Genomic DNA, 72,089 nt, shown 5'->3' on the forward strand with positions numbered 1-72,089 from the left:
TTCGGAAGCAAGCGACGCATAGCGTGCGCTTACCGAACGGACTCGATGAGACTGGGCGGGGGTTGCTTGCTAACTCTTTCCGCATGCCTTCCATGAGGACTTAACGGAGCGCCATATAGGTCTTATTACACCGTGACTCCCTGCCACAAAGCAAAAATATAAACACACCAACGAAAACAGAGCCTCTTGCAAGGGCTTGGCCAGATGCATGTCTATGTCCTACTTCTCATGTTAAAGGATGATGCGAGAAAGCGATAAAGTACGAGAAAAATAAAATAAAATGGGATCAATACCAAACGGATGATGATCCGTAAACTATAGCGACGAGAGAAAGCAAACTAAATATCTCGCGAGCGAGCTAGCAAAGCAGAAGCAAATAGTCAGCACACCTATTAGCCATGTAAGCAAACAACGGTCGACATGTGCGTCGAGCATAATCACAATACACCTGCAAGAGGAACAAGCAATCCAAACAAGCAGACATAAAGTAATAGAAACGTGTCTCCAAGATGAGAATACGGCACAAGTGAATGGAATTGTGTCCCGCAAGTAAAGCGGAACACACAAGTAATAAGCGTCGATCGGTGACTATCCAAATTCCTTGCACACTAGCACACAAGTTAGAGATAACAAACATCGCAATCGGAATTGCGTTGGTGCTTTACACTGAAAAAGGATAACGAAATGAGAAATTTGATATTAACACACTTTTTAAACATAAATCAAGCGAAAGTAAGATAACAACCAGAAATAGCACTCAAATGTTGGTCAAATATGTACACAAGTATTATGGAAATCAAAGCAAGTATTTACAAGTCAAAAGGTACACCGAAACGGTAAAATCGGGTAAAAACGATAAAAACTAAACTATATAACAAAACATTTAAATTCAAAAAAGAAAAATATTACATGTTTTTTATTATCTTAAACAAATATAGAAAACAACATCTAATTCTAACTAGAAAATATTACATGTTTTTATTCGTTTTATCATGTAAAAGTCTAACAAATGTAATTGTTTTTATGTCATTTTCTATCTAAACAAAATAGGGAATAAACTATGTGAAAAGAAATTAATTCTAACATGAAATAATGGATTCAGAGGGTGTCAACAGTCAGAAATTTGGTGTATACAGCAATAAGGGCGCTAGGCCCAAGAGATTAAGCCCAACAACATGTTTTTTGTTTCAAATATCTTCCAGCACAAAAACAAGGAGAGTGCGATGGGCCTTTGATAGGGTGTGGTAACAACAATTTTCGTTTGGCCCAGTGGTTTATTGATCAATTCATAATTTGTTTGATCCAATTCACTAATCTTAACCCAATCATTAATCAGATTAAATTTCTCACGAATATCAAAATGAATTCAAATTAATCCAAGTCTTATCACTTATTCATCATCATATTAACAGAAAAATAAAAGAGGAATTAGGTTATACGTGGACCTTGGAGTTCTGAAGAACTCAACCTTCATCCTTTTTCCTTGCGCGATGGCGGCGCCACCCTCTCAGACACGGTGGCCTTTCATTCTCTTCCGATCGAAATATCACCGGTCACCATAAAAGGAACGCATCACAGTGGTCCCCTCGTCTCACGCTAACGGCATTTGTCTCCTCTATTCTCAACGAACGTACGACGGCGAGTGCTCCCCATGCTCCGATAAATTTCGCCACTCACCACCGTGAATAAACAAAGCGGATCAACATCACCTCTCCGTCTCCTCCGTCTCGAGATCTCTCCTTCAGTTCAACTTCGCACATCTCCCTGCTTCATGAACCAACGAGTCAGTCTCTCTTCGCGTAGATATGAGTTCTCGATTCGGGATTCTCTTCTTCCTCTTCTCTTCCGTTTCCGACCTTGTCCTCTTCTTTTCCATATTCGTTCTTCTGAGTTGTTGTTGATGGCGTTGCATCGCCGTTGTTGTTGTTTGCAGCGGATGAAGATCGTGAACTGGAATCGAGAGAAGAATGAAGGAATCTTGCGATGATGAATGTTGTCGTGGTGATATCCAAATTGCAGATGCGATATGTGAAGATTACGATGAATGGTTGATCGTGGAGAAGATGATTATGAATTCAGAGAGGACGATTGATGATGCATTGAAGAGTGATTGAAGGTTTTCGTGATGATTTTTGTTCTGTTGAATGGTGATGGATGAAGGAGAGTCTGCAGAGAAGGTTGAGATCGTGAATGAAGAATTTGGAGAAGGTTAAAGGATGATTAGTGACGAATCGAGAGCACCAGAGGGAGAGAGAGTTCGTGAGTTGGTTACAGATGAAGATTGAAGCGTGAAGGAGGTGAAAGAAGATTGGAGAAAGGTTTGTTACGATTCGGTTATGAGTTTTTTTGTGAAGCTTTTCTGAGTTTTTCTTTGTGTATGAGTTGCAGGGAGAGTGAGAGATTGAATCGAGAGAGGGAAGAGTGAATTCTGAAGGTTGGGACCAGATGAAAGTTTGTTACAGGTTCAGTTATCAATATTTTTTTCTGATTTTTTCTGTTAAGAATCTTCTCCCTTGCAAGTCTGTTATCTGATATTTTCTTCTTGAATTTTCTTTTCGTTGGTGCACTCTGGTTGCAAGCTAAACCGGTTTGTGTGGAAACGGTTTGGCTCTTTTTTTCTGCAGGATTTGGCTTACGGTTTGAATTTGGCATGGAAATTGGCGCACAATGTCTATCTGAAGATTGAAGAAGACCCAAGATGAATGAAGAGTCAAAGTTGACTAGTATAGAAAATCTATTTTAGGGTCATGTCTCATAAAAGATTTGTAATGGATCGGTTTTGTATGGATTGTAATGGATATTTGATTATTTTTGTTTGTAATATTTGGATTTGGTTTATGAAAATGGTTTTTTGAATGAATAATATTTGAATGAAACGATGACGTTACTTGAATGAATGTAAAATTGATAATATTGAAATAGGCCTTGTGTTACTTTGAATACCGAGACAACCACTTAAAACTTCCACATAAATCCCGACAACCTTGATCAAATTGAAAACCTCAACACGGCATGATTGGTAACAAGCATAGCCTTTGGTTTAACTCAAAATAAACTCACTCGCATCACCTCACATCCTTGCGTAAAACTCTTGCAATTCAACTTCATCTTGCTTTGACAAACACTTAACATAATGCCTTGAGTAATCTTTTGAAGATGACTGTAGCTTGAAATGATAGAAACTCTTTATCATTTTTTCTTTTTCCAAACGACGAAATAAACGTCTTGGATAACTTATAGCTCAGAGAAAGAGAAAGAGGGCAAACTTTGGGGTGCAACACTTGGTGAATCCTATGAACCTGAAAACACCACCATCTCTCGATCGGACTTATGACATTAAAGGCCTTGAATACACCACATCACCTATTTTTATCTGTTGGGATGTTGAAAGTAGGGGTGGCAAAATGGATGGATTGGATTGGATGGTTAATGGATGGACCAAACCAATCCATTAATCCATTACAATCCACTAAACTCTCTTAATAAAAATTCAATCCCATCCATTAAAGAATAAAATCCATCCAATCCATCCATTAACATATTTCTAATGGATGGATATCCATCCATCCAAAAAATAATTAAAAAATTCTTAATTTTTTTTTAATTTCATAAAAAAAAAATTTATCCGTGAACTGATTAAAAAATAATTAAAAATGAATGACATAAAATCGTATTAGCATAAAAAATAACCAATAAATAAAACATTCAAAATTAATTAAAATTATGATTCACTAAAAAAAATCAAGAGAATAAAATTATCAAAACTAAGTTAATAATAATAAAATTTATCCGTGAACTGATTTTTTAATTTTTAAACTGATTTTTTTAAATTTTTTAATGAACTTGAGAAAGATTTGCGGGTTTGCCCAACCCATAACCCATATACATTAACTCTACAACAAAACCTACTGTAACCCTAAACAGTGCCTACCATATCTAAACTCATCCTTTCACATCGGAAATTACATGGATGATGAGAACATGGAAGAGGCAATTAACATGGATGAATTTAGTAACGCCATCACATCCCTTTGGTGGGATGCCGAAAACTGCAAACTTCCCCCTGGCGCTAAAGCAAGCAATATAGTGCCTAATATTGCTTCAAATCTGGCTGATATCGACTTAACTGGGCCACTATCTATGTATATTTATGGCAATATTCTTCCACACGTTGATTGTAATGGCAATCGAAAAAGGCTTTACGAGTAAACAACATGTGGATCTCTTCGCCTCCTCGTGTGTTTCTTTCCAACATGTTCCTGGTAATATACTTTTTTCGATCTATTTTATTTTATGTCTTATGATTTATTTGACCGATTTTTTTATAATGGATTACAAAATAAGAAAGATTCTAATTGTTTTTTCCATATCTATTTTATTTTACCGATTTGTTTTATAATAGGTTACAAAATAAGAAAGATTCTAATTGTTTTTTCCATCTATTTTATTTTACCTCTTTGTTTTATACTAATAGGTTACAAAATAAGAAAGATTTTAATTTTGTTTTTTCCATCTATTTAATTTATCGATTTGTTTTATAATAGGGAATAATAATATAGCAGATTCTACTGATAAGAGAATGATACTTGGCATGATGAATTGGGCAAACCGCCACTCTCCACCTGCCAATTATGTTATAATATCCGGAGACGGTGATTTTTCTTATGCGGTTCATAATCTTAGAATGATGAGATACAAGGTACTTCTTATTCAACCTAAGGTAGCTGCAGATACTTTAGTAGCGTCTACGCGGACGGTTTGGAAAAGGAACGAATTTGTAGATAGAGTACCTCAGTTGGTGAATCCTATGAACCTGAAAACACCACCATCTCTCGATCGGACTTATGACGTTAAAGGCCTTGAATACACCACATCACCTATTTTTATTTGTTGGGATGTTGGAAGTAGGGGTGGCAAAATGGATGGATTGGATGGATATGGATTGGATGGTTAATGGATGGACCAAACCAATCCATTAATCCATTACAATCCACTAAATTCTCTTAATAAAAATTCAATTCAATCCATCCATTAAAGAATAAAATCCATCCAATCCATCCATTAACATATTTCTAATGGATGGATATCCATCCATCCAAAAAATAATTAAAAAATTCTTAATTTTTTTTAATTTCATAAAAGAAAAAATTTTCCGTGAACTGATTAAAAAATAATTAAAATTGAATGACATAAAATCGTATTAGCATAAAAAATAACCAATGAATAAAACATTCAAAATAAATTAAAATTATGATTCACTAAAAAAAAATTCAAGAGAATAAAATTATCAAAACTATGTTAATAATAATAAAATTCATCCGTGAACTGATTTTTTTAATTTTTAAACTGATTTTTTTAAAGTTTTTAATGAACTTGAGAAAGATTTGCGGGTTTTGCCCAACCCATAACCCATATACATTAACTCTACAACAAAACCTACTGTAACCCTAAACAGTGCCTACCATATCTAAACTCATCCTTTCACATCGCAAAAAACATGGATGATGAGAACATGGAAGAGGAAATTAACATGGATGAATTTAGTAACGCCATCACATCCCTTTGGTGGGATGCCGAAAACTGCAGACTTCCCCGTGACGCTAAAGCAAGCAATATAGTGCCTAATATTGCTTCAAATCTGGCTGATATCGGCTTAACTGGGCCACTATCTATGTATATTTATGGCAACATTCTTCCACACGTTGATCGTAATGGCAATCATAAAGGCTTTACGAGTAAACAACATGTGGATCTCTTCGCCTCCTCGTGTGTTTCTTTCCAACATGTTCCTGGTAATATACTTTTTTCGATCTATTTTATTTTATGTCTTATGATTTATTTGACCGATTTGTTTTATAATGGGTTACAAAAAAAGAAAGATTCTAATTGTTTTTTCCATATCTATTTTATTTTACCGATTTGTTTTATAATAGGTTACAAAATAAGAAAGATTCTAATTGTTTTTTCCATCTATTTTATTTTACCTATTTGTTTTATACTAATAGGTTACAGAATAAGAAAGATTCTAATTTTGTTTTTTCCATCTATTTATTTTATCGATTTGTTTTATAGTAGGGGATAATAATAAAGCAGATTCTACTGATAAGAGAATGATACTTGGCATGATGAATTGGGGATACCACCACTCTCCACCTGCCAATTATGTTATAATATCCGGAGACGGTGATATTTCTTATGCGGTTCATAATCTTAGAATGATGAGATACAAGGTACTTCTTATTCAACCTAAGGTAGCTGCAGATACTTTAGTAGCGTCTACGCGGACGGTTTGGAAAAGGAACGAATTTGTAGATAGAGTACCTCAGTTGGTGAATCCTATGAACCTGAAAACACCACCATCTCTCGATCGGACTTATGACATTAAAGGCCTTGAATACAGCACATCACCTATTTTTATCTGTTGGGATGTTGGAAGTAGGGGTGGCAAAATGGATGGATTGGATGGATATGGATTGGATGGTTAATGGATGGACCAAACCAATCCATTAATCCATTACAATCCACTAAACTCTCTTAATAAAAATCCAATCCAATTCATCCATTAAAGAATAAAATCCATCCAATTCATCCATTAACATATTTTTAATGGATGGATATCCATCCATCCAAAAAATAATTAAAAAATTCTTAATTTTTTTTAATTTCATAAAAAAAAAAATTATCTGTGAACTGCTTAAAAAATAATTAAAATTGAATGACATAAAATCGTATTAGCATAAAAAATAACCAATAAATAAAACATTCAAAATTAATTAAAACTATGATTCACTAAAAAAAATTCAAGAGAATAAAATTATCAAATCTAAGTTAAAAATAATAAAATTTATGCGTGAACTGATTTTTTAATTTTCAAAATGATTTTTTTAAATTTTTTAATGAACTTGAGAAAGATTTGCGGGTTTGCCCAACCCATAACCCATATACATTAACTCTACAACAAAACCTACTGTAACCCTAAACAGTGCCTACCATATCTAATCTCATCCTTTCACATCTCAAATAACATGGATGATGAGAACATGGAAGAGGCAATTAACATGGACGAATTTAGTAACGCCATCACATTCCTTTGCTGGGATGCCGAAAACTGCAGACTTCCCCGTGACGCTAAAGCAAGCAATATAGTGCCTAATATTGCTTCAAATCTGGCTGATATCGGCTTAACTGGGCCACTATTTATGTATATTTATGGCAACATTCTTCCACACATTGATCGTAATGGCAATCGTAAAGGCTTTACGAGTAAACAACATGTGGATCTCTTCGCCTCCTCGTGTGTTTCTTTCCAACATGTTCCTGGTAATATACTTTTTTCGATCTATTTTATTTTATGTCTTATGATTTATTTGACCGATTTGTTTTATAATGGGTTACAAAATAAGAAAGATTTTAATTGATTTTTCCATATCTATTTTATTTTACCGATTTGTTTTATAATAGGTTACAAAATAAGAAAGATTCTAATTGTTTTTTCCATCTATTTTATTTTACCTATTTGTTTTATACTAATAGGTTACAAAATAAGAAAGATTTTAATTTTGTTTTTTCCATCTATTTAATTTATCGATTTGTTTTATAATAGGGAATAATAATATAGCAGATTCTACTGATAAGAGAATGATACTTGGCATGATGAATTGGGCAAACCGCCACTCTCCACCTGCCAATTATGTTATAATATCCGGAGACGGTGATATTTCTTATGCGGTTCATAATCTTAGAATGATGAGATACAAGGTACTTCTTATTCAACCTAAGGTAGCTGCAGATACTTTAGTAGCGTCTACGCGGACGGTTTGGAAAAGGAACGAATTTGTAGATAGAGTACCTCAGTTGGTGAATCCTATGAACCTGAAAACACCACCATCTCTCGATCGGACTTATGACGTTAAAGGCCTTGAATACACCACATCACCTATTTTTATTTGTTGGGATGTTGGAAGTAGGGGTGGCAAAATGGATGGATTGGATGGATATGGATTGGATGGTTAATGGATGGACCAAACCAATCCATTAATCCATTACAATCCACTAAATTCTCTTAATAAAAATTCAATTCAATCCATCCATTAAAGAATAAAATCCATCCAATCCATCCATTAACATATTTCTAATGGATGGATATCCATCCATCCAAAAAATAATTAAAAAATTCTTAATTTTTTTTAATTTCATAAAAGAAAAATTTTTCCGTGAACTGATTAAAAAATAATTAAAATTGAATGACATAAAATCGTATTAGCATAAAAAATAACCAATGAATAAAACATTCAAAATAAATTAAAATTATGATTCAATAAAAAAAAATTCAAGAGAATAAAATTATCAAAACTATGTTAATAATAATAAAATTCATCCGTGAACTGATTTTTTTAATTTTTAAACTGATTTTTTTAAAGTTTTTAATGAACTTGAGAAAGATTTGCGGGTTTTGCCCAACCCATAACCCATATACATTAACTCTACAACAAAACCTACTGTAACCCTAAACAGTGCCTACCATATCTAAACTCATCCTTTCACATCGCAAAAAACATGGATGATGAGAACATGGAAGAGGCAATTAACATGGATGAATTTAGTAACGCCATCACATCCCTTTGGTGGGATGCCGAAAACTGCAGACTTCCCCGTGACGCTAAAGCAAGCAATATAGTGCCTAATATTGCTTCAAATCTGGCTGATATCGGCTTAACTGGGCCACTATCTATGTATATTTATGGCAACATTCTTCCACACGTTGATCGTAATGGCAATCATAAAGGCTTTACGAGTAAACAACATGTGGATCTCTTCGCCTCCTCGTGTGTTTCTTTCCAACATGTTCCTGGTAATATACTTTTTTCGATCTATTTTATTTTATGTCTTATGATTTATTTGACCGATTTGTTTTATAATGGGTTACAAAAAAAGAAAGATTCTAATTGTTTTTTCCATATCTATTTTATTTTACCGATTTGTTTTATAATAGGTTACAAAATAAGAAAGATTCTAATTGTTTTTTCCATCTATTTTATTTTACCTATTTGTTTTATACTAATAGGTTACAAAATAAGAAAGATTCTAATTTTGTTTTTTCCATCTATTTATTTTATCGATTTGTTTTATAGTAGGGGATAATAATAAAGCAGATTCTACTGATAAGAGAATGATACTTGGCATGATGAATTGGGGATACCACCACTCTCCACCTGCCAATTATGTTATAATATCCGGAGACGGTGATTTTTCTTATACGGTTCATAATCTTAGAATGATGAAATACAAGGTACTTCTTATTCAACCAAAGGTAGCTGTGGATACTTTAGTAGCGTCTACGCAGACGGTTTAGAAATAGAACGAATTTGTAGATAGAGTACCTAAGTTGGTGAATCCTATGAACCTGAAAACACCACCATCTCTCGATCGGACTTATGACATTAAAGGCCTTGAATACAGCACATCACCTATTTTTATCTGTTGGGATGTTGGAAGTAGGGGTGGCAAAATGGATGGATTGGATGGATATGGATTGGATGGTTAATGGATGGACCAAACCAATCCATTAATCCATTACAATCCACTAAACTCTCTTAATAAAAATCCAATCCAATTCATCCATTAAAGAATAAAATCCATCCAATCCATCCATTAACATATTTTTAATGGATGGATATCCATCCATCCAAAAAATAATTAAAAAATTCTTAATTTTTTTTAATTTCATAAAAAAAAAAAAATTATCTGTGAACTGCTTAAAAAATAATTAAAATTGAATGACATAAAATCGTATTAGCATAAAAAATAACCAATAAATAAAACATTCAAAATTAATTAAAACTATGATTCACTAAAAAAAATTCAAGAGAATAAAATTATCAAATCTAAGTTAAAAATAATAAAATTTATGCGTGAACTGATTTTTTTATTTTCAAAATGATTTTTTTAAATTTTTTAATGAACTTTAGAAAGATTTGCGGGTTTGCCCAACCCATAACCCATATACATTAACTCTACAACAAAACCTACTGTAACCCTAAACAGTGCCTACCATATCTAATCTCATCCTTTCACATCTCAAATAACATGGATGATGAGAACATGGAAGAGGCAATTAACATGGACGAATTTAGTAACACCATCACATTCCTTTGCTGGGATGCCGAAAACTGCAGACTTCCCCGTGACGCTAAAGCAAGCAATATAGTGCCTAATATTGCTTCAAATCTGGCTGATATCGGCTTAACTGGGCCACTATTTATGTATATTTATGGCAACATTCTTCCACACGTTGATCGTAATGGCAATCGTAAAGGCTTTACGAGTAAACAACATGTGGATCTCTTCGCCTCCTCGTGTGTTTCTTTCCAACATGTTCCTGGTAATATACTTTTTTCGATCTATTTTATTTTATGTCTTATGATTTATTTGACCGATTTGTTTTATAATGGGTTACAAAATAAGAAAGATTTTAATTGATTTTTCCATATCTATTTTATTTTACCGATTTGTTTTATAATAGGTTACAAAATAAGAAAGATTCTAATTGTTTTTTCCATCTATTTTATTTTACCTATTTGTTTTATACTAATAGGTTACAAAATAAGAAAGATTCTAATTTTGTTTTTTCCATCTATTTATTTTATCGATTTGTTTTATAATAGGGGATAATAATAAAGCAGATTCTGCTGATAAGAGAATGATACTAGGCATGATGAATTGGGCATACCACCACTCTCCACCTGCCAATTATGTTATAATATCTGGAGACGGTGATTTTTCTTATGCGGTGCATAATCTTAGAATGATGAGATACAAGGTACTTCTTATTCAACCAAAGGTAGCTGCAGATACTTTAGTAGCGTCTACGCAGACGGTTTGGAAATGGAACGAATTTGTAGATAGAGTACCTAAGTTGGTGATTCCTATGAACTTGAAAACACCACCATCTCTCGATCTGACTTATGACATTAAAGGCCTTGAATACACCACATCACCTATTTTTATCTATTGGGATATTACATTTTAGTTTTTAAGATTTTGAAATGAAATTTTGAATTTTTCATAAATTTGTTTGTGTTTGAATTGTTCTTGTTTGTCCTTATTTTAACATTTTGAATCTTTTCTTTCCTTAGACTTTTTTTTAATGTGGTTCATATGGGAATGAGATTCTAGTAATTCAGAGTTTGTGTCGAGAATTTATGACACTGGTCAAGTATTTTTTCTACCAGAAATCAAACTCATATTTTCCGAACCTTCATTCTTTAATAGTAGTTTGTTTACCACTCGAGCTTAAGTCCTTGATTTCCTTGCTTCTTTCTCTTTCACATAAAATAAGTGTGAGATTAAAGAGAAAATGAATAAAAAATTATAAATTATAGAAGATATATAAAATATAAGAGAGATAAAAAGAAAATAATGTAGGAGAGTGTTGGAGAGAAAAGATATGAGATGATCCAAATCCTTATTTTAAAGTTTGGTAAAATATGTTTTTAGTCTTATATTTCTAAATAATCCAAAATCTAGTTTTAGTCCCTTTAACAGTCGTTTAGAGAAACTAGTGCGATACCCGTGCATGCGCACGGGTACCTGTTGGTGCCGGGTCATTTTGGTCAATTAATAATTTTTTGTCTAATTAAAAGTTTTGTTAATAGGTGTGAGTGTATGATAAATAATTTTTTTTATATATTTTAATTATGCAAACCAATTAACCTTCAAGTCTTTTCTAATTGTGTATGTTTTTGGGACTGTATGTAAAGTATGTAATAATATGTGTAATATTAGAAAAAAAAGAAATTGTGTAAAATATTTATTGTTTAATCCTGGTAATATTAATTTATTGTGTAAAATATTTAATTGTGTAACAAAAATGTAAATTTGTTGTATTTAATAAAATGTTATGCATAAGGTACTACATGATGAAGGGTCCATACATCACAAATATATCACGTGTGTTATAATAATTAAATAATATATTTAATGAATCCCAACAGTTATAGAAAGTTTTTGGAAACATAATAGGATACCAAGAGTCAGTAGTGGTACACTGCATTTTGTCTCTTTCGTTTCCAGACTTTAGAAGTACTTCTGAAATAGAAGTTTCCTAGGTTGTTGGTCATTTTGGAACCGTTTTGCTTACTACTTCACAGAGCACAACAATGGCGAGGTCCGACCGGAAAGTGGAAGATGAAAGGTACGTCTATGGTGTTTTTTTCATCTTTAACAGTGACATTGTATATTTCTTCTTGCATGGGTGTTTTTCGTCCACGATTTTGTGGTTTCTGTTTGTTTTAGAAAGAAGTCTATAGTATTGTAGATATGGAGTTCATAGGGGTGTTGTGATATATAATCGGTAGTATAATATTGTAGTTGTTCATGCATTGTTTTTGTTTGGTACCCATTTGTGTGGTTCTCTTGATCGTGTAGATTTAACCATTATCTAATTTATTGAACCACGTTGCTAATAATGTTTGGTATGCATGCAGTTGCTCATCTAAGAAGGTTGTCAGTATCTATGATTCAAAGCTAAAAGAACTATATGCTGACTACCTTTATGCTGAGGAAGAGCATGAGGAGAAGATTGGGAAGAACCTTTGAAGACTTTTGCTATATGGTGGAACCAGTTTGTGTTGATAATAATAAGGAAGGATGGGGGTGATGACATAGGAATGAATAAGGAAGGAGAAGTTGTTGTTGTTCTTGACAAATCAGACATACAAACATCTGTACCCGGTGATTTCAAATGGTAAAACATTTTAAATTAGTCAGTATGTTCTAAGTTTATAAAGTTTGTAATATTTTGATATATTATATAGTTGTGTGCAAGAATTATTTTCAATTTAAGGTCTTTCTATTTTCTGGATTATTGTATGTTTTGATATTGTTTTTATGTTATTGTGATTATTTTTCATATGCAGTTGTTCAGAATTTGATGGTGGGAAGGGAAGTGGTGTGACTGTTGCTGGAGAGGGTTTGAAGGGAAAATATAGGAAGGCTAAATTTGTGTAAGTATTCTGTTTTTAGGGCATGTATTTTGTTTATTTGAAAGACAATTGTTAATGTTTTTGATGATACACCAGATATGCTAGCTCAGATGATGAATATGAAGGTCTGTTTGAAAAATATAGTGTAAATCAGATGCGAGTTGTCAAATTATTGAAGGATCCTTCTGTCGATGACCGCAGCTCTGATTCAGATGGGGATGACTCAGGGGATGAAGGATACGGTGTGTACTACACTTGGAAGCTCGAGGTTAAAGATGGACAGAGCATGCAGACTAATGTGCAGGTATTTCTTTAGTACTGTGATTTTATATGTGTTAGGATATAAAACATATGGACAGTGATTTTACATTTTATATGTTTTGGTTGCAGTATTTTCCTGCCTGTGTTACGAAACACTATTTGTTGTGGAATCAAAGAGGCATTGAGCTTATAGACGAAGATACTCGGAAGAGCTATTATGTGGAGATTGGCTGCCCAAGGCGAAACGAAAAGGTGTTTAAGAGGGAAAAATTTATGGCCGGAGGATGGCACAAGTATGTGAAGAACAGGGATGTCCGAAATGGAGATGTTTTGTGGTTCACAATAGAGACTCCTCTGAGACGTCTATATGTTACGTTGATCAAGGCTTAGGGTGGTTTGGATTTGGATGTGTAATATTGAATCCGTTTTATTTTTTTGTAATATGTATGGTATGAATAGTCTGGTTGGTTTTAGACAAGAAATATTTGTTGTTAAGTTTTGGTGTGATGCAGGGGAAGTTAATGTTTTTTTTTTACAGTCTTGTGAACAATTTTATAACAATTGTGAATGCAGTTTTATTTGTATTAAATTATAAGATACATGTGTGATCCTTATGGAAGTCTTTTTGTTTTGAATGAATTATATTATTGACTCAAGTTGCCATAGATTATTGTTCTTGAATAATTTATAAAGAAGTTCCAATAATAATGTTACATTTATATGGTGATTTTTACATTGACCTAAAACTGGGAAAGATAATTTGTTAGGTTGGGCTGTCATTTTTATTAAGTCTCAAATAGTAGAATTATTTTTATGTTCCAAAGATTATGTGGTTTTTTGTGAACTTTAGTATTTGTTTCTTGGTATATGATTTAATGTGTTTATTTTAAATTGAAGTTTAGTGTTTATATTGTTGGAGTTATTTATTGGGTGTGTTTATTAGTTTTAAGATAACGTTAAACGTTTTGAATTAAGTTGCTATTGAAAAGAATGACCAAATTAAGAATTTAGGTGGTTGTAATAGATGAATGGTCAGGTGTGAGTAGTAATGGGCTTTTAGTGTCATTACTGTTGAACAGAGGAATATATTACTTCATATGACGTAGGAAACGTTTTGTTGGTTTGTATACGTTACATTTGTTCATTTTTTAATATAAGGTTTATGCCCTCAAAGGTTTTACGACTACTTTTTTAGAAGTTTGGTGGAGGTATGACTGAAATGGGTGACAACACTTCAATGATTTCTGGTGGAAGGTGATTTTCTCTGTGTAAATTTGTTTTGTCATGTTCACGGGATGGTCAGCAAATGCTGATACACAATGGTTTATTTCTATTTGCATGTTTATTCGATGATTCACGTTTTTATTAGAAATTATATACTGATTATTAAAAGTGTTTGTTTAGCAGGAATGCAGTGGAGATGGAATTTGAAGAAACATGGGATAGGCTGAAAAATGAGGTTTTCATAAAGATGTTATTAGATGAGAGGCGGATTCAGAAAGAATGGAAGAGAACTTGGGAAATGTTGAACATTGGGAGTGAGGTTAACGGGATGCCTGGCAGTGGCCGTAAAAGAAGTGCTCGTTTATGGAGGAAAATAACTGGGAAAGATGTTGTTGTTGAAAGTTCCACTGAGGGGCAACGTGATAACAGTTTGGCGAGTGGAGATGTGGCTGACAGGAGGTCTTCTTCAGTTATAAATGAACAAGAAAAGAGGAGCAGGAGGGTGGAATCCATCGATACCAAGGAAGAGGATGAACACAAATACTATTCCTGGTGTAAGGTTATCAATTCTGTCAAAGTAGCTTCTGAAAATGTGCTTGTAAGTATATTAAGTTAGTTATGTTTGGGTTAAGTTTTGTCGAACATTCTGTTGTTTGAATTTCCACTACTTCTATTTAAGTTGTATGGTTATAGATGATACATTATATGGCATTCTTGCAGCAATTTCCTCAAGAAGTCATTCGCAACTGCTTGGACAAGCGTTATACGCGCGTCTTGATTCGTGATTCTGACTTCAAAAGGGTATTCAAGTGTAAGCTTCATTATTCCAAGAGAGAGTATTATGTTGAGAGATATCTTTGGAAGGGGTGGTGCGAATTTGTGAAGGAAGGATGCATCTAAGATGGCGACCGACTGAGATTTGTAATCCGCGACAAACCTTGTACATCAGTGGAGCCTGGAACACAAATGGTAGCTGTGGCAGTGGTCAACAGATCCAGGTGTGGATGATTATAGTTAAATTAAAGGCAAAGTTGGTAGTGGAAATATGAGTGTGTTATGTAATGAGAGTTTTAGTAATAAGTGTGTTGCAATAGTTATGTATTAGTCGTGGTGTTGTGTTTGTTTTTTGGTGGCAGGAGGTTGATGTAATTTTAACATGGTTTTTTATGTTTGATGTTAGTTGTTGGATACGTTTTTTAATATGTTTAATGAAATATTATTTTTATTCTGTTGTTATAACTTATAATATTAATAGAGGTGTTTTATAAGATATTTTATATTGAATGTTTATAACTGAAATTAAATGTGAATGTTACAATATTGATACTATATATGTTTGTCAGTGTGTTTGGTTCTATAAATAGGCATAAAACCTGATTGAACAGAAATAGTTTTGAGTGTTTTGATTTTCATACAAAGGCAAGTTGTGTTGTTGGTTTATAATAAATGGATAAAATAGGAATTCTCATTCATTCCAGACAGATTGATTGTTTTTTAATTGCCAAAGTATGTTCACAGGTATGTACAACAGTTTCTTGCGTAAAGAGTTAATCATTGGTGTTATGTTGTTGTATATGATAAAATTATCTCCACTCATAAACTAACTATTTTAAATTTGAAGATGTATCCTGAAATAGATCCAGAATTCACACTGAATTATGATGACGAATTAAACAAATGTTGGACAGTGCTCAACAACCAAGGTGTCCACCATGAGTTGATCTTTAATAAAGTTGGTGATCATCCGATGATAATAAGTGAGTGGTGCTTGTTGGAAACATATTATGCTTTTCCTGCGGATGTTATCGTGGAATTTCGTTATTATGGGGACAATAATTTTGGAATTAACTGGTTTAAAGAGGTGGCATATTGGGTGGATTTACCATACTTTCACAGCCGATACACATTTGATGACAACATTCATTCGTTTGTTGTTACAGTTTCTCAGTCTTCATTAATTGAAGGAAATTTAGTTTAGTAACTGCTGTTTATACTATTAAGTTTTTTTGGTTAAGGTTTAATTAAGTAATAGTGTGAATTAACAGTTTGTATTTGTATTGCAGAAGTTGGGGTTAAATACTGCAAGAATCTTAGGAAGTTGTGGGTATGAAGCTCTTGTTTTGTGTGGGGACAGCGGTATGTCCACAACAATGAAACTGTCAAACATTCATGATCCTTACAATACAGAGTTAGGTCCTGGGTGGGATATTTTTTGTAGATGTCATATAATTGATGCAGGTGAATGTATTGTATTTCGAGTTGATGTCAGATGTCCTTGTGCAATATGTTATGTTTATAGGTTTCCAGGTTAATATATTGCAGTAACTAGCAGATGTCACTATAATTGTTTTTGATGTTTTTTAGTGTTTACTTATAAGTAAACCTTAAAAGTTAATGAAATTTAAGAAACAATATAATAAAATCAACCTGATGTGAAACCAATATGAATGTATTCAGATACGGTACAAAGAGAGGAATTATATATTGCTGAAGATCTCCTTGTAAACTACATTTGTAGTTGTTGTTTTAACTTTTGCATGTTGATCATGAATTAATATTTTGATTCCCTGTTTTGTTGCCACTCTTGATAGTGCAACATATATTTGTCCATGGGTAAAAACATCTCTTGGTAGGTATAGACCAACAGTATCCAAAGACTGTCCTTGGGATTTGTTAATTGTCATAGCATATGACACTATAATGGGGAATTGTCTTCTATTGAGCTTGAACGGCCATAGTGAATATGAAGGTGACATATCCATTCGTGGGATGTAAACCTGATTGCCACAGTTCTTTCCAGCTATTATTGAAGCTTCAATAACATGTGTTCCCAATTTTGTTACTATCAACCTTGTTCCATTACATAGTCCTTCATACTGATCAATATTCCTCATGAGCATAATTGGTGTTCCAACCTTTAACTTTAAATGATGGGTAGGCAAACCAGATGTACGGAGCGAACTGAGAAATTATGGAGTTAGGATATTTACCACCGTGTCGTCATTGATTTCAGACTTATCGACAGAATTGGAGCTATAGTAATCCCGCATGTCTCCTGTATGAAGAATATAATGAGTTAAGTGAAATAAATATGAACATTTGATGTTTTTCAAGGTTGGTGAGAAAGATGTAGACCTGGCATTAAGTCAAGGATATGATTGTTTATTTCGTCCATAATTTCTAATGTAGAAGCAAGAATTGCTCGACCCTTAAGGTATTGGATCTATTGCACCCCAAAATTTGCCCACATATTTATTCCTAATTTGTTTAAGCTTCTCATTTCATCTGCATACCTCCACTAGGTCATCTAACACATCATGCATCATTATTCAATAATCTGACATGGGATCAAGGATCTTGGAAATTAGGGCTTCTAATTCACTCAAGCTTAATTCATCTGGCTATTCTTTGAGTATCGGATGGAAGATTATGGTTTTAGCTGATAGTCAGTATGGATTTCCTTCTCATCAATCTACGAGGGCTATTCTTCATCCAATTTCATCAAGGTGGGATCAGGGCCTTTCATCCAAGGGTTTCTTTGAGATCTTTAAATTAGGTTGTGCTCATTCCTTTGATTATGAATCCCCAAATACTTCAAGCACAAGTCATCATGTAGATTATGGTTGAATGGGTGGATGTGACATAAAGCCTTCGTTTGTTGGTTTGTGTTACGAATTGGAAGAATAATGGCAAAGTGACCCGAGGTTCGAACGTGACTGTGGTTTAAAAGTTGGAAGAAAGTGATTCAAACACGGTTTAACAATTCATGAATTGGGAGCATCTACTAAGGTCTAAACATCATTCATGTTCAACCATTATCATCCAAGTCTATCATTACATCAATAAAATCCATTACAAAAAAGGTCTACTTCGCTTACAAGTTGAAGCCCAAAGAACCCATTACATTCAAGCTATTACAAATTCAAGACCAATTTCAAAGGGCCGAGTTGCAAATATCATGAACATTCATCATTTAAAAGTTCAAAACCCATCTACAAATTATCCAAAACACCATTTACATCAAAACTAATCCAATTGCACGTTACACCATCTAAATACAAAAATTGTTTTAAACATTTCCTTGTAGCCAAGTCTTGGTTCCATTTCTTGTTCCATCTTCAAGCCTCTTCATCTTCATACCATCAAGTCATCTTTCAAGCTAAGTCCATTTCAACTTCACCAAAAATCTATACCATGCACATTCAATTCAAATAAAATACCACATTCATAAAGGCCTGCCCTGCAAAGAAATAGATAAGACCAGTTCAGCTATCACATCCCAAACAAATACACAAACAGAACCGAAACTGAGGCTGCAAAATCCTTCACCAAAATTCTAAAACAAAAAGCATCCTTTGTCATTCATACTTATACATTTAAACATACCAAAACAGTTTTCTAATTAACCACATAACCAGTTGTCAACCAATCACCCAAAGCAAGCATGAACCATACCATATTCAATCACAATTTGCAAATAAATATTCAGCCACCAGTCGTATGCATCGATTCAGTTCAGAAAAACAAGATATAAAGTCAGAGAAAATCATATAAACATTTCAGTACAAGGATATAGCAGTCCAAAACTCAGAATCAGCCCCATAACCTCCTAGTTTCACACTAACTAGTTCAGACCCCTAACCATTTCTAAGTAATTCCTAAACCAATAACAGAGCTCAAACTAACTCCATTCATACACACCTAAGAGTTATGCTATAACTGTCAAAACAGAAAAGAAACTAATAGCCTAACTGTTTGTAACTAATTTCCTAACAGTTCTACATAACTGTAACTAACAGATTTGTAACTAACATAGCTACCCTAATTCAGTGAGTTAAAGAAAAAACCATTTAGTAACAGCTTGCAACTAACCTGTAACTAAATTCTCAGCTTCAGCCACCTATACATCAGAGTTAATCTTCCATTTTCAGAGTCTTCTCCACCATTTCTTCACCCTTCTCCATCATTCAGTTTTCTCCACTCAATCACCATAACCTTCCTCTCCATTCTTCAATCTGAAAACAATAACAGAATCACTCCATTCATCTCCTCATATCTTCAATCACCATTCATCAACCAAAATCTTCATAACCGAATCTCTCTTGATCTTTCTCTTCAAGACACCATCAATCTTCATCTCTCTTGACTCTTCAATTCTCTGTAACAATGGAGAAGAGAACAGAAAATCACCATAAACAACTCTTCATCGATTCTCCATCAAAAACACAAGAGAAATTCTTCATCTGGAATCAACCGAATCACCTTTAATCTTCATTCTTCTTCCTCAACATCAACGCAACATCATCATCATGTTCATCAGCTTCACTCATCTACCACAAAATCACAACAACGACATCAATCCATAGTAGAAGAAGAAGAAGTGTGAATCAGAAAACAAGATTAAAAGATTAAGGCGTGTGCTTACTTGAATTTCTTGTTATTGACAACAATCCTTATCGCATCATGTTCATCCTCACACACGTTCATCATTATCCTCACATATCAACAATCTTCTCCGCGTAGCCGTCTGGTTACCGAATCAATATCATCACGTTCGAATCATCAATATCATCATCGCAACTGCAAGCAACAACAACTATCACCACCTCATCGCGATTTCGAAATGAAGAAAGAAGAAGAGAAACGGATTCGTCGTTGAAGGCACGTCGGAGGAACTCCGACCGATGAGATCGAGAAAGAGATCGGAAGAGAGAAGATAGCAGGAGAGAGAGAGAGAGAGAGAGTGAGATGAGGGAAGAGGCCGTTCCGATTTTGGTTCACGGTGAAGATAGACGGAAGTTCGCCGGAGAGGTGAGTGTGGAGGTCGCCGTTCCATTCTTGAAAGAGGAAGAAAGAAGCTGAGAATTCGCGATGGAAGCTCAAAGGTCACACTAAGGTAACCCTAATCCCATTCCCAATTTCATCTTCTTTTTTTTATTATTCATTTTTAATTAATTGTTTTTTAAAACTTTTAATAAAATCTGAAAGTAAATGCTGTTGGATCAATTTTTCGTGGGCCACCGAATTTTGTTCATACTTCCCCAAAGCCCGATACCATCTCCATAGCACAAAAAACTCTAACAAAAAAACTCACTTTGGGCCTCAATACCTTTAGGCTCAGCACCTCAATTTCCGCCTGCACCATAATCTCACCAATTAACCCCCCTGAGCCTATTAATTCATGCTAGAACTTAGTATTTTTCCACATAGATTTTCCCTATTTTTTTTAGGTAATTGTTGACACATAAAAACATAAAATTTGTTAGTTCTAATTAGGTTTTAGAAAAATTTTTGTTTTAGAATTTTCTCATAAAAAATGACATAAAATACTAGTTTAGGCTTATTAGAATTTAGGTTTTAGGCTAGTACTAATTTTGACATTTAATTGAATTCTCCCTCATAAAAAACTCATAAAAATAGTAGTATTTTTTGGTTAATTTTGCACTAATACTTGAATTGCTTATTTCCTTTTTAGTATCATTTCCATGTTATTTTTTGTATAATTTTTGTTTGACTTTGTTGCTTAGCTTTGGCCATATTTTGGGCCTATTTTGTCGATACAATTTGTACGCTCCCTTAGCTTGGAATATATCTCATTAGTATGTTAACATTAGACTTAGACTAGAATAACAACTTAGGTTAGAGAAATTAGGCTAGTCCCCCCCCCCCCCCCCTTTTTTCATTCTTTTTCTTTTCAACACTAAAACACCTAATAAATAGTCGAATAAATTCCCTTAAAAAATACAAAGAAAACACTTAAAAAACATTAATAAAAAAGTGAAAATCATTAAAAAGGGAATGGAAGCTTGAATCTCCCTTGCTTTAGGGAATCATTCGAGTGCTTGGATCTCCCTTGCTTTAGGGAACCATTCGGGCGTAAGTTCCCAAATTCTAAAAGACACAAACCAAAGAGTAACTCGAGTTTCCCTTGCCTTAGGGATTTCCTCGAAACACTTAAACTCTCTCTCTTCTCTCCTTTCGTAAGGGCATTGTTATCTCCGCTCTATTGCATCCTAGGCTGTCCCCTTATGCAAGAGCGCGAGCGTTAACTCCGCCCAACTAAAAAACACAAAACAAACAGAAAATCTTTAGCCGAACTACAGTCGCTCTGATTCCTTTTAAGGGATACGTAGGCATTGGGTCGCGGGGCCTAAGCGAGCACACTTGTAAATAATTCCTTCTTTTCCCCGTATTTCTTTTGCATGCATTCACATTTAGGTTTTAGACATAGATACACCCTCTAGATAGAAACAAACATAGGTGGATACCATCGAGTACGATGGGCGTGAGGGGTGCTAGCACCTTCCCCTTGCGTAACCGACTCCCGTGCCTAGATTCTCTGGTCGAAAGACCTTGTTCTTGTTTTGAGTTAGGTTTCTTGGTATTCCTTTCCCTCGATGGGATAAATATATTAGTGGCGAATCTGATTCCATTTTTCGCGGTAGCGACAGCTGGCGACTCTGCTGGGGACGTTGATAGACCTGTGCTGGTCCATTCCTAGCGAGTCGATCCTAGCCTTTGTTTGTTTCTTTTATTGGGTGTTTCTTTGTTTGTTTTTATGTTTACATATTGTATATATGTTTGCATATCGTGTTTATTTTCTGCTTGCATGTCATGTTTACTTTTCGCATGCATCTAGACTATATTATGGGTCCCCGTGGGGGCCACATATTTTTCTGCTTTGTTTTGCATGTGGGGGTTTTTGTGAGGTAAAAGGCCCACTACCCAGGCCAGTGACACAGAGGATTAGCGTGGATGCTCATGTTGACTCCCGTAGCGCTTGCTATGATCAAGCTTGACATGGGGTACCACAATTGGGCGAGGTTCTTTCATGGAACACTGTGTCTAGCACGCTTGTTGCCTCAAACACTTTGTACCCCATGGGAACTGTAGACCCCGGTGACCATTAGGGACCACCTGTCCGTGTCTAGAATACATACCCGTGAGATTGGGGTGGGACAGGATACTACCCTTCATCATACCCGGATCTCTATATTGTAATCTGAAGCCGGAATTTTGAACCTGCATCATTCAGAAAGATCAGTATAATTCAGATATCCAGATTTGCGAGACGTTCAGTCTCACCACTTTGCATTGCATAACATCATTACTTTATCCACTTCATTTGTGGGGGATTCTAAAGTCTATTTCCAAAAAAAAAAGAGGAAACGAAAAAGTAGAAAAACAGAAAAGATGGAAAAGAAAAAAAAAAGATACTATATGCAAAAAAAAGGAATAAAAAAGGAAACAAAAGTTGATGAAAAGACTTTAGGATCCCTTAGAAATGAAACATGCATGCATATTATCATGCGTTTCATAGTTCTCTCAGAAGTTTATGAGGGCCCTTTCCATTCAAATTCTGACTTCAACAACAGATTGACTTCTCACCGCTACTTGCTCGAAAGTTAATGATGGAACAACTCCGTGAGGACTTGAATGAGATGAGGACAGAAATGGGGATTAACCTGAATCACTGTATGGAGATCATTCAAACGTTTTCTCTTAGAAAAGAAGAATTGAGATAAGCTCCTCAGAGGCCAAATGCAAATGTTAATCTCGCCCCGAGAGAAGGTCTTATGAATCAGAATGTCTGAAATAATGTTGAGATTCCTATCCATGTCAAGGAGAATTTACATCATGAGAACAAATTGGAAATTGAAGTCTCCTAAGTTTCCGATCATTGAAATAACAAAAGGTTCCACCTATTGGAGAAAAGGTTGAAAGCCATAAAAGATTGTGACTCCCTTGATTTAGACATTGTTGTATTGTGCCTAGTGCTTGATGTCAAGAGCTGCAAAGGTCATTTATTCTATCTCTGATTAGTTTGGACATGCAAGCCAAAGTGATAATCATCACTTGTACACATGTGGAAATTGTGTGGGGCTCCCGATCGAGGGATAAGCAAGACATTGTCTATCTTGAGCATTGCACCATTCGCATGCTCGAATCCCTTAAAGCACTAAAAATTCTTGTGCAACTTTGTCAGAATCTTTTGCCATGTGATAATAAAGAGTATTTTGCAGAGGCATTTCTCATTCTCAGTCTGTTGCTTCATATCGTGTGTCATCTCTTCTCGGAATTTTCTTCTCAATGGCTTTTGCTCGTCAATAGAGAAAGAGAGATTATGAGAAATAAATTGATGTAATTCTAATGCCTTGTGCCCAATTACTTCCCTGCTGGTTAGAATCTCAGTTGGTTAAGATTTGTGTTGTGAGTCTTCCTCACCACATATAGCTCTCTTGAGTTCGATGATAATGCAATATTCTTTCAGTCATGATGGTGATTACTGTTCTAGCATCTATATTTGGGGCTCCCGACCGAGGGATAAGCAAGACATTGTCTATCTTGAGTATTGCATCATTTGCATTGCTCGAATCCCTAAAGTAAAAATAAAAATAAAAATGCACCACTCTTGTTGGAATATTCTTCTGGGAAGTAATATAAAGTGTGTGGAAGGAACATATGATAATGCTAAGTGGCTACCATGCTGGGGCACCTGGCCATTTAATTGAAGATCATAATACATTCAAGGGCAAAGTTCAGGTCCTCGCTGATTTCAGAACAACAACATTCATTCCAAAGAGGTTTATGCTTATATTGAAGTCTCAATGGGGTATCAAAGCTGCAGAAAGCATTCAAGAGCAATAAGCCCATACGGAGTCAAGTCTCCTCAACAAGAGCATTCATTTCGTTCTCTATTGCATTCTCATTTGTAACATTTCATTGTTTGTTTAAGCATTGCTAGCATGTAAAAATTTGTTAATTTTCAAATGAAAATCATAATACATGGTTTATGTTTGTCTTGAAGTAATCCATTCGTTTTCACTCAAAAAAAATGTTTTTGGCATTACGATACCAACTTTACTTATCGCTTGCTTAGGCAACGAGCGGAGGGAGAATGATGATGATTATAAAAATGCAAAAATCCCTAACTGTGTGTTTTTGAATAAAACCCTACTGATGATGTACAGGCATTGTTTCAAATCCCTAAACACCGGAGATATAAGGGAGATAGACCCTCGGTAACCCCTTTGAGCCTTGAAGGAGGAGTTTCTTGTTTTATCAGAAAAAACCCTTATTTTTAATCCTGGGGCAGGGTAGTGTTCATTTAACTTGATCAAGTGTTCAAAACTCACAAATGGTATGCATCTAAGGATACAACAATGGTTATCCTTCAAAAGGTTGAGGAAATTTAAAACCGTGATGGTTATCCTTCACCTACCAAGAGGACAAAAGATGATGATTCCACAATGGTAATTCTTCATTAATCATGGAATGAGGCAGTCGCAATCACTTCCAACGAATCAAAGACAATGCAAGGTCACACGACTTGTTCAAGAAAGAAAAAGAAAAAAAATATTGCAAAAAAAAAAGAAAAGAAAAAAGGATAAAGAAAAGAATATGGCAATAGAAAGAAAAAAAGGATGGTGAAAAAAGCAAAAACAAAGTCGTGTGATAATGAATCAGAAGAATAAAAGGTGAAGCGACTGCCATGTCCGAAAAAACCTCATTGATTCCTCAACCATCTTAAAATTCCTTGTGAGGGATGAACACTCATGTTGAGTTAACTGAATATAGGACTGGAGAACATCATGAAGGGGGTGGGTACCAAATAATTTTGAGCCTAAAAATCCTTTGTTTTCGAAAACCATGAACCAGGCGAAATTACAACCCTTAAAAGTCCTAATTGAAGTAGGGTTTATTTCGAAGACGCACTCCCATGAGATAGTGTTTACTGACTCCCAATGAAGCGTAACACATATATGTTGGTATCGTATGCTCGCTTTATATTTCATTCATAAGAGGTGGCCACCTCATTGCATAAAAAGTTTTTAAACTTCAAGACTAGCATAGGCTTTGCATTAGAATCGTCATTCTCAGAATTAACATTCCCTTGCATACAAAACATTTGCTTAAACATCAACGAAATCTCCATGATGAGAATCCGTAAAGAGCTTGATCATGTCAAAGTAAAAGGACTGGAGAACTCCTTAGAGTAAAAAGAAATCATTCCAGAGACTAATATATCAAGGGGCATGCTGCCTGAAGACTCCATTGAGCATAATCAGTTTATACCTTCTTTGACTGGTTACCCTGAGGGGAGAAGTATGAATACTCTATTGAGCATGAGCAGTGGATAATCTCTTTGATTGATTACCCTGAAGATTTTGAATACTCTATTGAGTGTGGTAAAGTTACTTCCACGATTTGTGGGATCTTAAGGGAAGTAAAACTCGAGGATTCTGGTAAGATGTACATAATCAGGGGCAGTCACGATGAAGAATCTCTCTCGTGAGTTCATCCCATATGGGGCAAGCAAATCAAGGTTTGACATCTCAAATTAGACCAATCAGGGTCAATCAAGTCGAGGAATCTCTCTATTGATTTCAATCAATCTGAATTAGTGACGTTGTTGAAAGTATTTGTGGGTAAATATTTTCGGTAATATATCGTATCCACAGGGATTGGTTAATATCACTGCCGTTCTATAGTTAATTATTTTGAGTTAGAAAAAGTAATTGAGTTTGTTTTATGATTATGATACTATCAAATTTAAACAATAATTTAAATGCAAATAATGAACTTTTGTTAACGATTAAGGAAGTATGTTGAGCTTTAGGGTTCATCAACCTATTCCTATACAACTTATCAATTAATTCACAATTGAACAATCATTTGAATTACTATCTTCACTTATCCTCAAATATGATTCCATGTCTGCAAATCAAATTAGATAAACTTTTACCGGTATGAGATTCGATCTCTCCAAATATCAATATCGATAATAGTAATAAAGAACGATAATTATGAAAACTCAATCACAATTCCATCTCTGCAAATTGAGATTGAATCAATATAGTAACCTAGGGCAAAAGTTAAAATCCTTTCTTTCGATCAAAGATTCAATAATGGTGTAAATTAAAAACAAGGTTTCTTATTGATAATAAATTCAAACAATTGTTCATAGGAAATAATTAATGGTATTGTATATTCATAGGTTAACTACTACCTTAAACTCAACAAGAGGAATTTAGCTCTCCATAGACATGAAGAACACACAAGAATTAATGGAGGTATTCATCTTCATCAATGGAATGTCTTCGATTGGTAAAGAATTGGCCTTCAATTGTTGTTCTTGACTGCAAACTCAGAATGCTCTCCTAATTTCGCTCACAAAAGATCTCCCTTTCACTTGGAAGCTAGGGCTTTTATTTATAAGTTTTGGGCTTTTAACTCCGCGGCCGCGGCGCGGCAACGGATGCGCGCGGCGCGATCAAAAACAGAGACTTTGGCGCGGCGCTGGCTAGAACTCCCGCGGCGCGCCCTTGTCAAACTTCATCTTTTTGCTTTGCCTTTGAGACTTCCAGCTTCCTTTCCTCTTCTTGTTTTCCTAAAGCTCCAATTCAGCTCTAAACCTGCATCAATAACACCCACAAGTGATTCGATTTGCTTTACACATGAACTGAACCTTTTCAGTTCAATTCTTACTAAAAACCTATGGATCTATCACAATTTGCATTAGTTTAAACCAAAATTTACTTATATTAACACATGAATTTACCATTAATTCACTCCTAACAAACTCTCCCCAACTTAGAGCTTTGTTTGTCCCTAAACAAAATTACTTACCTCCAACAAAACATACCAACAGTCATGCAACAAGTTTTTCAAAAAAGTTTCTCAAGTGGTTCAATTTAGTAACCAAGTCAAAATACTCCTCCTCTTCCTGCAAAGTCAGAACATACACACGAAACAAATTTTGAAAGCAAATTACCTCCAGAAGTTCAAAACACTACACAATTGTAATTGAATCAGCACTAATCACTCTCATCAAAAAGTATGATGAATAAAAGAGGGGTTAAACACTCATCCAAACAATTAAATCAACAAAGATCCATATCATACGTTCACCAAATTGTTAGCATCAAGTCGTGTGGAATCTGAGAATCAGAAGGTCTTTCTAGGGTTGTAATGCGGTTTAGATTCAAAGAAAAGAAGATAGTCAAGGGTTGTTCCTAATCTAGGGAAGCATCCAAATCATAACTCATTCCTTCTTCTCTATACTTTAATTCTCTCACCCGTTCATCTTTTTCCATTCATAGCTTGGTTTTTCTTTTTCACCTTTTTTTGTCAACAACCGTTTTATTCAAACGTTGTTCTTTTTCCATAAATTTTTTTCAAGCTACGACTTCTTTAATCTTTCACCAATTACCACATGCACTTACTCTTCTTTTGAATGTGACTCTCCCCAACTTGGAGGTCAACCTGTATTTAGATTGTATGAATGCTCCCCTACTTTCTAAAAAGGTCAAAGAGAAAACACATCACCAAATTTTATGGTTGATGGTCCAAAACAAAACTTTTTATTGAGATCAAAACTCACCAGGTATTTTCCTTGGTGCATATTATGATGCTTATCTTGACCTCAGGCTCAAAGAATGGTTAGCAAAGGATCACACTCTCACAGAAGAAAATAAGTTTTACGTTGGAATAGGCTAAAAGAACTCTCAGATTCAAACAAGTGCCTAAATCACTTTCACAGATTTCCACAAATGATGCAACAAACGGTTTAGCATGATACAAACAAGTCAAAACAATTGATGGTCTCCTGCATATAGTAAACAATGGAAAGCTTTCCTCACAATGGTTAAGGCTAAACCGATCCAATAAAATAGTGTACCATAAAGAACTTCTGTTAGGTATTTACTAACAACCTAAGTTTCATGCACACATTAGGAGTTTGAGTTCAAAAATTCATACCTGCTTTGTCACTTTTATTGAAAAAGAAAGTGAAAACTTAATTTTTGAAAAAAAATTTCACTCACTACCACTTTCATGCATGTTGCTCCTTTGTCGGTACTTTGCTTGAGATTTTCATTATGCTGTAGAAACTACTCATTCTAAACTGGGGATAAAAGAAACAATAAACAAAAAATTGAAAAATGCAAAAGAGTAAATCCACCCCCAAACTTGAACTAAACATTGACCTCAATGTTTCAAAACAAGCCCAAGAGGGTTGACTCACAAGGGGTATTGCCATATCAATTTATTCTTCCTAGCTTTCACCGGAAAGGTCCCCTTATTATTTCCTGAAATAAAAATAAACAAAACAAAATAAAACATTAGAAGTGTGGGTTACCTCCCACGAAGTGCCTCGTTTAACGTCGCATGGCTTGACGGTTCATGGTTGAATCATCAACCATTGTCTCGTTTCCTTGGTACTTTTCTTACCAATGTGAAACCCCAAAAGTATTTAAAGTTTGCTTGTTTGATTTCTTCATCCTTAATTCTTACCACTTCAACTCGCGATCTCTCTTCCTTCATTTGTTTTTTCCTCTCCTCAAGAGAGATAACCTCCTTATCCGTTAATTTCTTCATCGGTGAGAACCTATCCTTGATGAATTTGACAAATTTTGGCTTTAACTCTAAACCTTCTAAGAATGGGATGGTGATTTGCAAACGGCTAAACATTTTCATTGACCGAAAGTAATGACTCTCATTCCTTTCTTTATTAGGAGCTTGTATAGGGAGTAATTCCAATGAGAGTTTATGCTCCTTTGCATTACTACTCTTCTTCAACTCTAAGTCCATCATATTCTCTTTTGAAAAAGTTTCAGCTTTTGAAGTTTCTAACTCATTCATGACTTCTTTGATTATATCCTCCTTTTTTGTTCCTTCGACTAACACATCATCTACTTTTTTAGGAGGTCTTGGATAAGGTAGCTTCATTGAAGGCTCATACTCGCTTTCTATATTTTTCTTGATGTTTATATGCTCTATATTATCCTTTTCAGCAACATCTTCCTTGTCATCATCATTGTTTTCAACTTCCTCATCAATCACTTTTACACTTCTTATAGAAGTAGCATTGCAGGTTTCTACACAAGTCATAGGGTTTTGAAAAGTTGAAACTTGACTTACGTTTTGCTCGGTGAAGAATTTGGTAAGTTGAACATCTTGCGTTTCCCGGTTTTGTTGAATGGCTAAAGAGAATTGCATGAATTGATTCATGGTTTCCTCTAACTCAGTGGGTCCTCTTTGGTAACCTTGATTATAGTGTGAAAATCCTTGTTGTTGGTATTCATGGTTAGCCATATGATACTCCATCGCATCTTCCGGTGTGCACCATCCGATATCATGAAACTCATTAACTTGAGGTGTGAACTGTGACACACTTTGAAGGAGATACTCCATTTGTTGAATTAGAATCTCGTTTTGAGCATGAATCGCAACATTTATATTTGGGTCAAACATTCCGACAAACAAAAATCTACAAAACTAGCAAACAAGTGAAATAACAAGAAAAAAAAATAATAATAATAAAAAAATCAAAATTAAAAGACTATTGCAAATTGCAATAACAAAATCTAAAATAAAGTAACTAACTAAATATCTAAAATAAAGGCACTAAACTAAAAAAAATCTAAAATAGAGTAACTAACCAAAAAAAAAATCTAAAATAAAGGAACTAAACTAAAAATCTAAAATTAAGTAACTAAACAAAAAATCTAAAAATAAGTAACTAAACAAAAAATCTAAAAATAAGTAAATAACTAAAAATAATATAACTAAAAATAAGGAAATAACTCAAAATAAAAAACTATTGCAATGCGTGCAATATTGACACCAATCCCCGGCAACGGCGCCAATTTGTTGATAGTATTTGTGGGTAAATATTTTCGGTAATATATCGTATCCACAGGGATTGGTTAATATCACTGCCGTTCTATAGTTAATTATTTTGAGTTAGAAAAAGTAATTGAGTTTGTTTTATGATTATGATACTATCAAATTTAAACAATAATTTAAATGCAAATAATGAACTTTTGTTAACGATTAAGGAAGTATGTTGAGCTTTAGGGTTCATCAGCCTATTCCTATACAACTTATCAATTAATTCACAATTGAACAATCATTTGAATTACTATCTTCACTTATCCTCAAATATGATTCCATGTCTGCAAATCAAATTAGATAAACTTTTACCGGTATGAGATTCGATCTCTCCAAATATCAATATCGATAATAGTAATAAAGAACGATAATTATGAAAACTCAATCACAATTCCATCTCTGCAAATTGAGATTGAATCAATATAGTAACCTAGGGCAAAAGTTAAAATCCTTTCTTTCGATCAAAGATTCAATAATGGTGTAAATTAAAAACAAGGTTTCTTATTGATAATAAATTCAAACAATTGTTCATAGGAAATAATTAATGGTATTGTATATTCATAGGTTAACTACTACCTTAAACTCAACAAGAGGAATTTAGCTCTCCATAGACATGAAGAACACACAAGAATTAATGGAGGGATTCATCTTCATCAATGGAATGTCTTCGATTGGTAAAGAATTGGCCTTCAATTGTTGTTCTTGACTGCAAACTCAGAATGCTCTCCTAATTTCGCTCACAAAAGATCTCCCTTTCACTTGGAAGCTAGGGCTTTTATTTATAAGTTTTGGGCTTTTAACGCCGCGGCCGCGGCGCGGCAACGGATGCGCGCGGCGCGATCAAAAACAGAGACTTTGGCGCGGCGCTGGCTAGAACTCCCGCGGCGCGCCCTTGTCAAACTTCATCTTTTTGCTTTGCCTTTGAGACTTCCAGCTTCCTTTCCTCTTCTTGTTTTCCTAAAGCTCCAATTCAGCTCTAAACCTGCATCAATAACACCCACAAGTGATAATCTCTCAAGCTCACTCAATCTGGGGCAGTTGCGTCGAGATTTGACAATTCTCTCGAAGATCTGTTGACCATGAAGGACTATCTCAAACGCTTGAATATGCTGGGGCAGAGTTACCTCAAGTAAGCCTGGTGTAAGGATCCTTTCGAGGAAAATGTCTTTGTTAAATCAGATATCTTCACAAGTCAAGCAGCCTGGGGCATACTCTTTTTGGTTTGTATTGAAGGAACCGTCATTCACTTGTAAAGTGCAGTTGACCATCACATAGTGGAGAAGTATCACATTGCTTTTCCCCAGCAAGTTACTCTCTCCCCAAGCATAGGAGTTTATTTCTCCTAAGAGTTGGTTCTATTCCTCAAGCATGGGAGTTTATTTCTCCTAGAAAAGTCTCTCCCCGAGCATAGGAGTTTATTTCTCCTGAGAATTCATTCTCTCCCCGAGCATAGGAGTTTATTTCTCCTAGGAATGTTCCAATCCTCCCAACAAGGGTTCCTTATCCGGATTTCTTATCCCCAATATGGTAAATTGAGGGAATCTCCTCAAGCTAAAAATTCTCCGAGCTATGGCACATGGTGAGAAGTCAGAAATTATCCTTCAAGTCAACAAAGAAGCATGTCTTGCAAGTTAAAGTCCAATGTCTATTGGCACCCCCACAGAGTTCTTAACACTAAGGGGATTCTCCCTGGTGTTTACCTCTCCCGAGGTCAGAAACGAACTTTGATCGACAAGTCAGCGGAATACTCTCTAAAGGGCCCTCTTGGTCTCTACATATAGTAATCATTGCATTCACATTGCATCTACAAAAAAAAGCGTAGCATTTCCATGAATATGGAGCATTACGCCATGAGAAAAATTCAAACATGCATCAATGCATAAGCCAAGTTTGTATGTGCTTCAAAGGCACAAAACAATATATCCCCAGAAGAAGTCTCACTTTCTCTCTCTAGTGTGGATTGGATACAAAGTCTTGCTTCGTCAGATCATTGTCTCTATGGTTATTTCCCGTTTGCCGAGCTGAATCGTTTGAATAACCCATACTTTGTGTGTGGCAATTCGAATGATTGTCACTCTTATAGAATTGCACCCCGCCTTTTGGCCTGAGGGAACCATGTAGTTCTTATATTCCGTATATAACAATACCTCTTTCAAAGTCCAGTGTTTACTGGCATCATCTAATAGAGTCTGGTCGTCACCAGTCCTCTCTTTGTATTCACTTTTTGTGAGTCCCCTACTGCCTTTCGCATAAGGGATACCTCTTGCTTCTCGCAAGTTCGCCTTGGTTATTTTCCCGTATGCTGCGTGTAGATTAGAGTGCGAATGAGGGTGGGCATTCAACCCATCTCATTTTTCAATCATTTGGGTAATCATACTTGGTGTGTGGCAACTCGAATGAATGCCACTCTTGAAGAGTACACCCCGCCCTTTGGCCTGAGGGATCCATGTAGTTCTTATGCTTCGCAAGCATCAATATCTTCCTTAAAGCCCAGTGTTTACTGGCATCCCCTGATTGATTCTAGTTGTCACTAGCTTTTCTTTCAGACAAGCCCAATGGTTATTGGCATCGCCTTCGAATTCAGTGTTCATAAACATCCCCATAGAGTCTAGTCATTACTAGTCCTCCTCAATAAAGTCCAATGATTATTGGCATACCTTTTCAGATCTAGAGTCACTCTACGGCTGTGTCTCTTTTTGAAGCCTAACTAAGGTTAGCAGTTTGGTAGATTCCCCTACGGCTGGTTTCTTTCTTTTAGAGTCGTCCCACGGCTACGTCTCCTTTTTTAAGTCTAACTAAGGTTAGCAATTAGGATCGGATTCCCCTACGGCTGGTTTCATCCTTGTTGAGTCACCCTACGGCTGTGTCTCTTTTTGAAGTCTAACTAAGGTTAGCAATCAGGATCGGATTCCCCTACGGCTGGTTTCATCCTTGTTGAGTCACCCTACGGATGTGTCTCTTTTTGAAGTCTAACTAAGGTTAGCAATCAGGATCGGATTCCCCTACGGCTGGTTTCATCCTTGTTGAGTCACCCTACGGCTGTGTCTCTTTTTGAAGTCTAACTAAGGTTAGCAATCAGGATCGGATTCCCCTACGGCTGGTTTCATCCTTGTTGAGTCACCTTACGGCTGTGTCTCTTTTTAAAGTCTAACTAAGGTTAGCAGTTTGGTAGATTCCCCTACGGCTGGTTTCTTCCTTTTAGAGTCGTCCCACGGCTACGTCTCTTTTGTTCAAAGTCTAACTAAGGTTAGCAATCTATTTAAGATCCACCTTCAGCTGGTATCTCTTGATAACATTCAACACTCTTTGCCGTACCACATAATGCAAATTTTGATGGTACTTTTGGGTAATCAATCCACTTACACCTCTCATGTCCATAACTTGTGTCGTTCGTACATTCAGGTTCAAGAAGATTGAATAGAGGCAGCTGTTGCACCCCAAAATTTGCCCACATATTTATTCCTAATTTGTTTAAGCTTCTCATTTCATCTGCATACCTCCACTAGGTCATCTAACACATCATGCATCATTATTCAATAATCTGACATGGGATCAAGGATCTTGGAAATTAGGGCTTCTAATTCACTCAAGCTTAATTCATCTGGCTATTCTTTGAGTATCGGATGGAAGATTATGGTTTTAGCTGATAGTCAGTATGGATTTCCTTCTCATCAATCTACGAGGGCTATTCTTCATCCAATTTCATCAAGGTGGGATCAGGGCCTTTCATCCGAGGGTTTCTTTGAGATCTTTAAATTAGGTTGTGCTCATTCCTTTGATTATGAATCCCCAAATACTTCAAGCACAAGTCATCATGTGGATTATGGTTGAATGGGTGGATGTGACATAAAGCCTTCGTTTGTTGGTTTGTGTTACGAATTGGAAGAATAATGGCAAAGTGACCCGAGGTTCGAACGTGACTGTGGTTTAAAAGTTGGAAGAAAGTGATTCAAACACGGTTTAACAATTCATGAATTGGGAGCATCTACTAAGGTCTAAACATCATTCATGTTCAACCATTATCATCCAAGTCTATCATTACATCAATAAAATCCATTACAAAAAAGGTCTACTTCGCTTACAAGTTGAAGCCCAAAGAACCCATTACATTCAAGCTATTACAAATTCAAGACCAATTTCAAAGGGCCGAGTTGCAAATATCATGAAAATTCATCATTTAAAAGTTCAAAACCCATCTACAAATTATCCAAAACACCATTTACATCAAAACTAATCCAATTGCACGTTACACCATCTAAATACAAAAATTGTTCTAAACATTTCCTTGTAGCCAAGTCTTGGTTCCATTTCTTGTTCCATCTTCAAGCCTCTTCATCTTCATACCATCAAGTCATCTTTCAAGCTAAGTCCATTTCAACTTCACCAAAAATCTATACCATGCACATTCAATTCAAATAAAATACCACATTCATAAAGGCTTGCCCTGCAAAGAAATAGATAAGACCAGTTCAACTATCACATCCCAAACAAATACACAAACAGAACCGAAACTGAGGCTGCAAAATCCTTCACCAAAATTCTAAAACAAAAAGCATCCTTTGTCATTCATACTTATACATTTAAACATACCAAAACCGTTTTCTAATTAACCACATAACCAGTTGTCAACCAATCACCCAAAGCAAGCATGAACCATACCATATTCAATCACAATTTGCAAATAAATATTCAGCCACCAGTCCTATGCATCGGTTCAGTTCAGAAAAACAAGAAATAAAGTCAGAGAAAATCATATAAACATTTTAGTACAAGGATATAGCAGTCCAAAACTCAGAATCAGCCCCATAACCTCCTAGTTTCACACTAACTAGTTCAGACCCCTAACCATTTCTAAGTAATTCCTAAACCAATAATAGAGCTCAAACTAACTCCATTCATACACACCTAACAGTTATGCTATAACTGTCAAAACAGAAAAGAAACTAATAGCCTAACTATTTGTAACTAATTTCCTAACAGTTCTACATAACTGTAACTAACAGATTTGTAACTAACATAGCTACCCTAATTCAGTGAGCTAACAGAAAACAGAATTTGTAACAAACTTATAACAGAAAAAACCATTTAGTAACAGCTTGCAACTAACCTGTAACTAAATTCTCAGCTTCAGCCACCTATATATCAGAGTTAATCTCCCATTTTCAGAGTCTTCTCCACCATTTCTTCACCCTTCTCCATCATTCAATTTTCTCCACTCAATCACCATAACCTTCCTCTCCATTCTTCAATCTGAAAACAATAACAGAATCACTCCATTCATCTCCTCACATCTTCAATCACCATTCATCAACCAAAATCTTCATAACCGAATCTCTCTTGATCTTTCTCTTCAAGACACCATCAATCTTCATCTCTCTTGACTCTTCAATTCTCCGCAACAATGGAGAAGAGAACAGAAAATCACCATAAACAACTCTTCATCGATTCTCCATCAAAAACACAAGAGAAATTCTTCATCTGGAATCAACCGAATCACCTTCAATCTTCATTCTTCTTCCTCAACATCAACGCAACATCACCATCATGTTCATCAGCTTCAATCATCTACCACAAAATCCAACAACGACATCAATCCATAGTAGAAGAAGAAGAAGTGTGAATCAGAAAACAAGATTAAAAGATTAAGGCGTGTGCTTACTTGAATTTCTTGTTATTGACAACAATCCTTATCGCATCATGTTCATCCTCACACACGTTCATCATCACACACGTTCATCATCATCCTCACATATCAACAATCTTCTCCACGTAGCCGTCTGGTTACCGAATCAATATCATCACGTTCGAATCATCAATATCATCATCGCAACTGCAAGCAACAACAACTATCACCACCTCATCGCGATTTCGAAATGAAGAAAGAAGAAGAGAAACGGATTCGTCGTTGAAGGCACGTCGGAGGAACTCCGACCGATGAGATCGAGAAAGAGATCGGAAGAGAGAAGATAGCAGGAGAGAGAGAGAGAGTGAGATGAGGGAAGAGGCCGTTCCGATTTTGGTTCACGGTGAAGATAGACGGAAGTTCGCCGGAGAGGTGAGTGTGGAGGCCGCCGTTCCATTCGCGAAAGAGGAAGAAAGAAACTGAGAATTCGCGATGGAAGCTCAAAGGTCACACTAAGGTAACCCTAATCCCATTCCCAATTTCATCTTCTTTTTTTTATTATTCATTTTTAATTAATTGTTTTTTAAAACTTTTAATAAAATCTGAAAGTAAATGCTGTTGGATCAATTTTTCGTGGGCCACCGAATTTTGTTCATACTTCCCCAAAGCCCGATACCATCTCCATAGCACAAAAAACTCTAACAAAAAAACTCACTTTGGGCCTCAATACCATTGGGCTCAGCGCCTCAATTTCCGCCTGCACCATAATCTCACCAATTAACCCCCCTGAGCCTATTAATTCATGCTAGAACTTAGTATTTTTTCACATAGATTTTCCCTATTTTTTTTTAGGTAATTGTTGACACATAAAACCATAAAATTTGTTAGTTCTATTTAGGTTTTAGGAAAATTTTAGTTTTAGAATTTTCTCATAAAAAATGACATAAAATACTAGTTTAGGCTTATTAGAATTTAGGTTTTAGGCTAGTACTAATTTTGATATTTAATTGAATTCTCCCTCATAAAAAACTCATAAAAATAGTAGTATTTTTTGGTTAATTTTGCACTAATACTTGAATTGCTTCTTTCCTTTTTAGTATCATTTCCATGTTATTTTTTGTATAATTTTTGTTTGACTTTGTTGCTTAGCTTTGGCCATATTTTGGGCCTATTTTGTCGATACAATTTGTACGCTCCCTTAGCTTGGAATATATCTCATTAGTATGTTAACATTAGACTTAGACTAGAATAACAACTTAGGTTAGAGAAATTAGGCTAGTCCCCCCCTTTTTTCATTCTTTTTCTTTTCAACACTAAAACACCTAATAAATAGTTGAATAAATTCCCTTAAAAAATACAAAGAAAACACTTAAAAAACATTAATAAAAAAGTGAAAATCATTAAAAAGGGAATGGAAGCTTGAATCTCCCTTGCTTTAGGGAATCATTCGAGTGCTTGGATCTCCCTTGCTTTAGGGAACCATTCGGGCGTAAGTTCCCAAATTCTAAAAGACACAAACCAAAGAGTAACTCGAGTTTCCCTTGCCTTAGGGATTTCCTCGAAACACTCAAACTCTCTCTCTTCTCTCCTTTCTTAAGGGCATTGTTATCTCCGCTCTATTGCATCCAAGGCTGTCCCCTTATGCAAGAGCGCGAGCGTTAACTCCGCCCAACTAAAAAACACAAAACAAACAGAAAATCTTTAGCCGAACTACGGTCGCTCTGATTCCTTTTAAGGGATACGTAGGCATTGGGTCGCGGGGCCTAAGCGAGCACACTTGTAAATAATTCCTTCTTTTCCCCGTATTTCTTTTGCATGCATTCGCATTTAGGTTTTAGACATAGATACACCCTCTAGATAGAAACAAACATAGGTGGATACCATCAAGTACGATGGGCGTGAGGGTGCTAGCACCTTCCCTTTGCGTAACCGACTCCCGTGCCTAGATTCTCTGGTCGAAAGACCTTGTTCTTGTTTTGAGTTAGGTTTCCTGGTATTCCTTTCCCTCGATGGGATAAATATATTAGTGGCGACTCTGATTCTATTTTTCGCAGTAGCAACAGGATCGAATGATAATTATGAATAAAGTCAGGATATGTAGCATCAACAATGGCGAAAATTGGGTTTTCGAATTGTGTTATCAACAGGTCGGGTGGAATTTCAAAACCTGCCACACCGTCATTGGGCTCAGATACCTTTCCTTCGCCAATTCTTAACAACCATTCTGAAAACTGTTGAATTTCATTTTTATCATTTTCAGACGGACCGGATTGCAGCCGCATGTTTTTGGTTAATGTTAACACTTGAACAGAATTCCATATGTAAGACGCATTTATGGCAGAATGTATAATATCTGAACGACTTCCTCGAGGTACAACAGGTAAAATCTGTTTGAAATCACCTCCAAAAACAACAACTTTTCCACCAAACATCTCCTTTGAGTTACTGTATGTAGACATTACATCTCTGAGAGTTCGTTCAAGTGCTTCAAAAGCATGCTTGTGTGCCATTGGAGCCTCATCCCAGATAATTAGTTTAGTTTGTCTAAGAAGGTCTCCCACATCATCATTGTACTCAATTTTGCAAGTAGAATTATCTAGTGTTGGCACTGGTATCTTAAATTTTGAATGCGCAGTTCGACCTCCTGGTAACAAAAATGAGGCTATACCACTGGTTACGACTGTTAGACATATATCATGTTTGGACCTTAATGCTGCCGCCAGTGTTCTCCACATGTATGTCTTACCAGTCCCACCGTAACCATGTAGGAAGAAGACTGCACCATTTTGTGAGTCGACGACTCCCATAATTTTTTGATACATAACTCTTTGTTCATCTGTGTCAAGCTGATCAGTAAGGTCTTTCACAAAAGGGTGATTCTTCAATAGCATAACTACCGATATATTTATTAGCAATCTCTAAACAATAAACCAAACAAAGAGTAGTATTATAAAAAATAGTTAACGATATTATCAATTGTTTACCTGTAAGTCCACTAAAGAGATTTGTGAATTCTGTCTTTGTTTTTGCAATGTCATAATTGCGTTCATCATATATCAGTCTATTACCTAATTGTTGCAGAACATATCCATCTGGATAAGGGATTGGTTTGAAATCTTTTAGTGTCCTTTTATTTTCTTGAAGCATCTTTTCTATTTCAATCAGCGTCAAATTTTGCAATTCGGCTTTTGTGAGAACCAATTCTGTTTTTCAACATTATAAATAACAAACTTAGGAATTGGATAATAGGAGAGATATATTTGGTTGTAATTATATATACATAATATAAGTGCAATAATAATATATGATATATTGATTAAATTTACACTCTTAAAAACCTGTATTTAAAGCCAATTGCCTTTGAGCATGTAGGACACCATCAGATAACAGCTCCCATGATTCCCTCTAAACACGTGCTGGGCGATTAATAGCGCCTGACAATAGCATGACCACAAATAGTTTTTGGACAAAATGTCCAGACCCCCATTCACTAGCCTCTTCAATTGATTATTTTGCGATGCTAATTAGTTAGACTAACTAATTATAAAATAAATTAGCCATATTCGAAGCCTAATTGATCAAGAGGGTTCTTAAACGATAAGGAGCGAGTTTTCACTTTTCTAATTGGTTAAGACACTTCTTAATCAATTATCAAATGATCATAAATGATATTTAAAAAAGTTTGAAAGAGATGAAATTTGTAAAATTATTTTGAGTCTGTGTGCATTTATTTAATACCTTGAGATCTACTCACACTTAATTTACACACTATCTAGACAAATAAAATTACACAAAGATTTTTGTTCAAAAAAAAAAAAATTACACAAAGATTTAAGATCAAACAAACTTTCAAATACTTCAGTTCCATTGAGGTTGGTCTTAGCATTTGACTCTTTTTATTATAAACTATTATAACCCTTTATCTTTTATTTTTGATACACTTTAATATTTTTCTTCTTTGATGATGCTCATTATTGTTTTTCTTATCCCTTTTGTCATCAATAAAATTACAATAGAATTTATAGATGCTTGCACAACACATAGAGCCACTGCCCCGAAAATTGATCCTAGGACCCTTCGAACTCAGGACCTTAAGGGGAACATACCCTTGAGACCCAAACACCCTCCCACTAGACCAATCCTCTTGGGTTATAAATTGTGCGAGTTAATGTGACAGATACATGAACGACCTCGCCTTATATCTATTACAGTATGTTACATTTTAACTATATAACTTTTTTAACCATATAACTTTTTTTTTGAATTTTCACTCTTTTTAAGTGTTATTATTTAATTTTAGTAAATTATTTAATTGAAATTAAAACTGTTAAAATTCCAATTTAGTCCATTTTTAAGCTTTATCAAAACGAAATTCGAAGTTTGTACTACAGTTACATTGTAATTGTACTTCTAATTCCCAATACCGAACGAAGTTCCACATTATAACCAATAATAATTCACCACGTAGCATAGAAATTTCAAATTCAAAGAAACCATCGATTTCTATTGGTGGTGACAAACAACACCATCACCCGCATGTAATCCTAACGAAAATGATGAAAAGCCCAAAAGGGGACAAGAATGCATCGTGTGTCTGAATGATAATCGTGACGTTCGTTTCTCTCTCTCTCTCTCTCTCTCTCTCTCTCTCTCTCTCTACAAAACCTCCCGAAAAACCAAACCCTTCTTTCTTAGCTCGTCTTTCACTTCAACGCGAGATCTAATCGAACCTCTGGTATGCACTCTTTCTCACTTCCTTTCTTCTTTTCTATTTCATGTCTTTCAATCATTCAATTGTTCACTTGTTTTCAATTGCGTCGCTTCTGCAGAATCATTTTATATCTTTGCAGTTTTTTTTTCTCCCATCTAGGTTTTTTTATGTTTTACCGAATTGTTGAGTAAAAAGGTGATTTTTTTGCCTATTGAATGCTTTATTGAATGTTTGAAGTTTTGATTTTTGTTAGATATAAAGTTTTAGGGGTATTATCATCTATGGAGGACCCAGAAAAGGGTTTGTCTACTGGTGGAACTTCAGAAACTACAGTGGTTAATGGTCAGGTTCAGTCTTGTAATGGGCAGGGTGTTACTGTGGATTTGAAATCTGTTGAGGTAAGTGGTGGGACTGAGGCTGGGGTTGAGGATTCTAGGGTTGTAGAATCTGAAGAAGGTAGGAGTGAAAATGCAGCAGTTGAGTTGGGTAGCTTGGTTTCAGAAAGGGAAGGGGGTGGTCAAACAGTAGTTGATGGTGATTCTTGCACAGTTGTCAATACAACATCTGGTGACTTCACTATGAAGGATGCTGCCGGGGCTGGAGATCACAAGGTAACTAGTACTAGCAGTAATTCTCAGGAAGATAGGAATTTGATTGATCATGGAACACGAGATGAACAGAAAAACGTTGGTAGTAACTTACACTTACAGAGTGATGATAAAATTTTGGATCAAGGAGGGCTTGCTTGCGACAAAGTTGAAATTGAGGGAAAGTTGAATTCAAATGGGGAACGGCCAATTGGGAATGATAAAGCTGATGATAACTCCAATAATGTACAGGAAGTTGTCTGTGGAACTAAATCTGAAATTGACAAGACCCGTTTGAACTCTGATGAAAAACAAAGCGCTGTCCTTGTAAAGTGCAATGCAAAAGAGCAAATAGTGGCTGAAAATAATGTGGGTAGTGTTTCTGATGCGGAACAATCTGATGCATGTAAGGAGATGCAAGTAGATGTTGAAGATCAACAAGGAGAAGAAACAAGTAAAACAACAAACCACACTGTAGATATTAAAGGTAAGATATCCATCTCATTGGTGCCTATTTTACAGCTTAAGTAGTGGTTGAGACTGAAATTGTAGTAGTAAAGGAGAATGTTTTTTAGTTTCCAGATAATGATAATGATGCTTGTAGTTTTCTGTTTATGCAGGTACGTCGGTTTCTTTAGGGAGTGAGAAAAACTTAGATGCTAATGCAATTGTTGAGAAAGACATTAAAATTACTGACCAAGGAAGTCATGTGCTATTGCGTGATGGAAAGGAAAAAATTGACATTGAGTTAAATACGGGGCAAAACGTTGAAGAAAAAGAAAGCGTATCTGAACAGGTGGGTTCAAATGGAAAAACGGTAAAACACGCACTCATGAAGCCTGGTAGTTCAGAAGTAGTTTATCAGGCACGGTATTCGCTGCCAACAGAAAAACAAGAAGGCGACTTTTCTCTCTCCGATATGGTTTGGGGCAAAGTGAGAAGCCATCCGTGGTGGCCTGGACAGATATTTGATCCCTCAGAAGCATCTGAGAGGGCAAAGAAACATTATAAAAAAGATTGCTACTTCGTTGCATATTTTGGTGACAGAACATTTGCATGGAATGAAGCATCTCAGCTAAAGCATTTTAGGGCACATTTCTCTACAATTGAAAAGCAGAGGAGCAGTTCAGAATCATTCCAGAATGCTATAGGTCGTGCTTTGGATGAAGTCTCAAGACGAGTAGAATATGGGCTAGCATGTTCTTGCACACCTAAAGACACCTATGACATGATTAAATACCAGGCCGTAGAGAACACTGGGATTCGACAAGAAATAAGCTTCAAACATGTGGTGGATGAATCCCTAAATGCTAACTCATTTTCACCTACCAAACTAATAGACTATGTGAAAACACTATCTGAGTTGCCTACTTGTGGCTTTGATCGTTTGGAGCTTGTGACTGCTAAGGCTCAGCTGCTTGCTTTTAATCGTTTTAAGGGTTTCTCTTGCTTGGCTGAAATACAACATTGTGGAGTCGTTGACAAGGACAATTCATTTGTTGACGATGAACAAGATTCGTGTGAAGTTATTGAGCATGCAACTCCTGTAGTTAATAAAGATGATGAAGCTGGTCCTGAGAATTTTAAAAATCATATCAGCACCCGTCAAAAGCGTAAATATAAATCCAAGGAAAAAAAGATGTCAGACCTAATGAATGGGACTCCAGATTCTCCCGATGACGAATGTTGGACTCCAGATAATGTTGTTTCACCTGAACATTCCAAGAAAAGGAGAGCTGTCGTTCCCTGTGCCAATGACTCGGAAATGCAAGATGGGACTAAAGCCATTTCCGCTGGAAAAGTCTCAAATACCCCAAAGTCTTCGTTTAACATTGGTGACTGTATTCGTAGGGCTGCTAGTCAACTCACTGCGTCATCTTCTATATTGAAGTCTTCTAGTGAACAGTCTCCCAAAACAGACGGAGACATTGATGGTTTTCCCGAGAATGAATTAGATGTTTCCCTCCCAACTGTCGAGGATGATCAGATAACAAGTGAATATTCTTCTCTAAATGATTTGCTATCTTCACTTCAGTGGGTGGCACAAGAACCCCTTGCAGAATATACTTTTCTTAATGGCATAGTGAGCTTCTTCTCTGATTTCAGGAATTCTGTAACTGTGACAGCTGATTGGAAAGAGATTTTACGTACGGATAAAGTTGGTGGTTTTAAGAGGAAGAAACCACCCATAGCTGGAACTGGATCACCTGAAACATTTGAGTTTGAAGACATGAGCGACACATATTGGACTGACAGGGTCATTGACAATGGCAATGAAGAGAAACCAGGGAAACAACCATCACAGAAAAACCAGAAAAAAGAAGAACAACCTGTCGCTGCTAAATCACCAAAGCCAGCTGCTGCTAAGTCACCAAAGCCAACTCAAGTTCGTAGGCCCTATAACAAGAAAAAAGTTACCGACAGCAACCATGCCGAGACTCCTGAAAAGCCTCCTGGTTATATAGATGAGAATGCTCCTGCTGAGCTTGTTATGAACTTTGCTGAGTTTAATTCTGTTCCCCCAGAAGCAAACCTTAACAAAATGTTTAGGCGTTTTGGACCACTAAAGGAATCTGAAACAGAAGTTGATAGAGTAAGTAGCCGGGCAAGAGTGGTCTTTAAAAAGTGCGTGGATGCAGAGGTAGCTTTCAATAGTGCTAAAAAGTTCAACATATTTGGATCAGTACTTGTAAATTACCAGCTCAATTACACTCCAAGTGCACTGTTCAAAGCTTCATCTGTCGATGCAACTCAAGACCAGGAAATGCTTCTCGATCTCTCCAGTTTTGACGTTAATATGGGCTAAATTGTTTGGTACGTAATTTTACCATACTATTTCCTTCAATGCTTTAATAATTGGTACATTTTTATTGGTGCATTTTATGCTATTTTGAATTTGCGATTGGGAAGACTACTTAAAAACGAGAAGTAACAGTGTTCCACTATATTGATTTGAGGGTACCCTTGTTTATTTCAAAGACAAGCCTTCTTAAATATTTTTAATAGAAAGCAGAAACTTTTTAAGAAACATGCCAGCTGCAGACGTTATAAAACTCAATCAGGGAGTGATCTAACATCTGGAAAGGCTGAAACTTTAAGGGAAGAAATAGTTTTCACTTTTCAGTAACTATCTTAGACTAATAAAAATTGGGAAAGATAGCAAAGGTATTGTGTTTCAGGTTTTTTTAGTGATTTTTCAACAATAATAAAAATGAAGATTTTACTCAGAATCGGAAAGGGGGAACACGAATAATAAGATTCACAGAATCGGAAAGGGGGAACACGAATAATAAGATTCACAGAATCGGAAAGGGGGCATGAAATTGTAACATGAATAGTAAGATTCTACGAAATTCATAACACGAATAATATATTACAATGTTTATAAATTATGCATGATTAAGAGAAAGAAACCTTTAAATTTCACTTTTGTACATCATAATTCACAAGTCATAAATGTTAGCATTTGGGCTAGGGCCTCAATATGAAAAAAAAAAAACAAAGTTGGGCACAATACTTATTATCCCATTCTAACATAATGAGTCGGCCCCTCGAATGGTTAGCCTCCCTCTGGTTTTCTCCCAAAGTAAAGGTCTTATGCACAAAAACAGGGAGAAGAAGAGGCTGTGAAAGGAAGAAGAACATGCTGCAATAAGGAAAACCTGAAGCGCGGAAATAGGGGAAATTTCTGTTTCCACCAAGTTTATGATTTCAACCAAGTCAACACAATGATTTTGCTTGGGATCTGAATCTCTCAGTTCAGAAGACATTGTAAAATCAGCGATTCTACACGATAAACCTTGATCTAAGCATAATTTCGTGACTGTAATGAGTTGAAGCAATTGAAAAATATAGGAACAATATTTGGTGTTTTTTTGTTTGCACCATACATCTTTTGTGTATAATCTGGTACAATTTTTACATTTAGTTCAAAATGACATGTGATCCAACCACAATAAATAAAATATGTACAGTAACTGATATTTGTGATTCTCATTTTAGGGAATGTTGGCAGTGATGTGGTGGCTTAAATTTGACTGAAGAAAGTTTTACCAAGTGGCTGCTGAAGGTATATCCAAAATGTTGATTCGTCCAGTCATTAATTTTTCTGTGAAAGAGATATTTTAGGTAGTAGGATTCCTTTGTTGCGATCCATTTTTTAGTTTTCTGTATAGCTTTGTCAACTGACCCTCATTTGTAGTTGCCATCACTCTTCTTTCAGAATTGTTTTCATTTCTATAGTCTGAGAGTATTGGTCCTGTATCAATATCAATGCTGCATATATTAGTAATCAATGATTATACTAGCCATCCCTTTGGAGGGATACAAGTTCGTGTTGGTATCAATTATACGCCTCTCTAGTTTTAAGTGCAGTAGTTGTTAATCGTTAATGTATCGATGTGGGCGTAATCTTCATAATTCATTGCATATGTTTATGTTTCTGACACTTTTTATTTGATTGAACAGAATTTTAAGTGCTCTATTTGATTGAAATATTTGCTTGCTAATCATCATTTTGGTCTCTAAAATTGTAGTTTAAACAATCTGATCATTGAAATTAAAGAAATTCTCAAACTAGTCAATTTCAATTGACTAATATGGTGGACATTTTTTTTCATCAATATACAAAGCAATTTGAAAGTTTGTAAAATCAGGGATCTCCTGTAAGCTACAATTTAAGGAACTGAATTGATGATTTATCTAGTGAAGTGTACTTCAGTATTTAGAAGACAACAATTGTTTGGAAGTATACTTTTCAATAGAAGAAATGTGATTATGAGTTGTATTAAATTGGAATAATTGTCAAATTGTTGATTAGTTGATTCATTATCATCTTGTTACCATTGTGTATTTATTTGTACATCAACTCAATTGCATAATTTCTTTTTTAAACGCATTTTAAACTTCCGCTCCCATCTTTTAAAGATGCATCTTCGAAGCAGGATATTTTGAAGTTTTTAGCAGGGATTCTCCTCCTTAAAGGGTCTACAAAGACATTGTCTTTATTAATCTCTAAAATGAGTTGTCATTTCCTTCCTTTGAATAAACCTCAATTCTCTAGGGGAGACACCCATTGACTAACAAACCAACATAAATAGAGCGGTCTTAATACTTTTTACATAGAAGTAAAGAAAGGTAACGTGTGTCGGAGCTCCACAAAAAGACAGATTAATATTAAAAGATTAGATCTCAAAGTTTTGATGCAATCTCTATACTCAATTCTCTATAATTCTATAATGAGTTTGAGCAATTAGTTTTTTTTTTTGGTTTTGCGATTAGGCGTAGTTAACTAAGAATTTGATGCAAACTTTGACTTGTTGGTTATTATAGTCTTTGTTTTGTTATATCATTGATTTTATCTTTCGTACATAATTCTTTGTAATGTTAAACTCCAAAACTTATATTTTGAGTTAAAAAGTGTGTGAATTTGACAAATCATTGTCGGCAAGTAACGCTATTGTATCTGTTAATGAGCGAGACATCAAAAGTTAACATATACAACAGAATTCTCACTATTATCTAGACTAAGGAAACATATGTAAGCAACATGCAAAGATCTCATTGAAACTATAGATGCAAAATAGGCCAGACCCATGCCATTTAGCCCATGCACCCTCGCGTGCCAAACCAAGGTTTTTGACTCGTCCTCTCTATTTTGTTCGCCTCATTCCACTCTAATATTTAGTAGGTTTGAATGGTGTGGGAATTACTTTTTATCTTTCTCATTTTACGATTTATGGATGACAGCATTCACCGTCCTAGCCCGCCCCATCTCGAGTTTTGGTAGGTCGAGTCAAGGTTTCTGATATGTCTTCTTTAATTTTCCCGCCTGCCTCGTTATTTCGTACAATTTGTTAAAGAGGACTTAAATGTGACGGATATGCTCGTTTGCCACACCTATTTAAAGAAATTTAATCCATTACTACTTAAAAGACACTTCACATCGAGTGGAATACATTTTTCACATTCGATGACCTTCCAAATTATTGTAGGGTGTTATGGTAAATATGTCACTTTTCACATCGATTGAGTGGCCGAGGTGAAAAACAACTTATCTCCTCGGCCAACAAGTGGAATAGTCACTATACTCATTGCTTTTCACACCTGTTCTAAAGTTTAATCAATGAAATCCCCTGCTTTTTTATTCCGGTCAAGCGAGGTGATAACCCATGGATAACCAAGGTGATAACCCATGTATCCATTATTGTTCACAATGATTTTGAAGCTTAATCAGTGTGAAATCCCTTGCTTTTTCATTTCGGCCAGGTTGTAACCGAGGAGATAACTCTCGTATCTATTATTGGTCACATAAATTCCAAAGTCTAACTAATGTGAAATTCATTTATATTTAAAAAGTAATTTTTCTTATATATTAACGTTGGTTAAATACTATATATATTATTAAAACAAAAATAGACACATTATTTTCTACTAATTATTTGTATATATTATTAGTTATTATCATTATTATTATTATTATTATTATTATTATTATTATTATTATTATTATTATTATTATTATTATTATTATTATCATTATTATTATTATACTTATTATTATTATTATTGACACCACTTTATTATTTTTATACATATTGACACCACTTTATTATTTTTATACATATTTTTGCTAACGATATTTAATAATTATTTTTTTATGCATTATTATTATTATTATTATTATTATTATTATTATTATTATTATTATTATTATTATTATTATTATTATTATTATTATTAAGCAAGTATTCAATAGATTTTATGTGGAGTGAGTAAATTTGTCTGTCAATTTCTACATAAAAAAACAAAGAAACTTAGGTACAATTCTTTAGGTGTGGTTTTTATTATTTTTCAATGAAAATGTGACAAGTGTATAATTTCCACTGCAAATTTCTCCTATTTTCACTCACTAAATCATATTTATATATATATTTGTCATATTTTTATTGAAAAATAGTAAGAACCACACCTAAAGAATTGGACCTAAGTTTTGTCCAAACAACAAACACCACATTTTCAGAAGCTAATTGTTGTAAGTATAGGTTATATTTCATTTATACTACACAATTAATTAAGAAACTATTATAATTATATGGATCTTTAATATATGATTCTCACAAAAAATAAAGACATTAAATTATGTACTTATTTTATGATGATGATTAAAAACTACATTAATCCACGGATATCTGATCTATCCTTTTCTTATTCTTGTTTTCTCAAAATCCTTTATTTTATGGCTATTTGATAGAGAAACTATTAGGAAAAAAATAAATTGTTCAATTCTTGTGTTTGACTCCCATCAAGTACTATTTATAAATGTTATTCATACCCCCTTTACAATAAAATATTTTTTTTTATAGATGTTATTCATGCTCATTCACAATAATACTTTTTTACTTTAATTTAAGGTGAATTCTTATCTACCCAACTCAAAAAGTTGGGTAAAGTTACATTTAGTGTAAAATGTCTTGGAAACAACAAACAATTGTACTATTATTTAATAATTAAATAAATTTGTTAAAATGAAATGATATCTTGTGATTGATTGAAGATACACTACCCAACTTTTTATGATGGATAGAGAAGTTGTCCCCTTAATTTAATAACATATTTTCACTTTATTTAAATAACACCACTTCACAGTTCACATGTTATTTACATGTTAATTGAATAATTCTTCTTCAAATTATTTAAATAACACCACTTCATATTATTTGAATAACACCTCTTCATATTATTTTAATAACACTCTTTCATAATACCTCTTCACATGAGTCATATCATATATAATTATTAGATATTCTCACATTCTCCCACTTGACTCACGTGACTTAACAATATTATAATGCACATTAACAAACCTTATATGTATTGGTTCCATCATTAATCATAATTAAGAATATAAGCTAATAAGAATCATGACGATTATATATCATTTAATTGACATATTTCGTTTCATTTACTACTCAATATGATCATAAGTTGAGAAATGCTTAATGGATTCAACAATAATTTTATTATTAATAACGTAATTTGTTCTCATTATCATTAATTACATGAATACATAAGTAGAAAACAAAACAAATCAGAAACATTGCATAAATAAGCTCAAAGCGTCACATACATCAACAAAACATCATAATTCATTAACACTAATAATACCTATGTTTTTTACACGGCCACCAAATACTTTTAGGCGGTAACCCTTTCGTCAAAGGTCATCAACCATAAGATTTGTGCTAATATGATAAATTGACACTCTTTGTTTATGAACTTCTTCTTTAACGACAAAGTACTTAAATTACATATGATTAGCACCATTAGAATATTTATTGTTTCTTAGAGAAGAATACTGCTTCGACATTATCACAATAAATTTTCAGCGAAGTCACATTTTTTCCCCAAATTCAAGGTGATTTCGGAGTTGCATATGCGAAGTCACAATTTTTCTAAAAAAAATTGACTTCAGAGATGCATATCTAAAATATAGAAGTATTTTTGGGTTTTCACCCGAAATCCGTGAAAAGCAATATAGGTATATAGAAAAATTCTCTAATTCTAAATCAATCCAATCCAGTTAGGATTTATGCTCCAATTCTTAGTAAAATTGTCTCTCTCTTTCTCTCCCTTTAATAAAAAAAAAAATCCTCGACTATATCATTCAAGGTCTTACACGACTTTTCCTCATACTTAGGATCTACTAAAAAAGTTAGAAAGGATCTGAACCCAAAATGACATTAGAAGTTTAAATTTCCAACATATGAATCATCATGAATACAACGACAAATCTTTATTAACACGTAGAAATTGACAGTAAGATAAATGTATTGGTTCGTCACATTTGTGTACGTAAGAATATATGTCATAGGCATCTTATTTTTGTAACCAAGATGTTTTCTAAATTCCAACGTTTCATAGTTTATACGAAATTCCAAAACTAACAACACAAGCAATGTTCACTTTTTTCACCTTTCTTTTTATCACCATCGATCTCATAATAAACAAAAGCCTATAGTAAGATTGAAAAACAACAATATAAAAACTTATCTACCTATAGTCCTATACAAAGATATTGTGACACAATGAGCACTTCCATTGGAATTTCAGGTTTGGCTCATTTGTTTGGCATCGTCTCCATCATACTCTTACTTGTTTGGTTGTTGCACTATCGTGAAGGGATCGACTATGATTCCGACGATGGACTTCGCGTCTTCAATGTAAAATAGTTTCATATTTTTTCATTAATCTGTTGCTATTTGTTTACATAGATATGATATATCACTCACATTTGTCTATGTAGGTGCATCCTTTGATGATGTTCTTGGGTTTTATTTTCCTTGTTGGTGAAGGTATTGCTAACTGCACCTCCTTTAATGCAAGTAGTTATCTTTATTGGTTTGATGTTGGTAAAATTGAACAGGTGTAATGGCGTTCCAAACGGTACCAAACCAACCACCTGTGCCAAAGTTTGTCCATATGACATTGAACTTGATGGCTATTGTTTTTGGCATAGTTGGTCTATGTGCAGTTTTCAAGTTCCACAACATGCGAAACATTGCCGACGTTTATAGCCTTCATTCATGGATTGGCATTAGCACCTTCTGCTTGTTTGGTTTGCAGGTAAAAAAGTTCATATTAATCTTCATGACATTGAGTTTAATTATAGGAAGTTGTTGTGTTGATGTTGTTGGTTAATAACTGCAGTGGCTATTTGGTTTTGTAACTTTCTTGTTTCCTGGAGCACAAGGTCTAACAAGAGATAGGGTGCTTCCATGGCATAGAGCTGGAGGTAGAGTGCTACTTTTTATGGCCATATGTGCTGCAGAGACAGGGTTAATGGAGAAGGCTGGTTTCTTACAACTAAAAGCATATGACAGAGAAACTAATTTGGTCAATTTTCTAGGTCTTACGATTCTCTTGTTTGGTGTATTTGTAAACATGTCTGTTGGTCTTCGTAAATTAGTTTGATATGAATGCATTTCGTGTTACAAATAAACTAAAGAACATGAGTGACAGTGTATTGTTTTCTTGTTTTTAATTGTAAGGTTTCTGTGTTATCCTATTTCCTATTGTGCTGGGAAGATAAATCTATTCATTCTTTGCAATATTAGAAAGGCAGAAAAATTATAGTGGACAAGAGTGTGAAAAAGTGTTTCTTGAGATAAAGAACTTCTTGGCACTCCTTCCGGTGCTTACCCGCCCAAACAAGGGAGCTCCCTATATTTGTACCTGCCAACCATTAATACCGCAATAAGCTCGGTCTTGGTGCAAGAAGAAGACGGAGAGGAGAAGGAGCTCCCTATATGTGTGCATCATTATCATCTTCTGTCTCATGCTCGTTAACTCCTTCTTGTTCATCAGCAGCTCTAAATCCGTCAACCCCGATGCTTCCTCCATCTCTCATATACTTTTCTTCATTTGTTATATTTCTACCTTTTATGCTGCTTTGCATGCTAACTCGATTTCTACTAATTGTCTCACGATTTCTACCATTTTATCGATTTGTATTGGTGGACGTGACAACCCTTCTCCATTTGCAATTCTCATATTCAAACTTCAATCCCATGTTCCTGACCATCCGGATATGGTCCCGTCGATACAACTACTTTCGAATGCTCGTATAGATAAAGTGCGAGATGTCTACCATACCCATTCTATACATACATAAATAATTAAATTTAAATTAGTTATAAATAACATAATTAATTAAATACAATAATTAAAAATACAAATAACAACTTACTTGAATTTTTCTTGAACGCTCGTCAACATACTCGTCGGTGCTTTTCGTATAAGTTTTTGCATGAAGCTCATCAACATATACGTGTCTGTGTTCTGAGCCGACCACATTGTTCCCGATCGACTACTCTCTAGAATAAATAATCCTTCTAGAATCTTCCCTTCACAAGGGAACCATCCTACTGATGACCACAAAGAATCTCAACTTCAAGTGCATCCAACGACTCTGTGCGATCCACACATAAGAAATAACAAGTTTGTTACTTCCTCTCCACTATATATAGAGAAGGCTCCGATTAAGATACAGAGTTTCACAATTTTGATTCAGTCTTCTTTCTCACATAATGACCTGATTGTGGAGTGCTAACCTTGCATGTCAGCCCCTCTCCGCCGTGCCAGAAGCTCAAAACCCGCCATTACTTTAAATCCTCATTCCATTTGTGGTTCTAAAACAGAACAAGGGCCCCTTTTGTGCGATCGACTTATGATTCCTACATTTTCCATAACTCCATGATTCGCTCCTCGATTCATCCATTCGTTATCTTCTTAGGTCATCGAATCAAGAGTATTCAGAATCGTCCTTCTTCGTCGTAGTTGGTTCAAAGACGACGACTTGAGTTCTCCTCAATATGACCTCTTAAACAGTGTTTCCATGTGGAGGAGCATTGTGAAGGCTTTCTTTGAGGAAAAGAAACCTTTTTTCTATTGCTTGCGAATTTTGTTCTAGAATAATGTTGTACATTATTTTCATCAACTCGTTAGCGCCTTGAAATCAAAGGCTTGCTCGCAGTAGCTGGAAACCACATAAGGCTTTAGGTTGTGCGACCTCGAGGCAGAATTAGAGGTCCAATAGGAGGCAATTGGACATATCCATCTATTTCTGGACTCACAACGCCTTGCAAAGTAGGAGGAAGTTGATTGATCGTGACTTAAGCTTCAGTAGCAGCGACAACTTCTCACATAACAATAAAAAAAAGTAGTTATTAAAGATTGTAATGAAGATACCATTGAATATGATAATGAAGATGTCTACCAAGTTATATCATACATCTTGTGTGACATATTGTAGGATGAGGAAGCTGCCCTTTCTAATTATGGAGAAAATAGAAAGCTTGATTCAGAGAAAGATGCTAAAGAAAATGCCTTGGACATAGTGTTAATCATATAGAAAATGGTGGATATCAAAGAGATTCTCACAATCAAAGTCTTCACATCCATCTGTTCCTGCACTAGGTGGAATTTTGCCACCATGGCAAGCAACATTCAAATGGATATGTACTTCACAACAAGTGAGAACACATCATTAAAGTCAGCTTCTTCTTTCTCAATGAACCCCATAGCAACCAATCTTTCCTTATATCTCTTCAACATCACTCCTTCGATTCCTTCTTTAACCTTAAAAATCCACTTACAACTGCCCAACCCGACCCCTGTAGGTTTCTCGGTTAGCTCCCAAATGCTATAATCATGAAGAGATTTCATCTATTCAATCTTATTCCAACTCCTCACATCTTCTGTGTAGTCTCTAGGTTCTACATCAAGGATCTCACTTGCAGAGCTTAATGCAAAAGCTATGAGATCTGCCAAGCCCAGTCTCTGAGGTGCTTTGATGATTTTTTTTACTTGTCTCTAGCCAATAGGTAGTTATTATCCATCTCCTTATCTTTATCGGCAAATTGGGCTTCTTCTTCGACTTCATATGGATTATGCAATTTAGAATCACTATGCTCCACCTCAATAGAAACTTCTTCATGTTCCAGCTCCTCTTCAGAGATTTCTGCATTTCGACCAGTATCATAGGTTTTCTACGCCATTTATGCTTCATTGAAAATTACATCTCGACTTGTGATACACCTCGTATGGTCGGGCTCTAGGTACTATAACTTATAAGCTTTGCCTCTTTCAGGGTACCCCATGAACATGCATTCCAGAGCTTTAGGTTCAACCTTATCTTGCCTAATGGCTAATAAGAGCATAGGCTACACAGCCAAATACTTTAAGTCTTTCGAGATCAGGTGGATGTTCCGACCAGACTTCTTCAGGTGTCTTCACGTCCAACGTAGTCGAGAGATTTTTATTTATTAGATATGCTGTTGTCAAAACCAAAAACACGCCATCTCACTTAAATTCCACATAATTTTGACTTCAACCACAACCATTATCTGAATACTCCTAACTCGAATTTAAATTTCAAAATTTTAATTTTCTCATTCATTGACATATCTCACATTATCTTCCTTCAAAACACCGAATCAATTTTTTTTTTTCAAAATATATATTTAAGTGGTGTATGTTCTAAATATATATTTAAGTGTGGTTAAGTTTTACATTGGTTATGAATACTTTAAATGTTGAATTTATAATAAAGAGGACCGATATACCTAACAATTTAAGGTTTTATGTGGAGATGTATATGTTCTAAATATATATTTAAGTGTGTGTGGTTAAGTTCTAGATTGGTTATGAATAGATTAAATGTTGAATTTATAACAACGATGACCGATATACCTAACACTTTAAGGTTTTATGTGAAGATACGACGTCTTCCTCTCTTATAATCTTGGAGCATCGCTCACTCTTCACCATTAAAATTTTGGACAAATTTAAATTTAGGGAGGCTTTTGTCTTGATTCTATGCTTCATAGTCAAATTAGTGAGCTAAAAGTAATGAACTTTTTTGTAATTTCCAGAAGAGTGAGAAATGTTAGACCTAAGTTTGAAGCTGAATACATTCCTTACATTTATTTTTGAAGAGGCAGACTTAGTGTTGGTCGTTTGTGACTTGGCATTGAAACTTCTTTTATATATATATATATATATATATATATATATATATATATATATATATATATATATATATAAAATTTCCTGCCGTTCAAGATTCCCACGTCAAAATGATTAGAACCAAAAAGAGTATGTCTATGCTATTGACATTATCACCATTTTACCTGCCGGCTTGACGGTTATGTGATTCATTTTGTCACCACACTCTTACAATTATGCATGCATAGTTTGATTCCTCCTTTTAAATATACATATATAACACCATTCATAGGGATATCTTTGTCTCTTGGATTCATTTACATCAAAATTATAGTCTCTAGTTGAGGAAAAATGCCTCGTGGGTTCCAAATTAGAGCGACTTCAGTTACCATATTTGTCCATCTGTTATTCATAGCAATAACAACACTAGTGCTAGTTTGGTTGTTTCATTTCCGTGAAGGCGTTGCTTTCAATTCTTCCAACAAACTCAAGATTTTTAATGTGAGTTTGTTTGTTCATACAATTCAATTGATCATATAGTGTGACTATATGCACATACTGATGTTTCATTTTCTAATACTTTTGCAGCTCCATCCACTTCTAATGGTAATAGGGTTTATCTTAGTAGGTGGTGAAGGTAAGAAATTACAGATTTTAATTAGTTAATGTTAATGTAATAATTTGTAACATAATAATATTGTTAAATTTGCAACAGCTATCATAACTTACAAATCCATCCCTGGGAAAAGAAGTTCAGGAAAAGTGGTTCATCTATTGCTCCATCTGATAGCTCTAACATCAGGAGTTTTAGGAATTATTGCAGTTTTCAAATCCAAGAAAGAAGCCGGTCTTCCGAATATGTATAGTTTGCATTCTTGGCTAGGCATTTCAGCAATCTCTGCATTTGGTTTGCAGTATATATTGGGCTTCTTTAGTTACTTCTTCCCAGGAGCAGATGCTTCTACAAGAGCTACACTTCTGCCATGGCACAAGTTTCTGGGAATTGTGATATTTCTCCTTGCAGTTGGCACCGCTGAAACGGGTTTGGTTGAATATTTTAGATTTCTGGAATTGTTCAGAAGCCAAGAGGCATTAATAGTGAATTTTACTGGTCTCTTGCTCTTTCTGTTTGCTGTATTTGTTGGTCTTTCTGTGCTTCTACCAAGAAATTACAAGTAAACTCACTTACTCTTTTTTATTGTATTAGAGAAATGATTCTTCAACATCAATATATTGATGCAAAATGTAATGTCTTCTGATTTTTGTGTTTCTTGGAAATATTCTTTAATGGTTGAAGATACTATATAACAAGAGAGAGATGGGTAAATACATATAATACTATATATGATATATATGTATTTTGATGTTTGTATAAACAAAACAATGTCTAATGTAGGAGACATATCATATATATGCTTATAAGATTATTTCAATTTTTTTAATTTAAAGATCACATGTATTCTAAATCATTTCAATGAATGAATTCAAAATATAAAAAGAAAAAAAGGTTGTAGGAATTTTATTTTGCATGCAACTGAGTATTTTATTCACTTATTTAAGAAAATCTTTACCAACTCATAGAGTTGAAACTTATCAAATAAGAAACTTTGAAGTCCCTTCTTGATTGAAACTATAATTATTCTAAGCTCATAGTGAAGTTGGTTTAATTATTCTATTGATAAATAATTTGTTGATAAATCTTCCAATTGATGTCTAAAAGATATATAAGCAGTAAATTATTAATTTATCTAAATTTAATTTACTTCAGCGCTTGATCGAGTAATTAAACTATAATTTTTACTCTAAAAAAATAAAATTTTCACACAAAAAGGTATAATAGTCTGAAGTAGATCTTCTATCATTCGTTAAACCTAAATAATCAAAGTGTAAGTCTTCATAGTTATACTTTCACATTTTTTAAACAATAGTCTTCTTGTTAGAGTGGCTTTGAGATATTGTAGAATCTAGCTTGCAATCTACAGGTGCATACCCTCGGATCTTACATGAATTGGCTCACTAAAGTAGTTGCATATGTCAAACCTTGCATAGTGTATGCCAAGTAAAAAAAAAAACTTTTCCACTAACTTCTAATACTGACCCTTGTCAACTTTGGCACTTTACTCCTCATATTAATATTTTGTTTTTAAGTAGTTGTCTCTTAGTCTAATTATCCCCTATATAATAATAATATTGTCATCACAGTCTATTTTCTTTCTTGTGTATGTTAAAAAATTTGAGTGTGATCTCATTAGTTTGGTCTATATCTCAAACACACCATTGCCTTTCTGAATCTTCCAAGCCATGCTCGAGTGAACTGTTTTAGTCCATATAAGACCTTCTTCAATCAATATGCTTTTTTGGTTCCATTCATGAAACTATAATTGGGTGGAATCTCCGTATACACTTTATTTTCTAAGTTTCCATGCAATAACGCATTTTTAACATCAAACTCTTGTAATTCTTGTCGAAAATAAGTAACAAGAGATAGTAAGATTCAAACAATACTCATCTTTTTCACAAGCACACTTGTCTTCTCGTAATCAATGTCATGTGCCTAAGTAGAACTTTTTTCCGCTATTCATGTCTTTTAATGATCAAGGGTGTCTTATATGTGTTTTACAATATTAATCCATTTTGTACCATATTTTTTTAAAACCTTCCCCAAATTCTGTTTGTGTCATATTATAAAATTGAATAAATAATTGTGGTATTTATGATTTATTATTCATCAATAAAATTCAAGTAACTGGAGAACAATCATCAATAAAAAAATTCATCTCACACTAGAAATGTTAGAAGACATAGGTTATTTCCCAAACATCATAATGAATAAAAACGGTTTTAGTAAGACTCGAAGGAAAAGTAGTTATCGGCTATGTTTATAAAAACTGACAAATGTCACATTTAAAATATTGAATAGATTACTTTGCAAATATGAATGAGAACATACACATCATTAATGAAATAGATAGATGGCCAAGACGTTTCTGCTGAAACCATATTTGGGAGGCATAAGAAGATTGTGGATGAGACTGGAGTGCAAAAGACAACACCTTTTAATATGTTTGTGCATCAGAGATATAGTATAACCCTCCATGTTTCTTAGCAACTCTAATCGTCTTCTTCGTTATAAGATACTTAAAAGTACAATGAAAATAAAAAATATATAACTGCAAAATCATTTCCCTCTATAAAGATACGAACATAGATGAGGTTGTTCGATGGACTAGGAACGTGAAGCGCGTCTTTCAATTTAAAAGATTGAAGATCAATGTCCACAACTATCAACCTGAATATGAGAACCATATATAACAATAATATTTGAAATACCGTAAAGAGAAATATTCTTCAAAAAATATTAAAAATCAATTGTCATATGATATATGATTGGAATTAGAATCAAGTATCCAAATACTTGTTAAGCCAATATCAACTTCATTAAAGGAAGAAATTATAATAGATATATTTGCAAATGTATCTTCTCAAGAGAATAAGAAGAAAAAGAAATATCAACGTAGAAAAGAGATCTGTAAGATTTGTTACAATTTTTCTTTTATAATGAAAAACAATTTTAAAAGATGAATGAACAATACTGGCATGGTAACAGTATCACCAGAATGAACAATACCTTTTGGTTGAACAATATCTTTAAAATAAATAATTTGCGCAAGATAAACAAAACCTCTAGAATAACCGTGCGTGTGGGATGAATAGTATATGTGGAACGAATTGTGTTTGCAGTGAATGGTGATTCTTAATGAACAATGTTTGTGAATTTCAAAGGGAGAAGGATCCTGTAACTTTAGGGAGAGAACTGCACTCTGTCTTTCTCTCTATTTCACTCTAAAAATGCATTCTCTCTCATGTAGTTTTCCTCTTTATTTTCATATTTTTTTCAATTCTCTCTCATCAAAATGAAAAGTTTTTAATATCATATAAAAAATTAAGGAGGAAAGAAAAACAAAACAAAAATGAATAACGATGACAAGAATCCAAAATAAAAAGTTTTTGATATCATATAAAAAATTAATATATCAAAAAATAAATTAACATGAAAATTTTAAAATCGGAGAAAAAACTACGACCCTTGTCAAATGACAACTGCAGAATAACACAATGTGAAAATTTGTAAACACATAGACTAATCTCACCCATCTCAAGGCCCAAATAAACCCGCAGTCTCCAAAGCAAATATTAACTATCCCTCACAACACTCTAAAACATAAGTATAAGAAAAAATATAAAAATTCAAATACAAACTTAAAGTGCTTTTGACTGATACATTTTGTAAAGAAAAACTTGATTCATATATATAGTCTTGGACTTCCTCTTCCTTCACAAAACTAAGTGATGTGGAGCTTTTTCAACATGTATATTTTCAACCAGCCCCAACAATCTCCATCTTGATTGAAAATAATGCATTAGATTTCATTGTCTTCATCGGCAATCATACTCCACAATAAAGAGTATAGTCACTTGAAGCTACATCACTCCAAGAATTTTCACATTGTCTTCACCGACAATCATAGTTTTAGAAAATATCATACTCCACCTAAAGAAGAGTATACTTCACTTGAAGATAAACCACTACAAGAATTTTTCACATATGTTAAAACTTTATGGTGCAACTTCCATGTTGGTAGGAAGCTCTTCAACCATCGACATAATCTCATAACACACTTTGCATCAATGTCCATGTGTTAATCCGCTAGCAATAACTCGCTCTTTTCCATGACAACAAAAATGTCATGAGGACAGTCTTCTCAATTTTCAGAGAAGATCATCCGCTCTCACAACGAGAGAGACATTGCTAGCATTTGACTTAGAGCCCTTATTTCACGATGCCCCACCAGGACACTTATACTTTATATGCTCAATCTTTCCACATTTCCAACATCTCACGCTTGTTTCATTGTTTTTCTTCACATGCAACCTTCCTCTAGCAATCAGCATTGAGTTTGATGAAGTATTATCCTCACCTTTCAATCTTCTTTCTTCAGAAATAATTTTACTAGCAACTTTTTTAAAACTCAAAGTTTCCTCCCATATATCAAAATAGGTTTAATATGTTCATAGGAAGATGGAAGAGACCATATAAGTCTCAAAGCTTTATCTTCATCTTCAATTTGGACTCTAATAATTTCTAATTCATAAACAATACCATTGAGAACACTTAGATGATCAGATACTTTTGTAAGTTCATCCATACGCGCGCGCTATGAAACTGCTTCTTCAACAAGAACCAATTTGATATACTCTTTCCTTGACATAGCCCTTCAAGTTTCTCTTAAAGCTCTTTGGCTAACGACGTACCAAGAACATTCGCAAGAATATTCTTAGCCAAAGACATGTGGATTGTACTCGAAGCTCTCAAATCTATTTCTTCCCACATCTCGTTGTCCATGTTGGAAATGTTTCCTTTCAACACCTTGTGTAATTCTAAGTGTATCAAAACATCTTTGACTTGCATTTATCACAAGCCAAAATTGATTCTTCCATCAAATTTCTCTAAGTCAATCTTCATTGCAATTGAAAAACTTGACATTGCAACTAAAATCTTTCCTAAAGCAAAACAAAAATTTCTCAACAACCACAGAGTATAAAATTTCTTTTCTAATGTGAAAGATTAGACAAAACTGCAACCACATAGCATACTAAATTTATTCTCCACCAAACCAAGCTCTTGATACCATTTGTTGAAAAAAAAAATCTTATAGAACAAAGGAACAAAATAACAACACGGGATTAACTTGAAAACTCCAAAATCGAAGAAAAATTACGACCGTTGTCAAATGACAACCAGAAAATAACACTACGTGAAAATTGTTACAACACATAGACTACCCTCAACCACCCCAAAGAGCAAAATCCAGCCGCACTCTTCAAAGAAGATATTTAATTACCCCTCACAACACTCTAAAACAAAAGTATAATAGAAAATATAAAAAGTCAAATATAACCTTCAAATACTTTTGACTGATATATCTTGTAAAGAAAAACTTGAATCCTATATATAACATTGGACTCCCTTTTCCTTCACAAATCTAAGCGATCTGAAACTTCTTCAATATATATTTTTTCAACTAATCCTACCAAAAATAGCTATAAATATTACTATTTACCGTGTAATATTAATCAATATATATATATATATATATATATATATATATATATATATATATATATATATATATATATATATATATATATATATATATATATATATATATTCTAAATTCTTTTAAATCTTCATGAAACAAAAAAGCATTATTACATATATTTGGTGCGACTGTCAATTGTACATGGAAACAAGTTTGAGCTAAGCCATAAGAGAAAAATATCAAAGATTTGGCAACTGTTAAGTACTTTCTTATGTTGGAAGTGGCACATTGAGCCTTAGACAACACTATTTTTTTCTATCAATGAAATTATTATCTGCAAGACCTTCTCAAAGAATCTGTATTACCAGGAAGCTTTATGAGGATATGTAATGTCAGAGAACATTTTGAAATATCTATAAAGTAAATGACAGATTGATGCAAGTGTCAAAAGAGATTGATACAAAAATTAAGACTGAAATTTTCAAAACAGATAAACATGTCACTAGAAAAACACATCTCCCTCTACAATTCAAGCACAGTTATTAATCAGTAATTTCATTCCAAAGACAATGAACATGACATATAGTTATTTACTACCACAAAAAAGCTAAGTTTATTCAAGATACAAAAATCTCAAAGCCTGAGAGTGAGATCAGGAGATACAGTAGATGTTTGTTGAGGAGGTTCTGTTGCTACAACAAAACCAGTATTCAAATTTGAATTATGAGCATCAACACTTTGACCTATCTGTCTGAAACTTCCAGGCCAAAATACACCCGCGTTATCGTTATGCTGCATAAACATCGGCGCTGCTCCAAAATACTCATTCTCGAATTTCGCTGTAGCTCGAATTTCACTAGCCCTCATTGACGACGACGACGATGGCATGTGATTATTATGCATTGCAGAATGTGATTGAATTCCAAAAGAATGAAAAGAAGAAGAACCATGAAGAGGTAAAGAAGCTAAGCTTGAATACCTCTGAGAGAACATTCCCATTCGCATTGCGCGCTTCGCCATCGTTCTCTCCCTTTTATGAGCGTTCTGATGTCCGCCTAAGGCTTGTGAGCTAAAGAACTTCCTCTTACAATAGTTACATGAGAAAACTCTATGAACCGGTGGCACTGACGCGGTGGTGTTATTAGCCTGATCAGCTCCTACAACCTCGCTGTTTGTGTCGCTTGTTTCCTTGAAATCTTCTTCGCTCGGATCGAAGCTGAGAGACAGGTTAAGGGAAACAGAATCTGGAAGATTTGTAAGGCAGGAAGTTGTTGCACTGTCTTTGGTAACATCATAAGATGTTGTTTCTTGGAAGTAAATGTTGGAACCTACTTGACTGCTTACTTCTAAGCTATTTTCAGCTTCCAAGTTCAAATTCGGAATCATCGCGTCGTTATGAATCTGCTTATCCTAACTAACAATTGGAATGGAACAAATAATCACCTGCATTGTTGATTAAGTACATTAATATATAAGCACTTATATAATAAGCACTTATGCTACAAGCATTTAATTTTGTTTATCCAAACAGGACCTAAGTGCTTATTAGCATAAGTGATTATTTCTAAAAAAAAGATAAAATCATGAAGTAAAAACTAGCATTACAATCTTCTATTGATAGGACCTAGATATATTTACCCTTCATCAATCACAAGTTTGGGGGCTATCCTTCCCAAACCATAATTTTTTTAAGTGATTTTTTTCAGCTTATTTCTAAGTTTATAGTTCAACTTCAAACTACAATCTTTCAAATGAAACACCAAACTTCCAAAAAAAGAACTTAGGGATTAAGAAAAACTACAACTACTAAAGGAATTAGAAAACAAAGAAAAATCTCTTGACCCTAATATTTACTATCTTAGATCTAATTATTATGCTGAATAAGAAAAAAAAGTACTTACCACAAGAAGCATTTCCAGAATTAGAAAAAAAAGCAAGTAAAAATGAAAGGCATGTTTGTAGTTGTTGATGTGATAAGTGGAAAGAAACAGTTACCTTTTTTGAAGAAAATTGAAGTTAGGTACATGTTGGAATGGAGTGAAATGATACTACTACTAGTTTGAAGTATGGAAATAAAAAGAGTTAAAGAAAAGAGAAAGAGGACAAACTATTATGGGAAAGCAGAGGTAAGAAAAGTGATATGATGGAGGAAAGTCAGAGAAGTCAGATTACATGTACTACTACTGCTGCATGCACTACAACCACTTCTTTTGTCCAATTTCAATTCAAGGTATCTCTCTATCTCTTTCCATTTCCAAAATACTTTGTTACCAAGTACTATATCACTAGTACTAGGACCTTACCTTCTTTATATATTAACTTTTTTTTTTATTAGATCGAAATTTTTAAAAAGATAAATAAGTATGATGTCCTAGATTTAATATTATTTTAAAATAAATATATATATATATACATATATATATATATATATATATATATATATTAATATAAAAAAAAAAAATTTAATTTTTAAATGTTTGACTAGAGAGATAAATTGAAAACTACATCATTTAAATGAAATGATAATAGATCCTTTTCAATTTAAATGGATTTTTGAATTCAAACATAATCCTAAACCTGTAATATTATTAAATTTTCTTGAAAAGATTTTTTTTTCTGTCTATTATAATTCTCTCTGATTCAAAAATATTGTCTTTGTAAAAAGAATTAAAAAAAAGTAATAGTGAGAATTAATTTGTATTTGTATGTATATGTGAGAGGGAATAAATGGACAAACAGAAAGACAAAAGAATGAATAAGGTAGTATTTGAGATGACCCACACAAAACAACCAATATAAGAAGACATATGGTCTTAAGGCTCCTTCAGCTTCCACTATGAAAAAGAAAAGGCCCACTACATTCAATAATACTCCTCTGTCCCACAATGAGTGACCCAATTGGAATAAAATAATGTCCCAAAATGAATGACCCATTTCAATTTTCAATACACTTTTTTCCAATTTTACACTCTAATTAATAAAAGTTTCATCATTTCCAATACATGATAATGGTAGTATAGTAAAAAATACTATTATCTCTCTTACTTTTAACCACATTTCTTAATATGTGTAAAAAGGTGGGCTGAGTCACTCATTGTGGGACGGAGGGAGTAGTAACATTTGTATTTTATTTTTTTGGGTTACATCAGATTTTTCTCAACCAAAGAAAGTTGATAAGATTTTTATAATGTTTCTCTGAATATTATGAAAGTGGGAAGATATTCTTTGTCTGTATATGACTACTAGTCAGAGACCAGTGCTTTCGCACGGGTGAATTTATTTTAATATTGACGAAATAATTTTTTTAGATATACATATGAAAAACTTATATTTATTAGAAAAATACAATGAAAATTTATGAAATCAAAATATTATAGCAAAAAACAATTTGATAAATAATGTATTTAGATACACATGATAAAATAAACAAGTATTATATAAACTCAATCGTATTAAATAATTTTAAAAAAACTTGTGACATGGAAAAAGAAAAAAAATTGGCATTTGAAAATAATGGTAATAATTTGATAGTGACTCGTAAGATAAAAAGTTAGTTGTATAAATGACTATGTAGTATTATTCTGTTTGATAAAATTCATTTTTAATTTTATTGAAGTTAAAAAATAAATTAACTGGTATTTTTAGTGATAATAAGCAAATAGAATAGATAAAATATGTCCTAAATACAAAAAATTTCAATATATTTGGTCAGATGATGAACAATGGTACATCCTCTAAAATACATAATCTTAAATGGATATTGGTCTTATGATAATTATAGGATTCCATTTGTAAAGAAAGCATAAATTTTTATAGAATTTATCTAATATTACAAATATTTACGAATATTACTAATAACTATAAATATTTATAAATATTTTGTTGATTAAAATAAAAATTGTATAATGGTGAAAGTGACCCGTAAAAAACTAAAAATAATAAATTTGAGTGATTCTAATTTTCTCATTCATTAAATTTTTGTTTAAATATAAGTCAAGATATTTTTTGTCAAATTGTTTACATGAATTTATTCTATTTATTTCTAATATTTATTTTAATTTAACGTCAACGATTTGTCATTTTAGAATTTTATTAAATATTTTTTTATAAATATTCTATTGTAAATTATTTTAACTCAATTAACGACAAAAATTTTGATCACAAAATTTGTACCATACCATTAAAATGTGTTTTCATTATTTTTATCATATATATTTACATATTTACGTGAAAGCTAAAGTGAATTTACTGAAAAAATTAATTGAAATAATAGGAACATAAGAAATGAAATATTGGATGTATGTGAGGTGTATTGGAATAGGTACATGTTATGGTGAATTTGAAATTTGATGGTGGGAAAAAGTGCTTTTTAATTTGAACTAATAAAAGGGTGACAAGTGGTGCATCTAGTTAGAAAAGATAATAAAGTGAAGGGTGAATTTGTTAATTACTAAAATATCCAAAGTATAGTGTAAAAATTTTTAAAGAGAAGGATATTTTTGGAAGTTTGGTCAATCTTTTATTAATGGATAGATTGATGGTGGGAAAAAGTGTTTTTTAATTTGAACTAATAAAAGAGTGACAAGTGGTGCATCTAGTTAGAAAAGATAATAAAGTGAATGGTGAATTTGTTAATTACTAAAATATCCAAAGTATAGTGTAAAAAATTTTAAAGAGAAGGATATTTTTGGAAGTTTGGTCAATCTTTTATTAATGGATAGATAGTAGAATAGTAGATAGTAGATAGTAGATATGTGTGTTGTCTCATAATACCTTTTACTACTGACCTATAGAGAATTTTTAAAGGTAATTAAACTAATATAGATGCAATTGGATTATTAATCATGTTAATAGTTTGATTGACAAAAAAAAGTTTTTAATTGGATTTTTTAATTGCAGTTTACACTTTTAAATAATCTATAATTAAGTACCTAAATTCAAAAATTTAACTATAAGTTAGAAATTATTTTAAGTTATGGGATACTATTCAAATTATTTTAGTTTAGACACCTAATAATGAATTCATCACAATATCCTATTAACTTAATTTCTTTAGATTTCATTTAAAATAAGTTCAGGTTAGTTGTGCCATGAAAGTATCTAAAGCTTCTTTTAACTTGTTAAGTGATTTTCTTTAAGAACTAGTGTCTTACCCGTGCGTTCGCACGGGTACCCGTCGTTTTCGCGCATTGTGATTGAGAAAAATAAAAGATATTAGTAAAAGATTAAGTTTTGGGTAAAATTGAAAAAGTTATAAAAATAGTAATATTTTATTTAACAAATTATAATGAAGGAAAAGTTTTAAAATCGCAAATTCACGAATTATAATGAAGAAATATTCAATCAAATTATATAATTCAATTAGTGATAACTATTAGCCCAATCTCAAACTATCAGCTAAGGAGAATCGATTATTTTTTGCTAGCTAAGGAGAAAATTAATTATTTTGGCTCAATTATAACTACAAACTATCAGCTCTGTCTTGTAGGCCAATGAGAAACCACTACAAACTCCATTTATAATAATGATTCATTCAAAATGCATAATTAATAGAAAAATACTTTGACCAGTTACTTCATGTTCCCGTTAATATTCATTATTTTGATAAGTAACTTCGTATTCCCGTTAATATTTCAAATTTCTTCCCGTTAATTTTCAAAATTTTGATCAGTAACTTTATGTTCTTGTTATTATTCATTATTTTGATCAGTAACTCCTTGTTCCCGTTAATATTCATTATTTTGATCAATAAGTTCGTGTTCCCGTTAATATTCCAAATTTGTTTCCGTTAATATTCAAAAAAATTATCAGTAACTTAATGTTCCTGTTAATATTCAATATTTTGTCAATAACTCCGTATTTACGTCAACATTTATTATTTTGATTAGTAACTTTGTGTTGCCGTTAATATTCAAAATTTGTTCCTGTTAATTTTTAAAATTTGGATAGTAACTTAATGTTTTCGATAATATTCAAAATTTTGATCATTAACTTTATGCTCCCATTAATATTTAATATTTTAATCAATAACTCCGTGCTCCCGTTAATATTCAATATTTTGATCAGTAACTCCGTGTTCCCACTAATATTCAATATTTTGATCAATAAACTTCATTTTCCATTAATATTCAATATTTTGACCAGTAACTTCATGTTCCCCTTAATATTTAATATTTTGATCAGTAACTTCGTGTTCTCGTTGATATTCAATATTTTGTTCAGTAACTTCATGTTCCCGTTAAAATTCAATATTTTGATCAATAACTTCAAGTTCCCATTAATATTCATTATTTTGATCACTAACTTCGTGTTTCTGTTAATGTTTCAAATTTGTTCCTGTTAATATTCAATAGTTTGATTAATAACGCCATGTTTCCGTTATTATTCAATATTTTTAGCAGTAACTCCATGTTCCCGTTAATATTATATACTTTGCTCTGTAATTTAATACTCACGTTAATATTCAATATTTTGATTACTAACTTCATGTTCTCGTTAATATTCAATATTTTGATTAATAACTTCATGTTCCCGTTAATATTCAATATAGTTTGATCAATAACTTTGTTTTCCCGTTAATATTCAATAGTTTGATCAATAACTTCGTGTTCTCGTTGATATTCAATATTTTGATCAGTAACTTTATGCTCTCGTTAACATGCCATTTTTTATCAGTAACTTCATGTTTCCGTTAATATTCAATACATTTAATATTTTGATCAGTAATTTAGTATTATCTTTAATATTCAATATTTTGATTAGTAACTTCATGTACCCATTAATATTAAAAAAAATTCTATTAATATTCAATATTTTGATTAATAACTACATGTTCCCGTTAATATTCAATTTTTTTATCAGTAACTTCATGTTTCTATTAATATTCAATATTTTGATGATATTTTTGAAACAAAAATAAATTAATTTTAACATTGTTTAAAAATATTTGATGATAATTAAATTTTTTTATAATAACAAAAACCTTAAATTGACAAATTATAATGAAGAAATATTCTATCAAATTATATAATACAATTAATAATAAATATTTAATATAATTGATTAAACTCAATTTACAAATCAAATATATTATTCCATATATAAAATATTTGAATCAATAGTTAATTATTCCTGTATATAAATATTTTTGTTTTGGAATTATTTATAAAACTATTTAGGCTTAATTGCAACTTTAATCCTCCTATTTTATCTTTTTCTTGATTTTGATCCCTCTATTTTAAAAATCACTATTTTAGTCCTTTTTAAGTTTTCTGTGCAATTTTCGTCCCTCTATTTTGTTTTTTTCTGCAAAATTAGTCCCTATTCCTGACTCTTTTTCATTAGAAAACTCAAAAAGGGGACCAAAATCGTGGTTTTAAAAATGGGGGGACTAAAATCGAGAAAAAGACAAAATAGGGGGACCAAAGTTGCAATTAAGCCAACTATTTAAATCAATTGTAAACTTATTCTCGTTATTACATTTAATTAAATATGTTAATATCAGTACCATATGTGCGCACCATATAATTACCCGTGTGTATCCGTAATATATTATTTTGTATTTGGATAGAATTGACCCATTAAAGTTTTAATGGTAATATTTCAATTATATTATATTATATATAGATAAATATATATATATTGATTATTGATGAACTTGTTCAATTAAATTTTAAATTTTATAAATGACAAACAAATTGTATGATTAATAAAAAATATCATACAATTTTGATATTATTTATTCATATATTACTTATGTTTCGTTCTATTACTACTTATTCATACATTACTTATGTTTCATTCTATTACTATTTATTCATACAATACTTATGTTTCATTCGATTACTTATGCTTATTAACACCCATAGTTATTTTTAAATATTTTTTTTAAAAAAAGTCAATAGATCTAATATATTTATTTTATTTAATAATCTCTAAAAAATTTCATATATATATATATATATATATATATATATATATATATATATATATATATAACTTTCATATTTTATATTTTAAATAATTTAGTAGTATTAGTAAGAAATCTTATTAAAGTGAAAATAGAAAATAGTAGTTAGTTAAATCATACAATATTGTAAAAACAATATAATTTTGTAAGATATAAAAGTACAATAGTTTCTCAAATCTAATAATTTAAATATACATATGGTAAGTACTAAAAGAATAAGAAATCAAAAGTTGCAATCACATGCATTAAATCATAAATTAAAAGTTGCAATCAATCGATCAATGATTACTAAAGATAATTATGATATTTAACTTTTTTATAAGTAAATGATTTATGTCTTTTCATTCTAAACTCTTTATTTACCTAAAAAAAATATACTGTTTTTTTCTGTATTCTTTGATAAACTTAATTTTTTTAATTTGACCTAACTAAAATATTCTTTAGTTATATGAATTAATATAAAATATTATGTTATTTATATATTATAATATCTATAATTTTTATAGCTACTAAGATTTAATATAAATATCACTCAAAGATAAAATCAATTAATCAATGAAATTTATTTATTAAAATTTGCAATAATATACCAATTATTTCCATATCAAGAAAATAGGTGTGCTGCTTCATTTTTTCAACAAACCATTCTTTAAAATCACGTTCAAATCGACCATAATGCTTGGATTATTATGGATAAGAAGTTAAAAATTGTAATCACATTAAATCAAAAAATTAAAAATAATAAATCAAAAGTTGCAATCAGATTAAATCAAAAATTAAAGTTGCAATCAAGTAAAATGATTATGATATTTAATTTTTTTATAGGTAAATGATTTATGTCTTTTCATTTCAAAACTCTTTATTTACCTAAACAAATATAATGTTTTTTTCTTTACTCTTTGATTCTATTTTCTTATAAATTTCAAAATTATGTATACATTTTTAATTTGTAATATTTTATCTTTATTTTTTGTTTTGTTCGACCTTATAATAAATAAATATCAATAATATTTTATAAAACTAACTTTGTATATATTGATAACCTTAATTTCTTAATTTGACCTAACTAAAATATTCTTTAGTTCTATGAATTAGTATAAAATATTATCTTATTTACATATTATAATATCTACAATTTCTATAATTACTAAGATTTAATATAAATATCACTCAAACATAAAATCAATCAATTAAGATTTATTTATTAATATTTGCACTTAAAATATAAAAAATTAAAGTTCATTCTATGAATTAATATAAAATATCATGTTATTTACATAGTATAATATCTACATTTTTTACAAAACTTGCGCAAGCATAACCCAATAATTTCAAGCAGATTCTCCATTGTATATTGACACCAGCCAACTTGATTTCTACTTCTACAGCTCAAACTTTCGGGACAGTCAAAGAAGAATATTTATTTCAAGCGAATCGTATAGACGATGTTTTCTACTGTCTGCACCAGAAAAAATCCAAAACACATATTAGGACAATATTTAAATTGTTACTAAAAAAATAGAAAATAGGGATTGGAAACAACCCATGTAAAAAACGAACCATATACTATGGAGTGACGCCAATTGGTACTTCAGAATGATACATTACAAATTCAACCTGCAAATAACATGAAACGCCAATTAGTACTTCAGAATGATACACTACAAATTCAACCTGCAAAATAACATGAAAGATATTTTCTATCAAATTCCGATTTGTCCATGAATAGTCGTGGGAATGACTGTAATTGCAAAAATAGTATAAACCAAAATTTTCCACATGAATAGTCGTGGGAATGGCTGTAATTGCAAAAATAGTATAAACCAAAATTTTCCACGATTAGGTTTGATGAATATGATAGATACTGTGAAAGTATGATGGTTATATATAGTAACGATAAAAGTGTTTTGGAACGTGGAAGGTGGAGGGCTTGGAAGTCAGAAGGGGCTTGGAAGGCAGAAGCATTATATGAGGTCATTAGTGTTGTAAGAAGTTGTGAATGTGAATGGCCAGAGAAAGTAAATAATTTCTAACTGCGAGATCATGAGAGGTTGGAGGTTTAAAGTTCAATCCTACAATGGGAAAGGAATGATGTGGAATTTTGTGAGAAGAGAGGCTGATGTGGCATAGCTAAGAGATGAGGAAATGGTAGACTTTTCTTATATGATAGATTGATTGAAATATGGAGGGCATACATACATTAAATATTATATCTAATTTATATATTAAAGAAAACACGGTAGGATGGTGCAACAATGGTGAAATTGATTGAAGAGATAAGTTGTGAGGCACAATTGTATGAAATATTGAGCCATAAGTATCATAGATTTTGCTGTCACTAGAATACAAATTGAGTTCAAGCTCATGATGTTTTAGATACTACAAGTTATTGGGCAATACTCAGTTCTCACGCCAAATGATCTTCATTTACACTTGAAGTAATTCTTTGAAGTAAGAAACACTGACAAAAGGAAAGGAGAAATATTGGCGCTGAACAACCTTCATATCACCAAGAAACAGGCTTACAGTCCAAATTACAAGGACAATAACCCCATGAATCGAACACAATGGTGAAGGTATCAACGCTTAAAGAAAGCATTCAAAGAAGCGTTGGGTTCTAGTAGCAACCAGAAACTAGAACCAGACAACCAAATAGCCAAAAGGCCAGTAAAAGAAAGATTATTTCTCCAACCATCGCTTATCAAACCTAAGGTTGAAAAAGCTAAAAGGCCAGTAAAGGAGGGGATAAATCTACCTTCAACAATCGAGAAAGAAGATGTTGGAGATGAAGATTGGAAAATGATAGCAGAAAACTCCTAAAAGTCAGAGGACAATTTTGAGATCTTGTATAACATAGTGTCGGTGCTACCTGTTGAATACGACATGGTGACTGAGATAACTGACGTAGAGGAGGAATATTTTCCAAAAGATCTTGTCGACCACAAGTCAGCTTGTTACTATGTGATGAATGACGGTTGTGTCGAAGAGTAGAACGCCATCATTGAAAAATCAGATATATGAATGAAAAGTCATTTGAAACCTCTTTTCATTAGAGCAATGTTGACAACTTTGGTGTTAACAAAGTCTTAGTTGATAGTGGTGCAACAGTTAACCAGGTGCCATAATCCCTATTAAAGAAGATAGGAAAATTCGACACAGACTTAAGACCTCATAACATGGTACTTTTCAATTATGGAGGCAAAACCGACCATTTATTGGGGGTAATCCAGGTAGATTTGGCTGTCGAAACTACAGTTCGCCAACCTTGTTCACGGTCATTTATTCCTAAGCTAATTACAATCTATTATTGGGTATGAAATGGATACATGGCATAGGCACAGACCACTCATCCCTCCACCAAAGAATATCAATTTGGAAAGAGGATGGCATATTCGAAAACGTGGAAGCAGACCAAAGTTATTATAACACCCTAATTTTTGAATTATTAT

General features: G+C 33.4%; 6 protein-coding genes across 9 annotated transcripts; 4 read left to right on the forward strand and 2 right to left on the reverse strand.

Moving 5' to 3' along the window:
* The first annotated feature begins 8,556 nt into the window (after positions 1-8,556).
* On the forward strand, positions 8,557-9,352 carry LOC131598303 (uncharacterized). Its single transcript, XM_058870919.1, has 2 exons — positions 8,557-8,851; positions 9,135-9,352. The coding sequence occupies exons 1-2, from the start codon at positions 8,557-8,559 to the stop codon at positions 9,350-9,352; spliced, it is 513 nt and encodes a 170-aa protein (XP_058726902.1).
* Positions 9,353-16,945: 7,593 nt separating this feature from the next.
* On the reverse strand, positions 16,946-38,804 carry LOC131598304 (uncharacterized). Its single transcript, XM_058870920.1, has 4 exons — positions 38,751-38,804; positions 37,934-38,684; positions 17,459-17,523; positions 16,946-17,344 (listed from the first exon to the last, which is right to left on the reverse strand). Exons 1-4 carry the CDS (start codon positions 38,802-38,804, stop codon positions 16,946-16,948), a joined length of 1,269 nt encoding a protein of 422 aa, XP_058726903.1.
* Positions 38,805-40,339: 1,535 nt separating this feature from the next.
* Positions 40,340-45,410, forward strand: LOC131595892 (PWWP domain-containing protein 5-like). 2 transcript variants are annotated; one of them, XM_058868414.1, is made up of 4 exons: positions 40,340-40,501; positions 40,731-41,551; positions 41,685-43,878; positions 45,067-45,410. In XM_058868414.1, exons 2-3 carry the CDS (start codon positions 40,759-40,761, stop codon positions 43,868-43,870), a joined length of 2,979 nt encoding a protein of 992 aa, XP_058724397.1. In that variant the 5' UTR covers positions 40,340-40,501; positions 40,731-40,758; the 3' UTR covers positions 43,871-43,878; positions 45,067-45,410. The 2 variants fall into 2 exon arrangements, with proteins under 2 accessions (XP_058724397.1, XP_058724398.1); XM_058868415.1 differs by having other exon boundaries at positions 40,352-40,501; positions 40,739-41,551.
* Positions 45,411-50,049: 4,639 nt separating this feature from the next.
* LOC131600270 (probable transmembrane ascorbate ferrireductase 3) lies at positions 50,050-51,189 on the forward strand. Its single transcript, XM_058872455.1, has 4 exons — positions 50,050-50,285; positions 50,369-50,417; positions 50,489-50,688; positions 50,773-51,189. Exons 1-4 carry the CDS (start codon positions 50,151-50,153, stop codon positions 51,034-51,036), a joined length of 648 nt encoding a protein of 215 aa, XP_058728438.1. The 5' UTR covers positions 50,050-50,150; the 3' UTR covers positions 51,037-51,189.
* A 3,703-nt stretch (positions 51,190-54,892) lies between these two features.
* Positions 54,893-55,886, forward strand: LOC131600272 (transmembrane ascorbate ferrireductase 1-like). The gene is made up of 3 exons (XM_058872456.1): positions 54,893-55,071; positions 55,159-55,207; positions 55,286-55,886. The coding sequence occupies exons 1-3, from the start codon at positions 54,922-54,924 to the stop codon at positions 55,747-55,749; spliced, it is 663 nt and encodes a 220-aa protein (XP_058728439.1). The 5' UTR covers positions 54,893-54,921; the 3' UTR covers positions 55,750-55,886.
* A 5,324-nt stretch (positions 55,887-61,210) lies between these two features.
* On the reverse strand, positions 61,211-62,951 carry LOC131600273 (zinc finger protein 4-like). 3 transcript variants are annotated; one of them, XM_058872459.1, is made up of 2 exons: positions 62,844-62,951; positions 61,211-62,114 (listed from the first exon to the last, which is right to left on the reverse strand). In XM_058872459.1, exon 2 carries the CDS (start codon positions 62,055-62,057, stop codon positions 61,305-61,307), a length of 753 nt encoding a protein of 250 aa, XP_058728442.1. In that variant the 5' UTR covers positions 62,058-62,114; positions 62,844-62,951; the 3' UTR covers positions 61,211-61,304. The 3 variants fall into 3 exon arrangements, with proteins under 3 accessions (XP_058728442.1, XP_058728441.1, XP_058728440.1); XM_058872458.1 differs by lacking the exon at positions 62,844-62,951 and adding an exon at positions 62,573-62,827; XM_058872457.1 differs by lacking the exon at positions 62,844-62,951 and adding an exon at positions 62,667-62,826.
* Between the last annotated feature and the right edge of the window lie 9,138 nt (positions 62,952-72,089).

The sequence above is a fragment of the Vicia villosa genome, linkage group LG4 (assembly GCF_029867415.1).
Source record: "Vicia villosa cultivar HV-30 ecotype Madison, WI linkage group LG4, Vvil1.0, whole genome shotgun sequence".
In the NCBI taxonomy this organism is placed as follows: domain Eukaryota; kingdom Viridiplantae; phylum Streptophyta; class Magnoliopsida; order Fabales; family Fabaceae; genus Vicia; species Vicia villosa.

What these genes read in the sequence shown, in the direction of transcription:
- LOC131598304 (XM_058870920.1), bottom strand. Translation starts at nt 38,804, where the DNA reads ATGACATTGCAAAAACAAAGACAGAATTCACAAATCTCTTTAGTGGAC. An exon ending in GCCCAATGACGGTGTGGCAG is followed by an intron (nt 17,524 to 37,933) that starts GTTTTGAAATTC and finishes TTCTTCATACAG; the next exon opens with GAGACATGCGGGATTACTAT. An exon ending in AAATCAATGACGACACGGTG is followed by an intron (nt 17,345 to 17,458) that starts GTAAATATCCTA and finishes AATATTGATCAG; the next exon opens with TATGAAGGACTATGTAATGG.
- LOC131595892 (XM_058868414.1), top strand. Translation starts at nt 40,759, where the DNA reads ATGGAGGACCCAGAAAAGGGTTTGTCTACTGGTGGAACTTCAGAAACT. An exon ending in CCACACTGTAGATATTAAAG is followed by an intron (nt 41,552 to 41,684) that starts GTAAGATATCCA and finishes CTGTTTATGCAG; the next exon opens with GTACGTCGGTTTCTTTAGGG.
- LOC131598303 (XM_058870919.1), top strand. Translation starts at nt 8,557, where the DNA reads ATGGATGATGAGAACATGGAAGAGGCAATTAACATGGATGAATTTAGT. An exon ending in TTCTTTCCAACATGTTCCTG is followed by an intron (nt 8,852 to 9,134) that starts GTAATATACTTT and finishes GTTTTATAGTAG; the next exon opens with GGGATAATAATAAAGCAGAT.
- LOC131600272 (XM_058872456.1), top strand. Translation starts at nt 54,922, where the DNA reads ATGCCTCGTGGGTTCCAAATTAGAGCGACTTCAGTTACCATATTTGTC. An exon ending in ACAAACTCAAGATTTTTAAT is followed by an intron (nt 55,072 to 55,158) that starts GTGAGTTTGTTT and finishes ATACTTTTGCAG; the next exon opens with CTCCATCCACTTCTAATGGT. An exon ending in TATCTTAGTAGGTGGTGAAG is followed by an intron (nt 55,208 to 55,285) that starts GTAAGAAATTAC and finishes AATTTGCAACAG; the next exon opens with CTATCATAACTTACAAATCC.
- LOC131600270 (XM_058872455.1), top strand. Translation starts at nt 50,151, where the DNA reads ATGAGCACTTCCATTGGAATTTCAGGTTTGGCTCATTTGTTTGGCATC. An exon ending in TATTTTCCTTGTTGGTGAAG is followed by an intron (nt 50,418 to 50,488) that starts GTATTGCTAACT and finishes AAAATTGAACAG; the next exon opens with GTGTAATGGCGTTCCAAACG. An exon ending in TCTGCTTGTTTGGTTTGCAG is followed by an intron (nt 50,689 to 50,772) that starts GTAAAAAAGTTC and finishes TAATAACTGCAG; the next exon opens with TGGCTATTTGGTTTTGTAAC.
- LOC131600273 (XM_058872459.1), bottom strand. Translation starts at nt 62,057, where the DNA reads ATGATTCCGAATTTGAACTTGGAAGCTGAAAATAGCTTAGAAGTAAGC.